Here is a 60,948-nt window from a genome sequence, read left to right as displayed (position 1 = left end):
CCCTGTAAACCACCATCGTTTGCTGTTTCTATCTCGTTATTATTACTGCTCGATGACAATAAGGCACCACCACAACCACTGAATTCCTTTTTCACCGAAAGTCACCAAACCTTGAATCACCTGTCATATTAAAGAGTTAAAGTAATTAAGGTATTAGTATATGCTTGAAAATCGATTAGTATGGGACCCATATCACTATATATTGCTGGCCGACACTTGTTTTCTTTATTGTCAAAAGTCTAGGATATGTGTAAATAATGGATTTAGTAGTGGGGCATCGAATTGTTTTCTTTTTACAACTACAACTGGATTTGCAAAGGGACGTGGGGATATGTATATCAAGTTGGAGTAATAACAATTAAATAAGATAAAGTGTTGTGGAGCTCATGTTAAAAAAATATATATGAAACGAACTAGCAAGAATGTATTATGACCGTAAAGTTTATTTAATCTCATTTTGGGTCGAGATTTAATGATGAGCCGTAAAATTATTCTGTTAGTTGGGCCATGATTAAATTGGGACGAAATAGATAATGGCTAAATGAATACGGGTTACCAAGTATAACAGAAAAATAAGAATGGACGAATGGTTTAAGGTGCTGTTAGGTTTCGGGAGGTCATGGGTTCGAGTCCTGGCATAGACAACTCTTTTTAGAAAAGATTTTAAGGGTATACCTTCTTATTATTAACTTTATTATTATTATCATCATAAGTAAAAATTATTATTATTATTAACATAAAGTATTATAATATTATCATTATCATTATTAGTATTATTAAAAAGTATTATTTTTACAACTATATGATTATTAAAATTATTCTTTACTACTAGTATCATTATTATTATTATAACTGTGTTATTAATTAAAAGAATCATTATTAGTAAAATTATCATTTTGTCATTATTATTTTACCCTTAAAATTATTATTATTATTTTTATTATTACTATCATTATTTGGATTACTAGTATTACTACTAGCAGTATTATTATCATTGTAACAAATATTATTTATATAAAATATAAATATAACATAACAAAATTAATATGTTTATTTATTTAAAATATAAAAAAAAATGAACTTATAAAACATAAAAGTTATTAATATAAAAATAATATAAATTTATTTGATCACAAGTATAAATGTTAATATATATATATATATAAATGATATAGGTTCGTGAATCGAAGGCCAACCTTATAAGTTATCAATGGTGTCATATGTATTTTTACTAGAAAATACAGTATGGTGAGTTTCATTTGCTCCCTTTTTAATTGCTTTTGCAATATATATTTTTGGGCTGAGAATACATGCGCTGTTTTATAAATGTTTTACGAAATAGGCACAAGTACTAAAACAAATTCTATGTGGGTTTAAACCAGAAATATACCTTTAGCTTGGTAACATTAAACTACTTGTCTATGTACGGTAGGCGTGAATCCTAAAGATAGATCTATTGGGCCTGACAAACCCCATCCTGGCTATGGGATGCTTTAGTACTTCGAAGTTATATTAAACACACCTGGTCTGGTGTACTTCAGAGGGTAAAACATGAACGTTAAGGCTTGTTACCGGGTGCCTACAACTTATAGAATACTTTTATACACTTGCGAGTGTACATATATTTATAAATGGAAATCTTGTGGTCTATTAACATATTGAAATGATTGTTATGATAAACCTATGAACTCACCAACCTTTTGGTTGACACTTTAAAGCATGTTTATTCTCAGGTACGAATTAAGTCTTCCGCTGTGCATTTGCTCAATTTAAGGACATTACTTGGACTCGATCATCGCAATGGGACCAAATATTGATGACTTCGTCCAGGTGGATAAGGACGGGTCACTACAAGAAACGTTTATCAAAATATTCTCCAAGATTGAGCACCCTGGTAACTAAACTTAACGTATATATAATTTGTACTCTTTGTATAATCATCATAATAATACACGTAAACCAACGTGTACGCTTCTCAAATAGCATACGTCCGTTAAAAGGCTAGCGCTCTAGCTCGGACGGGGATATCAAGCCCTATGGATCCATATACTACTACTCGCTCCTTCCAGTTCTTATAACCGGCAGTTACTAGTTACCAAAGCTAAGGAATTTTTGGTTCAAACTCAGTATAGAATTTAGTATGTACTTGTGTCCATTGTTTTTAAAATAAAGTGCATGTATTCTCAGCCCAAAAATATATATTGCAAAATCATTTAAAAAGGGAGCAAATGAAACTCACCTTAGCAGCATATAAAGTCGTTCACCAAAATGTGACCGAAATTCGGATTACCAAATAACCGTAGATCTCAACCTAGAGAACATATGTTGGTCAATAAATGTCTATCAAGCTAGGTCAGGTCATAGTGTATCACAATCCTAACGCTCGAGATCGACATACAAAAGTTTATCAAAAGTTATTTCATAAAGTCAATCTGATTTAATACTATAGTTGAATGATCATGGCAATCGAAGCATTTTAACATTTCACATAGTTTCCCAATTCTTGTCAAATTAGACTATAGTTTTTATATGGCTTTACAACATGATAAAACAGTCAATTTTGACAAGTGTTCAACAAAACGAGACGTACCTTATATAAGGACTCATTTACTCGGTTGGTAATATTCAAAAATTCAATTTATCAATCTTACAAACAAGTTGTTTAAATATTAATTGCAGATTCAAAAGCAATTCCAATTAACGTCAATTATAATTCAGTTGATCATATCTTTTAATCCGTTCATCGAAACCATTCGATATCTAAATGAAAAGTTATTGATTTTTCGCCAGCTTTCCAAAAACATGTATATCATATACCTTTTACCAGTAATATATGTATTTAATTCGTGATCTATTATAAACTGTTTAACGACGAAATTTAGCATACAAGCATGTATAAATATATATACTCGAGCACTAGACATGGATACACAATTAATATATAAAAGATAAAATATGAGTGCTTAAGTATCAATATTGAGATTCAATATTGTAGGAAAGTACGTAGACGTAACGGAGATGATAAACACTAGGTTTGATTCATAAATATACCCCGAACATTACCCATAATTTCCTTAGCTCTATCCCGCTTGAAAACCCATTTTGAAAGTGACACGCTCAAGACCTCGTCGTAGTATTTTATGTATAATATTAATATTAATACTACTAATAATAATAAGATTAATAATAATGTTAATCTTAATAATAATAATAATAATAATAATAATAATAATAATAATAATAATAATAATAATAATAATAATAATAATAATAATAATAATAATAATAATAATAAAAAATACTTACGGAGTAATTGAATCAAAACAGAAGCAGAAATGATCGAGCTTTTATAGGTGTAGCCTGTCCCCAGACCCCATGCGATCGCATGGTTCTGAAGGCCATTGGCCATGCGATCGCATGGCCCATTTTTCCAGCTCACATAATTTTGGCAACTAGCTCGTCGACATATTTTTATAATATATATATATATATATAATATAATTTAAATTAATTAATTATATATTATATTTTATTCCCGTGCATAGTTGATTTGTAATTTTTGTTCCGATAAGTCGTACGTTGTCACTTGACTTATGTCCCGGTTCCGGTTTTTCGAATGTCCCTTCGTACGCTGAGAAAATTCGCTCTTTACGTTTCGTGACACGTACCTTTGTCAATAATTAAACTTAATAATTGATAAACTATGTCACTCGAAGTGTAGCTTTAATCAATTAAGTGTTTTGGTTATTTGCTTCTATAAATCATCATCTCGTAGTATATACATATATACATTTTCATTTGAAATAGTGTTTTACTGTAGCAAAGTCACTGTAGAAATTTTTTTTTTTACTGTAGTAAATAGTGATTTTCGAAAACACTGTAGCTTTTCGGGTACTGTAGCAATTCAAAAATACTGTAGCAAATTAGTGTTTTACTCGTTCATCTTAAACGTTTTAGTTAACTTATCTAAATATCAATCGAATCAATACTCGAATATTACTATCGTTTACTAAATAACTTGAAATCATATATATATATATATATATATATATATATATATATATATATATATATATATATATATATATATATATGCACATTAAGTTTTATATATATATATATATATATATTGTTCGTGAATCTTCGAGAACAGTCAAAGAATAATTGATTACATGAATATAGTTCCAAAACTTTCGTGACTCAACATTACAAACTTTGCTTATCGTGTCGAAAACGTTATAGATTAAGTGTAAATTTGGTCACAAATTTTCGGTTCATCACAGTTCTAGCCAATGGGATTGCAGGGTTTGTTACGGGAATTAGTATATAGTATAATGAGCTTGGGTTTGTTACGGGAATTAGTATATAGTATAATGAGCTGATAACCCCCTTTGAAAAGCCCAAACTCTTTTGGCATGTTGAAAAGGAAGTCCATTGAGAAGCCCAAAAAACAAAAAGAAAAAATTACTCGCACTTTTCACCCTCTCTCTCAAATATAAGCGATGTCAGACAACTTTTTTCAACAATAAGCACTGATTTCGCCTAAAAATTAGGCGATTTAGGCGAAACACTCTGCATCCAATAAAAACGCTCCACGTGTACAAAAAATATTCCGCCTCTTTCTTTTTCAATTTGCTTCAAACTTTCGCCTAAGCTACCAATTTTAGGCGAATTAGGGGAAACGCTCCACGTGTACACCAACGACGTCGCACCACCGTGATCGGTAGCACAATTATTGAATTCAGGTACGTCAAAAATTATAAGGGAAATTAAATTTAGCGGATGAATTTGTATGTTACCTAACAAGGTGATGATGACGATGAAAGATGATGACGTCTCATAAGTTCGATATCTAGCAAGAAATTATGAAAGATGAGGACCACTTTGTAACTTGCATCTTCACCTTCGTTAAGTTAGGCGAGTTTGAACTCAAAAGGTAGGTAGGGGTAACTTTTACAAGATTTCACATAAATCGCTGTGACGATCGCTCCAAATCCATATGGACGAACACGTCATTCATCGATTTCATTGCGAGGTATTTGACCTCTATATGATACGTTTTGTAAATATTGCATTCTTTTGAAAAGGAACACCATAAATGAATATTTAAATCAAAGGTTTTCGACATCTGATGATTTCTACATATAGACAATCACCGTAATATAATAGTTTACAATAGTACTTCCGTTGACAATGCAGTCAAAATAAGATACATGGTGATGATTTGGTAAATGCAACGTTTTCTTGAAAAATATGCCATGTAAGACTCCATGCACATAGCTTGTCTAACATATAAGCAAACAGCGGAAGACTTCTAGGGAACCTGAGAATAAACATGCTAACAAGTGTCAACACAAAGGTTAGTGAGTTCATAGTTTTAATGTTTTGCATAATCTGTACATAAAGGTGGATCACAAGATTTCAGTTGTTTCATCCAGAAACGTTTATCAAAATATTCTACAAGATTGAGCACCATGTTAACTAAACTTTAACTTCTATATAATAAGTACCCCTGTTTTAACATACATGCAACCAACATGTACAATACCCGTAAACCAACGTGTACTAAACTCAAATAGCATACGTCTATTTTATAGTTCAGGCTAGGGTTTCTATACCTGGAACAGACGGGGATGTCAAGCCCTATGGATCCATATATAACTACTCGCGCCCACCAGTTCTTATAACCGGCAGTTAGTAGTTACCAAAGCTAAGGGATTTTTGGTTCAAACTCGGTGTAGAATTTAGTATGTACTTGTATCCATTGCGTTTGAAATAAAGTGCATGTATTCTCAGCCCAAAAATATATATTGCAAAAGCAATTAAAAATGGAGCAAATGAAACTCACCTTAGCAGCATATAAAGTTGTTCACCAAAATGTGACCGAAACTCGGATTACCAAATAACCGTAGATCTCAACCTAGAGAACATATGTTGGTCAATAAATGTCTATCAAACTAGGTCAGGTCATAGTGTATAACAATCCTAATGCTCGAGATTGACATACAAAAGTTATCCAAAGTCATTTCAAAAAGTCAATTTTGACAATAGTTCAACAAAACGAGACGTGCCTTATATAAGGATTCATTTACTCGGCTAGTAGTATTCAAAAATCCAATTTATCAATCTTATAAACAAGTTGTTTAAGTATTAATTGTAGATTCAAAAGCAATTCCAATTAACGTCAGTTATAATTCAGTTGACCATATCTTTTGATTCGTTCATCGAAATTACGCGATTTCTAAATGAAAAGTTATTGATTTTTCGCCAGCTTTCCAAAAACATGTATATCATATACCTTTTACCAGTAATATATGTATTTAATTCGTGATTCATTGTAAACTGTTTAACTACGAAATTTAGCATACAAGCATGTATAAACATATATACTCGAGCACTAGACATGGATACACTATCAATATATAAAAGATAAGATATGAATGCTCACGTATCAATATTATGATTCGATATTGCAGGAAAGTACGTAGACGCAACGGAGATGATAAACACTAAGTTGACCTCACGAGCATACCCCCGAACAATATCCATAACCTTCATAGCTATAACCCACAATTTCCTTAATTTTATCCCGCTCGAAAAACTAGTTTTGAAATAGCTCGAACATACCCTCGTCGTAGTATTTTTTGTATAATACTAATAATATTACTCCTAATAATACTAATACTAATAATAATAAGATTAATAATCTTAATATTAATAATAATAATAATAATAATAATAATAATATAATAATAATAATAATAATAATAATAATAATAATAATAATAATAATAATAATAATAATAATAATATATTTATATAATACGAGAGAGATAGAGAGATTAAGAGTGTGCAAACTGAGCCAGAGATCGAGCGTTTTATAGTACTTTTCCTGCCCCCAGCCCCCATGCGATCGCATGGGTTTCATTGTCAATGGCCATGCGATCGCATGGCTCCATTGTCCAGCTCACATTGCTTTTGTCTCTTTGTTCGTCGACATATTATTTAAATATATATATAATATATAATTTATATTAATTAATTATATATTATATTATTGTAACACCCTGATTTTTTTTTTTAAATCACAGCGGAAGTCTTAATTCACATAAATACCCTTAGTTAATTACAAACATGATTATCACAAATCATTAGCTAGTTACTTATTACAAACCACCGGTGTTACGTTAAACAACTAGTTACATATTTATATTTATAAAAGTTAAGACATCAGAGTTCGTCTTGTCAAACATATCGTCAACCCGACGCCCGTCCCTACCAGCACTAATATCCAAAACCTGCAAGGGAGGAGGTGAGGGGGGTTAGCACGAGGCTAATTGAATGGAATCAGCTAACAGATCTAGCATACAGTACCAACTTGTACAACTACAGCAACTACAACAATCCATAATAGGAAACCGTCAACTAACAACTAATCATCTGGCAACTATCAACTAGCAACTATGCTCCAACTAGAGACTCGGCGGCTTGTACGAGCACACGACCACTAGCTGATCAGTCTAGCGTCTACCGAAAGTCCTTACTACTGAATCCCCAGTATAGTAAATCCACACGCAGGTGATGCGTCATTCAGTACTATACTTAACAAACAGTAGCCAACTGGACCCAACCACAACAAGGTTGACCTCTCTGAGCTGAACCTAACAATAATAGGTTCCAACAGGCAACTACAACTTGTGCACACAACTGTTAAGCAACTACCACTACGAACAACTGTCCCTACGACTAGCATGACAACTCTACAATGATCATTATTACAACATATCTACTAAGCATAGCAACTAAAACAGTATAATATAGTAGCACAACTTGCTACTCTATACTACACTCGGAGATAATCCCACTCACCAATTACCAGCAACTGCTCAGTTATCTTACTTCTGAGCTTCTTCCTTGTTCTTATCACCTGAGAACAACACAACGAAGTCAATATACATATCTCAATCAATAGTATAATCAAATCATACTATAAACTAGGTCATAACACCATATATTCATAATTTTATGAGTCTACATCATGACTCCATTCAATAATGGCATACAGGTGCGTGCAAAACACGACATACACATTAAAACTCCTTTTTCGACCTAAAAACAGTTTGATCTAGTTTCTTAAAAGTTTACCATTGAAAAGTATTCTTTATTATGATTCTAACGATAGTTTATTCATCAAAAACGGAGTTACGTTTTGAAAGTTACGCCCATTTCAATTTCATAAAAGGTACTGTAGAAAATAGTGGACACTGTAGCAACTCGGTACTGTAGCAAATAGTGGACACTGTAGCAACTCGGTACTGTAGCAAATAGTGACACTGTATCAACTCGGTACTGTCACTGCAGCAACTCGGACTGTAGCAAATAGTGACACTGTAGCAACTCGACACTGTAGCAAATAGTGACACTGTAGCAACTCGGTACTGTAGCAAATACTGTAGCAACTGGGTTTCGAACTACTTCGCTGATTTTGAGCATTTTTCGCCCAAAACTAGATTTTTTGAGTGTTTTTGATCAGTTTTTAAGCACATGAAAGCTACTAAACATATATATATAAGCTATTTCTAACAATAATTAACACTTACAAACATAATTCATCAAGATTCAAGCATCAAAACTCACTTTTTAATCAAGAACATAAAAACCCAATTTCTATGAATTAAAGCACGAATTCAAGTAAACAAACCTGGATAAATGCTTAAAACGGTGCAAGAAATCAGTCTCTTAAGTTTATTGATTCAATTCCACACTTGAATCAAGTTAGGGTTTGCTTAGAGAGTGAAAGTTAGGTACGGGTGTTCTTGATTTAATTTGGGAAAATGAGAAGTATCCAGATACAAACACATAAATGGGTTGTAAACCCATACCTCGTATCACACGGGTATTTATCAGTTATCTGAATTCTTTTGTATTTCTTTAAGCGGCCCTAACGGAGTCCAAATTAAACAAACCAACCTGTTCTGGGACCCTTGTCAGAAACTGGTCTTAACTAAACAACTAAATAATTATAAAAATATAATTATAAAAATCACTAATTACGCCATACCCCAGGGTACAATGGTCATTTCATCTAGGCCCAAAACGCGAGTGTTACAATTATATTCTCGTGTATAGTTGATTTGTAATTTTTGTTCCAATGACTCGTACGTTGTCACTCGACTTATGTCCCAGTTCCGGTTTTTCGAACGTCCTTTCGTACGTTTAGAAAACTTGCACTTTACGTTTCGTGATTCGTACCTTTGTCAAAATATAACCTTAAATTATCAATAAACTATATTACTCAAAGTATAAATTATACATTTGAGTAATTTGGTCATTTGCTTCTATAAATCAACTCCCCGTTGTTTATTTGAATATATTTAATAATATCGAAACGTTTTATATCTAATTTAATTCTAAGCATTGTCACATTGTAAAATATGCATACATTTTCATTTGAAATAGTGGGTTACTGTAGCAAAGTTTTTTTTTACTGTAGTAAATAGTGATTTTCGAAAACACTGTAGCTTTTCGGGTACTGTAGCAATTCGAAAATACTGTAGCAAATTAGTATTTTACTGGTTCATCTTAAACGTTTTAGTTAACTTATCTAAATATCAATCGAATCAATAATCGAATGTTACTATCGTTTACTAAATAACTTGAAATCATATATATATATATATATATATATATATATATATATATATATATATATATATATATATATATATATATATATATATATATTTATATATATATATATATATATGCACATTAAGTTATATATATATTGTTCGTGAATCTTCGAGAACAGTCAAAGAATAATTGATTACATGAATATAGTTCCAAAACTTTCGTGACTCAACATTACAGACTTTGCTTATCGTGTCGAAAAACATTAAATCATTTAAAGATAAAGTTTAAATTTGGTCAAAAATTTCCGGGTTGTCACAATCGCCAATATATATTAAGTTAGGCGAAAAATTAAACACTCGTGACAGTTTTTGATTGGTTAAAAAGTTACGCACAATTCGCCTAAGAATTTGTGACGATCGCTCTAAATCCACTTGGACGAACACGTCATTCATCGATTTCATTGCGAGGTATTTGATCTCTATATGATACGTTTTGTAAACATTGCATTCTTTTGAAAAGGCACACCATAAATGAATATTTAAATCAAAGGTTTTCGACATCTGATGATTTCTACATATAGACAATCACCGTAATATAATAATTTACAATAATACTTCCGTTGACAACGCAGTCAAAATAAGATACATGGTGATGATTTGGTGAATGCAACGTTTCCTTGAAAAATATGCCATGTATGACTCCATGCACATAGCTTGTCTAACATATAAGCAAACAGCGGAAGACTTCTAGGGAACCTGAGAATAAACATGCTAACAAGTGTCAACACAAAGGTTGGTGAGTTCATAGTTTGTATGTTTCGTATAATCTGTATATAAAGATGGATCACAAGATTTTAGTTGTTTCATCCAGAAACGTTTATCAAAATATTCTACGAAATTGAGCACCCTGGTAACTAGACTTAACGTATATATAATTTGTACCCTTCAAGGTTGGAGAACTCGGATCTCGGGGAGATCTCGTTCGGACTTTTTTAAGGGGATCTCGGCATCTCGGAATAATCTCGGGAAGATCTCGGACGTTGACTTACGTTGACTTTTAAGTTTTTTTAATAAAAATATACATAAAAGCATAAATATATGTATATTTATATACGTTTTTACGAGATTTTGCAAAAATATCCGAGAAATGAGCGAGAAGATCTTAGAAATTACGAATTTTACAAGAAAATCTTTTAAATTAGCAAGAAAATCCGAGAAATCGTGGCTTTGACTAAGTTTGAACCCGTTGACCCAGAAATCTCGGGAGATGAACATCTCGTCTCGGTTACCTTCTAAAAACGAGATCTCGCGGGAGATCTCGGGGAGATCTCGGGAGATTTACAACACTGACCCTTTGTATAATCATCTTAATAATACACGCAAACCAACGTGTACGCTTCTCAAATAGCATACGTCCGTTAAAAGGCTAGTGTTCTTGCTCGGATGGGGATATCAAGCCCTATGGATCCATATACTACTACTCGCGCCCACCAGTTCTTATAACTGGCAGTTACTAGTTACTAAAGCTAAGGGATTTTCAGTTCAAACTCAGTGTAGAATTTAGTATGTACTTGTATCCATTGTGTTTAAAATAAATTGCATGTATTCTCAGTCCAAAAATATATATTGCAAAAGCAATTAAAAAGGGATCAATGAAACTCACCTTAACAGCATATAAAGTCGTTCACCAAAATGTGATCGAAACTCGGATTACCAAATAACCGTAGATCTTAACATATCAATATTGAGATTCAATATTGTAGAAAAGTACGTAGACGTAACGGAGATGATAACACTAGGTTTGACTTGCAAATAATACCCATGAATATTACCCATAACCTCCATAGCTATAACCCATAATTTTCTTAGTTTTATCCCGCTCATAAAACCATTTTGAAAGTGATACGCTCGTGACCTCGTCGTAGTATTTTATGTATAATACTAATTAATAATATTACTACTAATAATATTAAGATTAATAATAATATTAATCTTAATAATAACAATAATAATAATAATAATAATAATAATAATAATAATAATAATAATTAAATAAATAATTACTTACGGAGTAATTTAAATCAAAATAGAGGCAGATATCTCGAGATTTTATAGGTGTAGCCTGTCCAGGACTACCATGCGATCGCATGGCTTCCTAGCCCATTTTCCATGCGATCGCATGGGGTGGGTTTCCAGCTCACATTGTTTTTGTAATCTAGCTTGTCGACATATTTATTTAATATATATATATATATAATATATTTAATTTATATAATTAATTATATATTATATTAAATTCACATGCATAGTTGACTTGTAATTTTCGTTCCGATAAGTCGTACGTCGTCACTCGACTTATGTCCCGGTTCCGGTTTTTCGAACGTCCTATCGTATACTGAGAAAACTTGTACTTTACGTTTCGTGAATCGTACCTTTGTCAAAATATAGTCTTAAATCATCCATAAACTATACCACTCGAGGTATAACTTATACATTTGAGTGTTTTGGTCATTTACTTCTATAAATCATCGTCTCGCTATTTGTTAATATATATATATATATATATATATTATACATACATTTTCATTTTGAAATAGTGTTTTACTGTAGCAAAGTTACTGTAGCAAAGCCAATTTCACTGCAGCAAATAGTGATTTTCGAAAACACTGTAGCATTTTGGGTACTGTAGCAATTTGAAAATACTGTAGCAAATTAGTGTTTTACTGGTTCATCTTAAACGCTTTAGTTAACTTATCTAAATATCAATCGAATCAATAAACAAATGTTACTATCGTTTACTAAATAACTTGAAATTATATATATGTATATATCTTTTTAATATACATAAATCAGTTTTTAAATACAAATTGGAAGTTATTTATAAATAAATTTTAATAATAAATATTTCAACTTATCATATATATTCAAATAGATATTTAAACCAATAAGTTTAATGTACGGTATCAAACAATTAATACATTGTTACCTTTTTAAGTTATAGTATATATGTATCTATTTACATATAATTGTTCGCGAATCGTCGAAAACAACCGAAGGGTATTTAAATATATAAAAGTAGTTCAAAAATTTTGAGATTCAACTTCATAGACTTTGCTTATCGTGTCGGAAACGTTAAATCATTTAAAGATAAAGTTTAAATTTGGTCAAAAATTTCCGGGTTATCACAGAATTTTTTGCCTGATTCACCTAAATTGGGTAGGTTAGGCGAAATCATATTATAAAACTCAAAAAAAAAAAATTAGGCGTAAGTTTATTAATGACGTGGAGTGTTTTCATTGGATATCAACATTTCCGCCTAATTCACCTAGACTTTAGGCAAAATCTATGCTTATTTTTGTAAATTTTCGTCTGACACCGCTTATATTTGAGAGAGATGCCTAAAATTGCTTATTTGAGTAATTTTCTCAAACAAAAATAACCATATTCAATTTTCGACCTCAATTCATTTAAATAACATAATACGGAGTATTAGTTTGAACTAGTTAGACGACATGACTTTGCGCCGGTTCTTCACCCTTGATTAACATTAATTACATAGCTAATTATTGAGAAAGTAATTATTTATCATTTTTTTATTATTTTTCGCTTTGTCGAGAAAGGACCAAAAATAGTTATGTGATTGATTTGTAATAAGCATGAAAGTAATTAATCATCATTTTTGTTTTACTTTTCGTCTTGTCGAGAGAAAAGACCCAAATGCTCAATCAATAAAGTGAGACGTACATCAACGATTGGTACAAACTATTTAATAAAATAGGAAAGACTATTTATAATATATATATATATATATATATATATATATATATATATATATATATATATATATATATATATATATATATATATATATATAATGAGTTACGTAGTTAATTTATAATAAGAAAAAAAGGTTAAACAATAATTAAGTGAAAAAATGTGTGGTTGATTTAATAATAATAATAATAATAATAATAATAATAATAATAATAATAATAATAATAATAATAATAATAATAATAATAATAATAATAATGAATAGTTATTAGTTAGCAAAAATTATGTGGGCGATTTATCAAGAATGAGAAGTGAAATGGTTAAATTATAAAATGTGAAGACTTTGGGGTAAGTTTATAAAAGCTATAAAGGTAAGTATTAAAAAAGGGTGTGGTTGAATTGTGAAAAAATAAAAAGTCTGGGGTGAATTTGTGAAACTTATAAATGTAACTATTCATTTGCTCCATGCCTTATAGATATATAGATTAATAATTTCACATACTATATATATATATATATATATATATATATATATATATATATATATATATATATATATATATATATATTCATTATCCCCAACTTAGGAAATAATTTAAACCATCACAAGATAGCCAAGTGACTGCGTACATTAGAGTATAAGAAAAGTCGGATTACTCGCTCTTCTGGGTAGCCCGATCAGAAACAAACTTCTATCTTTTTTTGAGGATAATTTGGTAATTCGCCTTTTTCTTTCTTTGATAAACTTTGTTTTTTTTTATTTTTATACAAATTTTTTTCACTTCCTTTCTCCTCTTCCTTATCATTCCTTTATTCTTTAAGCGTTAAATTAACCGATCAAAACCACCCTTCATCGAACTTATTTTTTTACAACTTTGTTTTACTTCCTTTTTCATTCACGTATTTTTTAACCGTTTTAATTGTAACTTATTTTATTGTTATCTATATCTATATTATTTATCATATATATATATATATATATATATATATATATATATATATATATATATATATATATATATATATATATATATATATATATATATGTATATGTATATATATATATATAAAATATATATATATGTATGTATGTATATGTATATGTGTATATATAGGGGCAGGATCAATGGGGAAGTAACCAAGCGGGGGGAAGCAAAAAAAAAATTCGTTTTTTGAAAAAAAACTTTGTTCACGAACATTATAAAATGGATGAAAATATGAACATTTAAAAAAGACATTTCGTGCCCTTCCTTCCAGGGAACCCTTCCGTCTTATTGCGATGACCAAGCCTAAGACACGGATCTTTCTAGGGGCACACCGGGTTAGCTCACAAAGGGTCATCTCTAACTTCAAGTCTAGAAGAGCCTTCCTCATATTCGTAAAAAATCTCCGAAAACTCCAGCTCCACCTTACTTTGGAATGCTATAATCATGTCATCCGCGAATTTTATTATTTTGGCGGGAAAACGATCGACAAAAATAACATTCAAGATAATATTGTTCGTGAAGAATGTTAACGTTTTTTTCTCTCCATGTTTTGTGAAGTAAAATTTAGCCGATTTAGAGTTTATGGTTTAGGGTTTGGTGTTTTGGGTTTATGCCTAAACTCTAACCGTTCGTGTTAAAAACTCAATCTAAATCCTAAATCTAAACCCTAAACCCTAAATTTCTAAACCCTAATATCTAAACCCTATAAACCCTAATATCTAAAACCTCAGCATACGCTCGAAAAACACGATAATTGTTATATATTACTTCTTCGGGCGTTTTTCTGCCAAAATAAAAACATTTATCACAAAATGTCTTTATTAAATGTTCATATTTTCATCCAATCTATAATGTTCGTGAACAAAGTTTTTTCAAAAAAGGAAAAAAAAAAATTGCTTCCCCCCACTTCCCCCGATTGGTTACTTCCCTCTTGTTCCTACCACAATATATATATATATATATATATATATATATATATATATATATATATATATATATATATATATATATATATAAAACAGGTTGCACGATAAGATACAATAAATATAAATATGCAAATGGTTTCAAAACATTTAGACCAAAAATTAAATCAACTCCAAATCAAAAAAACGAACCAAATCGAACTTAAATTTGATTTTCAGTTTGAAATTAAAGTCAATTTTAATGTTAATTTTGATTATAATATGATTTTTTTAGTTTAACCGAACCGAATTCAAATTCAATTTTTGGTCCGATTTCAATTTTGAAGTTGAATTCTCTTTTCGATTCGAATTTCCGTTTTAGTATCAAAACTGAGGAAACCAACTGAACCAATGGACACACCTAAGGTACTACATTTTGCAACTTTTTATATTCAATGAATTATTTTTTTTCATATAAAAAATAAAATAAAAACATAAACATTAATTTAAACAACATTAAAAACAAAAACAAAAATTGTAATTTATTTTGCAACTGCTGAAGAAGCATTTTTAGATAGAAGTTAAAAAAAAAAAAAAAAAAAAAAAAAAAAAAAAAAAGAAGAAAAAAAAAACACTTGAATTTTGATAACATGGTGTAAGTTAGATCTATTACTATTATATATTAATACATCTATAAAAGTTTTTAGAAACCCTAAAAAAAAGTAAGAACACCTTAGAACTACTAACAACACCAGATCTAAAAAATTTCATATTAACAAACGCTAAAAATAAATTCAGATATGTTTGATTATACGGACTAAAAACCAAATCTATATAAAACTATAGAGATATGTATTCAAAGTCTCATAAAAAAAATAGAAATTTGATAAAATGATGTAACTTAGATCTATTATTATATTTTAATACATCTATAAAAAAATTTTGAAACGCTAAAAAAAGTAAGAACAAGTTAGAACTGTTAACAACATCACATCTAAAAAATTTCATACTAACAGACGTTAAAAACAAATTCAGATGTGTTTGATCCGGACTGAAAACCAAATCTGTATACGACTATAGAGATATGTATTCAAAGTCTCTTAAGACTTGGTATTCCATATCATCATATAACGATCTTATATCTAATCTATCCAATTTAAATTTAAAATTTTGAAAAATAATTATAATAAAAAGAAAACAAGTGAAAAAGAAGAAAGATCGAGCACAGAAAGAGACTTGAGAGTATTAGGTGATTGAATGCTATTTTGCTAACCGAAAATTTTAGGGTGCGTTTGATAAATCTGAATGATTAAGCACTGAATGACTCGTAATCTGAATAATTCAAGTTCTGAATGAATTTAGTTCTGAATGACAATAAAGTTTGATAATCATTTTAAATAAACAATATGAATTAATTGAATCAACTTACTATCGTTTTAACATTAACAAAAACTTCAATATACTTATTTGATAAGTGTTTAGATACGATTTAAGATGAATATTACATAAAATTTTACCTCTTAATGGTTAAGAGAGTATTTCAACTCTGGATGGTCCATCACTGAATGTTGAACCAGTCATTCAGAGGTCATAAATAAACGCACTGAATGCTGAATGGTTCAGTATTTAATGTTGAACCATTCCAGTAAGAGATAAACAAACGCGCCCTTAGTGTTGTATAAATAGCTCTAAATTTAGGGTTAACTTTCGACGGGCCGGCCCAAAGTGTAGGTTGACGTTTGTATAGAAGCTTGGTTGGGTAGTTGAGTACTTATGCGCTATCTTTATGAACGTATTTACAAGTCATAATTATTTAGAGATGGTGAATGAGTGATTTGGATACTTATGCACTACCTTTATGAAAGCTTAACGTAGTGAAGTCACGGTCACTAATCACTATTAATACCATTTAAAAATTGAAATTTGTTCATGAAATGCAATTTTTAGAGATTTTCGTTGTGAACTAGACCTAGTACTCTGCAAACATTTTGAGGCAAGATAGGGTTAAAGCTTTATTTGATGGTGTTAAGCCAAGCACAAAAAGGTAATTGAATTTCAACAAGTAGCACAACAAAGGAAGATCCACAAACTGGGTTCAAATACAAGAACCTTTTATCAAATAAACTATAACCAGTTTTTGTGGAAGCATACACCAACCGAAATAAAATATATTGAAAATATATCCAAGGAATTGAAAATTCCCAACAGGTGACAAAATAGAAATGCAAGGTAGCTGCAGCAAAAAAAAAACAGAAGGATATATAAACCCCAACTTTAAGTAGCAAAAGCACCTTCCGTAACATATCACTTTACATTATCGAACAAAACGTAATCCCTCAAGACTTACAGATATTGAACCAAATGAGGACGCAGATGTAAATTTAGAGAGATGCCTGACTTACAGCCAACACTATTCCACCACCATACATGATCATAACTTCCAACCTGAACATGTAAATTACAGAATTAAATAATTGATTGTGACAAAATCAATACCCACACACCTATCTTAACCAAGCGAAACACTTTTCATAAATGCATGCATACACATCTACATATACATTACATATTTCATTACATATTTACATATCAACATAAATAGAAAGTAAAAATATGCATATATATACCTTCTATAGGTTAAAAGTTGAATCCACCAGAGGGAATGGAAACATCACCACCAAAATGGAAACCAGACTGAGCCTGCGTTGTGTCACCAGGTGGCACTACATCATCCTCGTCCTCCAACCAATATGTCTCAAGAAGCTTCACTGCTTTTTCATATATCTCATTGTTATCATGACTTTGTAGGTTTTCAATTTTCTCCAAACCTTCAACATCATCAATCAATTGTGCATAAAGATTGACATCTCCTGATCCTCCTAAATTCTTCTCAGCTTCACCAACCTTTAGTATGTTCTCGAGACCCTCTAGACAAACCGTCACGATTCTCGGGTCTGGACAGACAAGTAGGTCACATAAAGGTTTGACACAGCCTTGACTAACAAGATACCTGCAACAAATGTACAAAAAAAGATCTTTAATATGCATATATACAGTCAAATAGGGTAAAAAAAATCTAACTTACTTGATTTGGTCATGGGTTCCACCAGAGGTAGCATTGGAGATTGCCCATGCAGCCTCTTTTTTGATGTCGAATTCAGCATTTTGAAGCAACTGAACAAGAGGGCCTATAATATTGGCTTCAATCACTGTCTGTGGAACATTCAACAAATATATATACCAGTCAAAAATGAAGGTTGATACTTAAAATAAGTCGAACTGGATAAGAATGCCAACCTGAATTTGGTCCTTGTTGCCAGCAGTGATGTTTGATATAGTCCAACACGCTTCCTTCTTAATGCTCTTCTTGTGAGTATTGCTCAACAGGTTCAATAGGCAAGGTAGTGCTTGCTGATTGATGATATACTAAACGCATACAAAACACAAGTAAGAATTGGTCAAACAATATAACGTCTTATGAAGTTTACTACTATGGTACTGTCCCAGTCTCAGGGAGAGAAACACATAATCAGAACTTCACGTTCAGTTTTACACAACTTAATCATACACTGTGCAGAGCTTCATGAATCATGAAACTCTTACTAACCCAAATTAAGTGCAACAGATTTTAAGAAATGTATAGAGTTAGAAGCAACATATCCAATTTGGCCAAAATATGAATAATTAACTTTTCAAGTTTTCAAAATTGTAAAAATCTGATAATATTGACCGCACTGAGTTCACTATACAAAACTTTCTTGACTTTTATAAGATACAGTTTAGATATTCAATTTATCAAACATTCAAAACACTGTTAAACAATGCTTTATTTTGGGATAAGTAGAATATGAATATGATATAAACAATATTTACATAGTAAATGTTGTGTCGAATGCCAAGCTAAAACAGGAACATTACACATTTGTTAAGATGTTCTTCCACCTAGAGAATATTAGTGTAAAACACCAACCATATACGGATTGTTTGATGTGATAGAGCATCAGATTTGTGCATAGCTAAATTATCAGGGTGAAAATAAAATAAACATCTAAAGAACCAAAACTATATAAAACTCCTGCCCAAGATATATTACGGCAGATACAGTTCCTTTGAACACTAAACTTCCCATTATCAACATAATAAATCTGATAAACTAAAGTCCAAGTGGTACCTGAGTTTGCATATCATCTCCAGTAACAATGTTCCCAACTGTACGAAGCGCAGGAATAAGCACCGATGGAGAAATATGGCTGAAACACCAAGAAGAACTAAGTTAGGAACAACAAATATGGTTAATGAAATATTAACCAGACTAAAACAATTACCGTACTCACTTCAATAACTCAACCAGTCTAGGGCACACATTCGCCTCAATAACAGCTTGAATTTTATCATTTGTACCATCTGAAAGATACGAAAGCGCCCAACACGCATCCGTCAAAACTTCTTCATCATTTGAATGAATAAGTTGGTGTAGAGCTGGAAGTGCAGGCCTTGTCTATCAAAACAAATAACGGATATCATTAATAATCTTAAACGATGAATGATGCTTTTAATCAAGTAACAATTGATGGAAGTTTTCAAAGATGAACCTGATCAAAAGAAGATTGTGGCTTGCCTCTGCAGAAGTTAGAAAGTGTCCATGTAGCGTTTTTCAGCATAGATAGCTTAGCATGCTCATTTAACTGAGCCAGCAAAGGAGCCAAAGCACCTAGTCCAAGTACAAGGTCCCGACATTTTGGTGAATCACCAGCAACATTCCCTAGAGCCCATACTGCCTAAATGTACAGATAATTAAAATAAATAAATAAAATAATGAAATATGTTAGTGCAGAGTACATGGAATAAATTCAACCAAACATCCTTTAAAAGAACATACCTGCTCCCTGACATCATCACTAGGTGAAGCAAGGAGTTTTACAAATATCGGCACAGCACCATGGTCAATCACCACCTTTGTGTGTTCTGATGTCCCGGAAGCAATATTAGTCAAAGCCCAAGCAGCCTCAAACTAAAATATAAAGAAAACATATATCAGCATATGACAGAAATTGGATTAGTCTGTTTATTCTATCTTATATTCTCGTTATTACTAAGGGGGTGTTTATTTTAACATATTTTCAAATGCTTTAGCGTAAATTATTGGCTTATCTCCATATTCAATAACACTACAACAAATTGATCAAATGTTCACACTTTTTTTTTCACACTTGATACAAGTGTGAGCAAAATGTACACATTTGTGTATGTATATATTTATTTATACATTTATTAGTGTAAGTAATTAATATTTAACATTTTAAAACATGAGCAAGAGAAGTTCATATTTTCAAGTGTGTACTATTTCAAAAGATTGTTCACATTTGTAAATGTGTATTGAAAAATTTAATAGTTACCATTTTAAAGTGTGAGCAAGAGAAGTTCATATTTTTAAGCGTAGTAATATTAAATACATCAAAATAAACAAGGTTTATGTTTGAACGGTATAACAACCGTCTTCCCTTCTTCACCTCAAGTCATTAAGAATATAATAGAAGATTTTCAATTCTCTAGGTTTGCAGGATACATATAATTTAACTTTCTAACTTCTAACTGAAGCCCTAATTTCTAATCAACTGCACTCTTTTACAAATTATCTCATTTATCCCCAATTCAAGTTCTCTCTAATTGCTAATTGGAGCCCTAACTACTATCTATGTATGTTCTTCTTCATTCTCCATTGATGATGTCATTGCGGTCGTACCGATTTATTTTGTAATTAGCTAAATTGCTCTATGTTACATTATCTAATCAGTCCTCTCAGATTATTCTTATTCAACTTGAATTCGGTTCCATTTCAGAGCGAAAGATGAATGAAGATAACAAAACTTCTAAGGCTAAGGTAAATTACATTTAATCGTATTTTCACGTCAATTAATATTTACTTAGCCTTTGTGTGAGATAACGATGATTATAGTCTAATTAGTGCGCAAAAGATTTTTGCCGATTGATGTTAATCAGTTAATATGACCTCAAAATTGATTTGTGTATCCAGTTCACACGATGTTTACTTATCTGATACTCTTCAGATACCAGTAAGAGTTTGAAGTAGCTTAATTACTAAATAGTTAATCTTGTGGTAGCTAATACAGATAATCTGTTTGAATGTCCAATGAATGTAGCTTGTGTTATTATTCTTCATGGTTGAGGGCTTGAGGCTCTGACAACCACCACACTGTTGCTGCTAATCAGGTTCAGTTTAAATTGTAATTAGTTTCAAAATGAATACATATAGTGATCAATTATGAAGTCAATATATCTGAGAAGTAAGTATAACTTTTGACTTATAGTGATCCATTTTCCAGCCACAAGTACTGGAACTTAGTGCATAAATGAGTATTTTTTTTTACTTATATTTGATTGGCATCAAGGTTTTGGTGCTCGATATTTAATTTCTACGTCTTGAAAAGTTATAATAAAGTCAAAGTTTTTCTCAGTTGAAAGACTTGAATATATGCATAAAGTGGCTGCTGCATGTTATTGATAAGATAAAAGGTGTAACTTATAAACTTGTAGGGTCTTTAATTCTAGAGTTACATAATAGAATGTGTTAACGTCTTAAGAGTTAAAAAGTCAGGTCTCTGAAAAGTATGTAAAGTCAAATTTGCCCTAATTTGGATGCATAGATGAACATTGAATAATTTAATGGTTTTCAGGGTTGCAACAGAGATGCTAGAATCCGAGCTTGTGATTCCTCCTGCACTTCAAATCTGACATTAATGGTGTGCCTTTTGCATTATATAGCTTATGTTTCTAGCCGATTATGAGGCCATGGACTATACAAAAGTTCCATACATGATATTGGTTTAACCCTGCTGATGTTGCTAAAAGCCTTCACAACATTCGTCTTATTTTATTAACCGTCTTTACATGAATATATTACAGGTAATGGTTGACCATATGGCTATTGTTTTGTCAAGGGATCACAAGTTACAAATAATTGACACTATGCACATTAGATTTTACGGATTATTAAAAAACAAATTTTACGCAACTTTACGGGATGGATGTATGAAATTTCTTACTTATTAGCTGTTAGTTACAGGAGAATAAAAGACACTTACTCAGTCTAAAGGATGTCATGCTTGAAATGCAGGGGACTAGGGGAGATCTTTGATTCTATTATTGAAAAGTATAGGAACAAAGGTAAGGATTAGTCTTAAACTAATAATAGTCGTATCATAAGCTTTATGCATGCTATGAACATGTAATTTCTATATTGCCATTAAAACATACACCCTAAGTTGTTTGTTGAACATGTGTAGGTCTGCACTACTTGAAAGGATGCTGGTTCTTGATTAAGCTACATACAACAAAACCACACTGAATTTTTCATTTGGTGAGTATATTTTTAAATTTGAAGATTACTCTATAATTCAATAGCAATAAAATGTTTTAAACTTTCCCAATTCAACCCGAACAAACAATCTGAAAGTGTTGAAAAGTTTACCCTTTTTAGTGCCTGATATCCCGATTTTTACTATTGCTTGTTTGGTAAGTTATTTTCATTGTTACTCTTGTTGGAAGTAATTCGGGTTGATAACTTAATACAGATAAGTTGTTTTACTTTTGAATTGTGACTCTCGGAATCATGGTTTTGGATATCCATGGTTTTAACTTAACTTTCTTGTTAGTCCCTTTGATTAAAACCGGGTTGTAAGATGAATTATTTTCGACCCGTTTCCTTTTTAGCTACCTTTTTTTTTTCTGAGTTCTGCTCTCATGATTGGTTCGAAATAAGGGCAGTTTAATGATTTTTGGACCCTTTATTTGGTTCAGATCTCTGATATATCCGGTTATGAACGTGGGGACGAATGGGATCTTTTCAAGAGCCAAAACCGATAACAGAACAATCATTCGTTTTCATTAATCACATGTCGATGATCTTGTGTGTACTATGGAGAAGATTTCATTTCACAAAAAGTTTAAGTCTGCAGATCATGTATATTAATTTTGTAACAGTTACTTTAGTACTTAACTAGTCAATAAATTACTATGTATTACAGTAGTTTCTTTATTTTGTTGTATGAGATGTTTGTATGACTGAAATTATCGTATATTATTAGTTATTATTTATTACAATTATAATAGTTAATTAGCTAGTGTGTGTGTGTGTGTGTGTATATATATATATATATATATATATATTAAAAATGAGTCATTTCTTCACGCTTTTAATTGTATATAATGAAATGATGTGATTTGTTCACGCTTGTAAATGTGTATATATTGAGGAATTACCAACATTAAAAAGTGTGAACATTGGAAAGATTTATTCATGCATAAAAGTGTGAGCATTTTGAGAATTTACTCACGCTTGAAAGTATGAACATTTTGAGCAATTACTCACACTTCCAATTGTTAACATTGAGCCTATATCTCCACACTTCTAAATGTATTATAATTTGTTGCGGCCAATAACTCCACACTTGTTCAAAGTGTGAACTTCATTATTCTACACACTTGCAAGTGTGTACATATGGCTTAAAAAGTGTGTACACTTCACTATTTTGTTGTAGTGTAAGCTTGAAAATTGGCTTAAGCTTATGGGTTTATTTGGGCTCAAAAAACCTAACAAAAGATAAGCTTATCAGCTTATAGACAATAAGCTTAAACCATAACCCCAGAAATATAAGCAACTGGTCTCATCACAAGTAGGCCTATTGGTTGGCGTATTGATATCCTTACGATAGGCCACAAGTTCAACTCTCATTAGCAACACATCTTGGAAGGCCAGTGAAAGGGTCGAAACGGTCATGAAATAACCCAATTAGGCCAGATACATTTGAGTAAAAATATTTGTTCTCCCCGGGTAACCTAAACAAGGAAAACCTCATAAGCTTACCCGTTTACAACCAAATCAAATAACTGAATAAGCTAATACAGACACCCCTAAATTGAATCATGATGTTCTAATTCACCTGTAATTGAGGAAAATCCTCCCTCACGAGGAACTCCACAAAACGGGGAACAACGCCAGATTGAATAACTTCTTCAATGGGAGGACTACGTTCTGGTTAGAAAAATGTAATAATATTAGTCATTTTATATAAACAATGTGCTGAAATTTACATGTAAGTATATAACCATTGACAATAGCATTACCTATTGACAACAGTTTTCGAAAATGAGTGGTGGCCTCAAGTTGCATATTATTATCGCCAGACCAAACACCCGCAACCATTGCAGGTAAGTTCTCTAACTGCAATCAGCACAATCACAATTAAACTATATCACAATGTAAATACATTAAGCTTAACACAGTTTTCACATCTGAAACCCTAAAATTATATACACAATACAAGTGAGCAACAAAGTTACTGCATGAATTTTCATAAAATAAGTTCATATTACGATAATCATAATTATACCTTCTTATCTGCACTAGAAACAGATTGAGCAGGAGCAGTAAACTGACTACCAGTGACTGCTTCACGTCTTTTTTTCTGTAAATTTTCTTCTCGTTTGTTCTTACGGATCTCAACCATATTGTCTTCTCTGCGGCGGCGGCCTTCATCGGCGTCGACGGCGACCTTGTACCGGTTCCGGCGAACCTCAGTCCTAGCGTTTGGTCTCAGCGACATCGTTGATGTAATTGGTAGTGAACCCTAAAATGGTTCCAGAAAGTAGAGAATAGAAAAGGTGTGTTTTGAATGTATTAATATGTGTTTATGTATAAAAGTGCAGTAATTAAATTTTCAGTGTAATTAATTAATTCTGAAAGAGATTTTGAAAGAGAAGGATTTGTCTATCTGAGAGGGAGGAAGCGGGCCAGAGGAGTAGGGGGTTTTAAAATTTTGAATTAGTTAGATCATTTTCAATGGTTGCTCGCAACGAGGCCTTTTTTTTTTTTTTTTTTTTTTTTTAAACACAAGTTCGGATCACTTAGAAAACTAAATCACTCACGTGTTCATCCCTCGCAGTTACATAACCCGTCCCAACTGATGCCCAGAAGGAAACCCGGCCCAATTTGAAAGCATTGGCGGTAAAACCCCGCTCTCTTCGCACAGCTATATGCGAAAGGCACTCTTTGGTGGAATTAAATGGTTAAGGGGCAACCTTGTGTGCAATGTTGCACCCCACGAGAGTCGAACTCCTGACATCTCGCTAAGAAAGGCAGACCACAACCAAATGAGCTACAACTCAATGCAATCATTATAAGTTGGTTATGAACTTAAAGATGATGGGACGCAACTCAAAACTTGTTTATGGGTTTTCAAGATAGAAAATTTGGTGATACATCGAGGATCATGTGATGGATAAACCAATGTTTTATCTTACAAGATTGAGAATCGGTCCTTGAAATATACGGTTAACGGTAAATTGAAAAAGGTGGGTCCTAAAGGATAAGTGGTCGGGTCCGTTTTTTGTTGTTCGTTTGGTGTGATTCTTTTCCTTAGTGTTGTATTCACCTTTGTTTAGTTAGTTCGTCTTTATGATTTTTCAGGTGTTATTGGGACTCGTTTATATTTTTGTTTTCGTTTAACTAGTTTGCTTTCTATATGTGAGCTTTCTCATTTCTCTCGTCTTTTTGGTAAACCTTCTGAGGGTGTTTTCCTTTAGAAAACGTCTTTAGTTCGATATAAGTTTTCGTTATCTTTAACAGAAAAAAGTCTATATCTGTGAGCTCGCCAATTTTAACGTTGATGACAACGCTTTGTGAAAACCTAGTTAATGTTGACTCGTGTCCGTGTTTACCAATATCAAGCATTTTGGTTGGGGAGATATATGTAGATTACAAACGACTCATTTCATATTTTATTTTATTTTTAATTATTTTATTACTGAGTAATAAGCTTGGTAATAAAATAATGGAGGTAGGTTCAAATGATGTATGTTTTTGTTGGTAGTGAAATGTGATTAGTAGTAATGGAAAAGAAACGTTTAGGTGACATTGGTGTCACAATATGTTAATTTCAGAAAAAGTGTCACGAATAAAAATGGTCTTAACCATTTCAATTATAATTTTTTATCAGTCTAACTCAGGCATCCTATATTTATTATTTACTAATATCTATAATTGTTCCCTCCTAAACTTTAAGTCGCAACTTTTTAATTGGCGTTTGACACCGCTAAATCAATGGACTTTTATCTTACTCGTTATATCTTAAGGTGATCAATAGCAGAATAACTTGACTCTATAGGGGCGCTTGTGACAACCCGGAAATTTCCGACCAAATTTAAATTTAATCTTTATATATTTCCGACACGATAAGCAAAGTCTGTAATGTTGAGTCTCAAAATTTTGAACTATTTCATATATCCAATTGACCTTCGACCATTTGCCGACGATTCACGAACCACTAATTTTAAATAGATATGTATATAATTAAATATAAATATACATATTTTGAAATATAATTTATGGTATAATTGTTAGAAACTAATTTTGTAAAATAAAATAAAATAAAATAAATATTATTTAAAACATATCTATAGATATAAATAAAGTATATTAAAAATAAATGTTAAATAATTGTAGCACTCGCTTATCATGCGATTGATATTAAACAAGTTAAAATACGAGATTATGAAATTTAATTATAAACGTTGGTCTATAATTAAGTTATATAAATTTTAGAGTTGCTAAAAATATATTTAAAAATCTAAAGTTGAGTTCTAACGCTCAGTACATTTTACTTAAGATGGAGCACTAAAGATCGCTCAACTTTTTATGAATGATTGTAAGCATTTAATGTGACAACCCGGAAATTTCTGACCAAATTTAAACTTTATCTTTATATTATTCCGACACGATAAGCAAAGTTTGTTAAGTTGAATCTCAAGAAGTGTAAACTGTATTCATACATTCATTTAACCTTGACCAAACCCTGACGATTGATGAACCATTATAATTGGATTGGAAAATATATGTATATATATATATATATATATATATATATATTACAAAAATATAATATTAACTTAGTCAAAACAAAAACGTCCTGATTTAAAATAATATATTTTGATAAACAACGAGTCACTGATTTATAGAAGCAAATGACCACAACACTCAATTTTATAAGTTACATTTTTTATAAGGTAATTTATTGATGAGTAAGTCAAATTATTAATAAGGGTACACGTCGTGTAACGTAAAAGGCTAGTTTTCTAAACGTACGAAAGTGCGTTCGAAAAACCGAAAGTGGTACACGAGTCGAGTATCAACGTACGAGTCAACGGACATAAAATTACAAGTCAACTATGTACATGAATATAATATAATATAATATATATATATAATTAATATAAATTATATATATATTATATATATATATATAATAATATGTCGACAAACAAGAAAACAAAAAAATTGTGAGCTGGATTTTGGGGCCATGCAACCGCATGAGAAATAGGCATAAAACCCATGCGATCGCATGGCAGTCAGAATTCAGAAACATTCTATAAATTGGCCAGTTTGCTCAACATACACACACATATTAATATCTATATTACTCCTTATTATATTTTATATTTATTATTTATATTTATTATTTATATTATTATTATTATTATTATTAAGATTAATATTATTATTAATCTTATAGTTAGGAGTATTATTATTAGTATTATTATACATAAAATACTACCACGAGGTCATGAGCGAATTATTTTCAAACAAGCCTTCCGAGCGGGATACAGCTAGGGAAACTATGGGTTATAACTATGGAGGTTATGGGTAATGTTCGTGAGTATTGTTTGCAAGTCAAACTAGTTTTTATCATCTCCGTTGCGTCTACGTACTTTTATGCAATATTGAATCACAATATTGATACGTAAGCATTTATATCTTATCTTTTATATATTAATAGTGTATCCATGTCTAGTGCTCGAGTATATATGTTTATGCATGCTTGTATGCTTTAATTTTGTCGTTAGATAGTTTATGATGAATCACGAATTTGATACATATATTATTGATAAAAGGTATATGATATACATGTCATTGAAAAGCTGTCAAAAAATTAATAACTTTTCATTTAGAAATCGTATGTTTTCGATGAACGGATTAAAAGTTATGGTCAACTGAATTATAATTAACATTAATTGAAATTGCTTTTGAATCTGTAATTGATATTTAAACAACTTGTTTATAAGATTGATAAATTGGATTTTCAAATATTACTAATCGAGTAAATGAATTTCTATATAAGGCGTCTCGTCTTGTTGAACAATTGTCAAAGTTGAATGTCTTATCATGTTTTAAAGCTTTATAAACACTATAATCTAATTTTTCAAGTATTGGAAAACTATATGAAAATCATGTTCTATTGCCATGATAATTCAAATATAATATAGCCCCTGAAATAAATAATATTTTGAGTTTGATAAACTATAAATTCGTTCAATTATCAAGACTTATACTATGTTAATAAACATGTATAGATTTAAAGATCATACTGGGTCAGGTTGACTTTTGAGATGACTTTTGTTAAACTTCTGCATGTCAGTCTCGAGCATTAGGATTGTGATACACTATAACCCAACCTAGTTTATTAGACATGTATTGACCAACATATGTTCTCTAGGTTGAGATCTACGGTTAATCTTGCATTCCGAGTTACGGTCACTTTTTGATGAATGACCTTATGTGCTGCTAAGGTGAGTTTCATTTGCTCCCTTTTACTCTTTACATTTTTGGGCTGAGAATACATGCAAATTCTTTATTAACTGTTTTACAATATTTATATGCGTGAGTTTCATTTGATCCCTTTTACTCTTTACATTTTTGGGCTGAGAATACATGCAAATGCTTTATTAACTGTTTTACAATATTTATATGCGTGATTTTCATAGATCCCTTTTTAATTGCTTTTGCAATCTAGATTTTTGGGCTGAGAATATATGCACTTTATTTTAAACACAATGGATACAAGTACATACTAAATTCTACACCGAGTTTGAACCGAAAATCCCTTAGCTTTGGTAACTAGTAACCGCCGGTTATAAGAACTGGTGGGCGCGAGTAGTTATATATGGATCCATAGGGCTTGATATGAAATGTCCCATTGTTATTGATTAAAAACGTTCCATATTAATTGATTTCGTTCCGAGGTTTTGACCTCTATATGAGACGTTTTTCAAAGACTGCATTCATTTTTAAAACAAACCATAACCTTTATTTCATAAATAAAGATTTAAAAAGCTTTACGTAGATTATCAAATAATGATAATCTAAAATATCCTATTTACACACGACCATTACATAATGGTTTACAATACAAATATGTTACATCGAAATCAGTTTCTTGAATGCAGTTTTTACACAATATCATACAAACATGGACTCTAAATCTTGTCCTTATTTTAGTATGCAACAGCGGAAGCTCTTAGTATTCACCTGAGAATAAACATGCTTTATACGTCAACAAAAATGTTGGTGAGTTATAGTTTTAACCTATATATATCAAATCGTAACAATAGACCACAAGATTTCATATTTCAATACACATCTCATACATAGAGATAAAAATCATTCATATGGTGAACACCTGGTAACCGACATTAACAAGATGCATATATAAGAATATCCCCATCATTCCGGGACACCCTTCGGATATGATATAAATTTCGAAGTACTAAAGCATCCGGTACTTTGGATGGGGTTTGTTAGGCCCAATAGATCTATCTTTAGGATTCGCGTCAATTAGGGTGTCTGTTCCCTAATTCTTAGATTACCAGACTTAATAAAAAGGGGCATATTCGATTTCGATAATTCAACCATAGAATGTAGTTTCACGTACTTGTGTCTATTTTGTAAATCATTTATAAAACCTGCATGTATTCTCATCCCAAAAATATTAGATTTTAAAAGTGGGACTATAACTCACTTTCACAGATTTTTACTTCGTCGGGAAGTAAGACTTGGCCACTGGTTGATTCACGAACCTATAATAATATATACATATATATCAAAGTATGTTCAAAATATATTTACAACACTTTTAATATATTTTGATTTTTAAGTTTATTAAGTCAGCTGTCCTCGTTAGTAACCTGCAACTAGTTGTCCACAGTTAGATGTACAGAAATAAATCAATAAATATTATCTTGAATCAATCCACGACCCAGTGTATACGTATCTCAGTATTGATCACAACTCAAACTATATATATTTTGGAATCAACCTCAACCCTGAATAGCTAACTCCAACATTCACATATAGAGTGTCTATGGTTGTTCCGAAATATATATAGATGTGTCGACATGATAGGTCGAAACATTGTATACGTGTCTATGGTATCTCAAGATTACATAATATACAATACAAGTTGATTAAGTTATGGTTGGAATAGATTTGTTACCAATTTTCACGTAGCTAAAATGAGAAAAATTATTCAATCTTGTTTTACCCATAACTTCTTCACTTTAAATCCGTTTTGAGTGAATCAAATTGCTATGGTTTCATATTGAACTCTATTTTATGAATCTAAACAGAAAAAGTATAGGTTTATAGTTGGAAAAATAAGTTACAAGTCATTTTTGTAAAGGTTGTCATTTCAGTCGAAAGAACGACGTCTAGATGACCATTTTAGAAAACATACTTCCACTTTGAGTTTAACCATAATTTTTGGATATAGTTTCATGTTCATAATAAAAATCATTTTTCCAAAATAACAACTTTTAAATCAAAGTTTATCATAGTTTTTAATTAACTAACCCAAAACAGCCCGCGGTGTTACTACGACGGCGTAAATCCGATTTTACGGTGTTTTTCGTGTTTCCAGGTTTTAAATCATTAAGTTAGCATATCATATAGATATAGAACATGTATTTAGTTGATTTTAAAAGTCAAGTTAGAAGGATTAACTTTTATTTGCGAACAAGTTTAGAATTAACTAAACTATGTTATAGTGATTACAAGTTTAAACCTTCGAATAAGTTAGCTTTATATGTATGAATCGAATGATGTTATGAACATCATTACTACCTTAAGTTCCTTGGATAAACCTACTGAAAATGAAAAAAATAGATCTTGCTTCAAAGGATCCTTGGATGGCTTGAAAGTTCTTGAAGCAGAATCATGACACGAAAACAATTTCAAGTAAGATTTCCACTCGAAATAAGATTGTTATAGTTATAGAAATTGAATTAAAGTTTGAATATGATTATTACCTTGTATTAGAAATATAACCTACTGTAAGTAACAAAGGTTTCTTGATCTTGGATGATTACTTGGAATGGATTTAGAAAACTTGGAAGTAAACTTGCAATCTTGGAAGTATTCTTGATTTTATGAAACTAGAACTTTTGGAATTTATGAAGAACACTTAGAACTTGAAGATAGAACTTGAGAGAGATCAATTAGATGAAGAAAATTGAAGAATTAAAGTGTTTGTAGGTGTTTTTGGTCGTTGGTGTATAGATTAGATATAAAGGATATGTAATTTTGTTTTCATGTAAATAAGTCATGAATGATTACTCATATTTTTGTAATTTTATGAGATATTTCATGCTAGTTGCCAAATGATGGTTCCCACATGTGTTAGGTAACTCACATGGGCTGCTAAGAGCTGATCATTGGAGTGTATATACCAATAGTACATACATCTAAAAGCTGTGTATTGTACGAGTACGAATACGGGTGCATACGAGTAGAATTGTTGATAAACTGAACGAGGATGTAATTGTAAGCATTTTTGTTAAGTAGAAGTATTTTGATAAGTGTCTTGAAGTCTTTCAAAAGTGTATGAATACATATTAAAACACTACATGTATATACATTTTAACTGAGTCGTTAAGTCATCGTTAGTCGTTACATGTAAATGTTGTTTTGAAACCTTTAGGTTAACGATCTTGTTGAATGTTGTTAACCCATTGTTTATTATAACAAATGAGATGTTAAATAGTTATATTATCATGATATTATGATATATAATATATCTTAGTATGATATATATACAGTTAAATGTCGTTACAACGATAATCGTTACATATATGTCTCGTTTCGAAATCATTAAGTTAGTAGTCTTATTTTTACATATGTATTTCATTGTTAATACACTTAATAATATATTTACTTATCATTTAACATAATTAACCAAGTGTATCAATATCTTAATATGATTCATATGTACCTAGTAAGACGTTGTTATAACAATAATCGTTATATATATCGTTTTCGAGTTTCTTAAATTAATAGTCTCATTTTTATGCATATAACTCATTGTTAAAATACCTAATGAGATACATACTTATAATAAAATCATGTTAACTATATATATAACCATATATATGTCATCGTATAGTTTTTACAAGTTTTAACGTTCGTGAATCACCGGTCAACTTGGGTGGTCAATTGTCTATATGAAACCTATTTCAATTAATCAAGTCTTAACAAGTTTGATTGCTTAACATGTTTGAAACACTTAATCATGTAAATAACAATTTCATTTAATATATATATAAATATGGAAAAGTTCGGGTCACTACAGTACCTACCCGTTAAATAAATTTCGTCCCAAAATTTTAAGCAGTTGGAGGTGTTGACGTATCTTCTGGAAATAAATGCGGGTATTTCTTCTTCATCTGATCTTCACGCTACCAGGTGAACTCGGGTCCTCTACGAGCATTCCATCGAACCTTAATAATCGCTATCTTTTTTTGTTAAGTCTCTTAACCTCACGATCCATTATTTCGACGGGTTCTTCAATGAATTGAAGTTTTTCATTGATTTGGATTTCGCCCAACGGAATAGTGAGATCTTCTTTAGCAAAAAATTTCTTCAAATTTGAGACGTGGAAAGTGTTATGTACAGCCGCGAGTTGTTGAGGTAGCTCCAGTTGGTAAGCTACTGGTCCGACACGATCTATAATCTTGAATGGTCCAATGTACCTTGGATTTAGTTTCCCCCGTTTACCAAATCGAACAACGCCTTTCCAAGGTGAAACCTTAAGCATGACCATTTCTTCAATTTCAATCTCTATATCTTTTCTTTTACTGTCCGCGTAGCTCTTTTGTCGACTCTGGGCGGTTTTCAATCTTTGTTGAATTTGGATGATTTTCTCGGTAGTTTCTTGTATTATCTCCGGACTCGTAATCTGTCTATCCCCCACTTCACTCCAACAAATCGGAGACCTGCACTTTCTACCATAAAGTGCTTCAAACGGCGCCATCTCAATGCTTGAATGGTAGCTGTTGTTGTAGGAAAATTCTGCTAACGGTAGATGTCGATCCCAACTGTTTCCGAAATCAATAACATAAGCTCGTAGCATGTCTTCAAGCGTTTGTATCGTCCTTTCGCTCTGCCCATCAGTTTGTGGATGATAGGCAGTACTCATGTCTAGACGAGTTCCCAATGCTGGCTGTAATGTCTGCCAGAATCTTGAAATAAATCTGCCATCCCTATCAGAGATAATAGAGATTGGTATTCCATGTCTGGAGACGACTTCCTTCAAATACAGTCGTGCTAACTTCTCCATCTTGTCATCTTCTCTTATTGGCAGGAAGTGTGCTGACTTGGTGAGACGATCAACTATTACCCAAATAGTATCATAACCACTTGCAGTCCTTGGCAATTTAGTAATAAAATCCATGGTAATGTTTTCCCATTTCCATTCCGGGATTTTAGGTTGTTGTAGTAGACCTGATGGTTTCTGATGTTCAGCTTTGACCTTAGAACATGTCAAACATTCTCCTACATATTTAGCAATATCGGCTTTCATACCTGGCCACCAAAAATGTTTCTTAAGATCCTTGTACATCTTCCCCGTTCCAGGATGTATTGAGTATCTGGTTTTATGAGCTTCTCTAAGTACCATTTCTCTCATATCTCCAAATTTTGGTACCCAAATTCTTTCAGCCCTATACCGGGTTCCGTCTTCCCGAATATTAAGATGCTTCTCCGATCCTTTGGGTATTTCATCCTTTAAATTTCCCTCTTTTAAAACTCCTTATTGCGCCTCCTTTATTTGAGTAGTAAGGTTAGTGTGAATCATTATATTCATAGATTTTACTCGAATGGGTTCTCTATCCTTTCTGCTCAAGGCGTCGGCTACCACATTTGCCTTCCCCGGGTGGTAACGAATCTCAAAGTCGTAATCATTCAACATTTCAATCCACCTACGCTGCCTCTTATTCAGTTGTTTCTGATTAAATATGTGTTGAAGACTTTTGTGGTCGGTATATATAATACTTTTGACCCCATATAAGTAGTGCCTCCAAGTATTTAATGCAAAAACAACCGCGCCTAATTCCAAATCATGCATCGTATAATTTTGCTCGTGAATCTTCAATTGTCTAGACGCATAAGCAATCACCTTCGTCCGTTGCATTAATACACAACCGAGACCTTGCTTTGATGCGTCACAATAAATCACAAAATCATCATTCCCTTCAGGCAATGACAATATAGGTGCCGTAGTTAGCTTTTTCTTCAATAATTGAAACGCCTTCTCTTGTTCATCCTTCCATTCAAATTTCTTCCCTTTATGCGTTAATGCAGTCAAGGGTTTTGCTATTTTGGAAAAATATTTGATGAATCTTCTGTAGTAACCAGCCAATCCTAAAAATTGACGTATATGCTTCGGAGTTTTTGGGGTTTCTCACTTTTCAACGGTTTCGATCTTTGCCGGGTCCACCTGGATACCTTCTTTGTTCACTATGTGACCGAGGAATTGAACTTCTTCCAACCAAAATGCACACTTTGAAAACTTAGCGTACAGTTTTTCTTTCCTCAATACTTCTAGCACTTTTTTCAAATGTTCTTTGTGCTCTTGATCATTCTTTGAGTAAATAAGTATGTCATCGATGAAAACAATGACAAACTTGTCAAGATATGGCCCACACACTCGGTTCATAAGGTCCATGAACACAGCTGGTGCGTTAGTCAATCCAAACGGCATAACCATAAACTCGTAATGACCATAACGTGTCCTAAAAGCAGTTTTTGGAATATCATCCTCCTTTACTCGCATTTGATGATATCCAGAACGTAAATCGATCTTCGAATAAACCGACGAGCCTTGTAGTTGATCAAATAAGTCGTCAATTCTCGGCAGTGGATAACGGTTTTTGATGGTAAGTTTGTTCAACTCTCTGTAGTCAATACACAACCTAAATGTACCATCCTTCTTCTTGACAAACAAAACAGGAGCTCCTCATGGTGATGTGCTTGGTAGAATGAAATCACGTTCTAATAGTTCTTGCAGTTGGCTTTGCAGTTCTTTCATCTCGCTGGGTGCGAGTCTATAAGGAGCACGAGCTATTGGTGCAGCTCCTGGTACAAGATCTATTTGAAATTCAACAAATCGATGTGGAGGTAGTCCCGGTAATTCTTTCGGAAATACATCGGAAAATTCTTTTGCGACGGGAACATCATTGATGCTCTTTTCTTCAGTTTGTACTTTCTCGACGTGTGCTAGAACAGCATAGCAACCTTTTCTTATTAGTTTTTGTGCCTTCAAATTACTAATAAGATGTAGCTTCATGTTGCCCTTTTCTCCGTACACCATTAAGGGTTCTCCTTCTTCTCGTACAATGCGAATTGCATTTTTATAACATACGATCTCTGCTTTCACCTTCTTCAGCCAGTCCATGCCAACTATTACATCAAAACTCCCTAACTCTACTGGTATCAAATCAATCTTAAATATTTCGCTACCCAGTTTAATTTCTCGATTCCGGCATATATTATCTGCTGAAATTAATTTACCGTTTGCTAATTCGAGTAAAAATTTACTATCCAATGGCGTCAATGGACAACTTAATTTAGCACAAAAAACTCTACTCATATAGCTTCTATCCGCACCCGAATCAAATAAAACGTAAACAGATTTATTGTCAATAAGAAACGTACCCGTAACAAGCTCCGGGTCTTCCTGTGCCTCTGCTGCATTAATATTGAAAACTCTTTCCCAGCCTTGTCCATTCGTGTTCTCCTGGTTCGGGCAATTTCTAATAATGTGGCCCGGTTTTCCACATTTATAACAAACTACATTGGCATAACTTGCTCCGACACTACTTGCTCCGCCATTACTCGTTCCGACACCATTTGTTCCTTTCGTTCTGTTAACCCCTGGTCTGTAGACCTCACACTTCACCGCGCTATGACCATTTCTTTTACACTTGTTGCAAAATTTGGTGCAGAACCCCGAGTGATACTTTTCACACCTTTGGCATAGCTGCTTCTGATTGTTGTTGTTGTTGCGGTTGTTATTGTTGTTGGGATGATTGTTGTAGTTGCTGTTGTTGTTGTTGTTGTTGGGCCGTTTGTTGTAGTTGCGATTGATGTTGCGATTGTTGGGATAATTGTTGCGATTATTATTGTAATTGCGATTGTTGTTGTATTGGTGATTCTTATCACCGTTTTCCTCCCACTTTCTTTTGACTTGCTTCACATTGACCTCTTTAGCCGTCTGTTCTTTAATTCTTTCCTCAATCTGGTTCACTAGTTTGTGAGCCATTCTACATGCCTGTTGTATGGAGGCGGGCTCGTGTGAACTTATATCTTCTTAGATTCTTTCCAGTAATCCTTTCACAAATGCGTCGATCTTCCCTTCCTCATCTTCGAACGCTCCCGGACATAATAGGCACAATTCTGTGAATCGTATTTCGTACGTGGTAATATCAAATCCTTGGGTTCGTAACCCTCTAAGTTCTGTCTTGAGCTTATTGACCTCGGTTCTGGGACGGTACTTCTCGTTCATCAAGTGCTTGAATGCTGACCACGGTAGTGCGTACGCATCATCTTGTCCCACTTGCTCTAGATAGGTATTCCACCATGTTAACGCAGAACCTGTGAAGGTATGCGTAGCATACTTCACTTTGTCCTCTTCAGTACACTTACTTATGGCAAACACCGATTCGACCTTCTCGGTCCACCGTTTCAATCCGATCGGTCCTTCAGTTCCATCAAATTCCAAAGGTTTGCAGGCAGTGAATTCTTTGTAGGTGCATCCTACACGATTTCCTGTACTGCTAGATCCAAGGTTATTGTTGGTATGTAGCGCAACCTGTACTGCGGCTATGTTTGAAGCTAGAAAAGTACGGAATTCCTCTTCATTCATATTCACGGTGTGTCGAGTAGTCGGTGCCATTTCCTTCAAAATAGTCAAATGGAACAAGTTAATCATACAGAATATTAAGAGTAGTTAATAGTATTTCGTAGCATAATATGAACTCATTTATAAAAGCTTTTTCTTCATATTAGCGTTTTATAAGTTTAAATTCGGGTAGTTACTACCCGTTAAGTTCATACTTAGTAGCTAATATACAATTCAACTACTACAATTCTATATGAAAAACTGATTATAATAATATTTCACGTTCAAACTTTTATACAATATTTTACAAACTTACAATACCGCTTATTTTACATAAAGCATGAAATATAACACACAATAACTTTGATACAAGATAGTTGTGAAGATAATTCTAGCTAGTACACAAGTCGTTCAGCAAAGGCAATAAAGACACGTAATTCATACGTCCAGAAACAAGTCATGCTTTCTGGTTTTACTAGGACTACTTCCCATCCTTGGTCTTGTGGAACATAACCGTTATGGCCGTTGATAAGACAGCGTGTTGTAACGTCGTCAAAGGGACGAGGGTTACGTAATGACCAACAGTCTCGTAATAACCTAAAAACCTCATTTCTTACCCCAATTACCGACTCTGTCACTTGTGGGAACGTTTTGTTTAATAGTTGTAGCCCGATGTTCTTTTTCTCACTTTGGTGAGAAGCGAACATTACTAACCCGTAAGCATAGCATGCTTCTTTATGTTGCATGTTAGCCGCTTTTTCTAAATCATGAAGTCCTATATTCGGATACATTGAGTCAAAATAATTTCTTAACCCGTTGCGTAAAATAGCATTTGGGTTCCCCGCAATATATGCATCAAAGTAAACACATCGTAACTTATGGGTTTCCCAATGTGATATCCCCCATCTTTCAAACGAAAGTCTCTTATAAACCAAGACATTCTTGGAACGTTCTTCGAATGTCTTACAAACTGATTTCGCCGTAAATAGTTGTGCCGAAGAATTCTGACCGACTCTAGACAAGATTTCATCAATCATGTCTCCGGGTAGGTCTCTTAAAATATTGGGTTGTCTATCCATTTTGTGTTTTTATACTGTAAAATAGACAAGAGTTAGATTCATAAAAAAAATACTTATTAATACAAGCAATTTTTACATATATCATAAAGCATAAGCACACTATATTACATATATTACACCACACGAATACAACTATCTTATTCCGACTAGCTCGTTTCTTCTTCTTCGGTTTTGGTTCGTTTTGCCAAGTTTCTAGGGATATATGATGTTCCCCTAATACGAGCTGTCGTTTTCCACAACGGTTTAGAAAAACCTGGTGGTTTAGAGGTTCCCGGGTCATTGTTACAACTTAAGGGCTTCGGGGGTTGACGATACATATAAAGTTCATCGGGGTTGGAATTAGATTTCTCTATTTTTATGCCCTTTCCCTTATTATTTTCTTTTGCCTTTTTAAATTCAGTTGGGTAATTTCTATAACATCATCGGAATTCTCGTCGGAATTCGATTCATCGGAGAATTGGTAATCCTCCCAATATTTTGCTTCCTTGGCGGAAACACCATTGACCATAATTAACCTTGGTCGGTTGGTTGAGGATTTTCTTTTACTTAACCGTTTTATTATTTCCCCCACCGGTTCTATTTCCTCCTCCGGTTCCTCCTCTTCCGGTTCTGATTCTTCTTCTGGTTCTTCTTCGGGAACTTGTGAATCAGTCCAATATATATTCGACTCTTCGTTATTATTAGGTGAGTCAATGGGATTTGTGCTAGAGGCAGACATCTATCACACAATATTAAACATGTTAAGAGATTAATATATCACATAATATATACATGTTAATAATATATAGTTTCCAACAAAAATGTTAAGCAATCATTTTTAAAGAAAACACGGTCGAAGTCCAGACTCACTAATGCATCCTAACAAACTCGATAAGACACACTAATGCAAATTTTCTGGTTCTCTAAGACCAACTCTCGGATACCAACTGAAATGTCCCGTTCTTATTGATTAAAAACGTTCCATATTAATTGATTTCGTTGCGAGGTTTTGACCTCTATATGAGACATTTTTCAAAGACTGCATTCATTTTTAAAACAAACCATAACCTTTATTTCATAAATAAAGGTTTAAAAAGCTTTACGTAGATTATCAAATAATGATAATCTAAAATATCCTGTTTACACACGACCATTACATAATGGTTTACAATACAAATATGTTACATCGAAATCAGTTTCTTGAATGCAGTTTTTACACAATATCATACAAACATGGACTCCAAATCTTGTCCTTATTTTAGTATGCAACAGCGGAAGCTCTTAGTATTCACCTGAGAATAAACATGCTTTAAACGTCAACAAAAATGTTGGTGAGTTATAGGTTTAACCTATATATATCAAATCGTAACAATAGACCACAAGATTTCATATTTCAATACACATCCCATACATAGAGATAAAAATCATTCATATGGTAAACACCTGGTAACCGACATTAACAAGATGCATATATAAGAATATCCCCATCATTCCGGGACACCCTTCGGATATGATATAAATTTCGAAGTACTAAAACATCCGGTACTTTGGATGGGGCTTGTTGGGCCCGATAGATCTATCTTTAGGATTCGCGTCAATTAGGGTGTATGTTCCCTAATTCTTAGATTACCAGACTTAATAAAAAGGGGCATATTCGATTTCGATAATTCAACCATAGAATGTAGTTTCACGTACTTGTGTCTATTTTGTAAATCATTTATAAAACCTGCATGTATTCTCATCCCAAAAATATTAGATTTTAAAAGTGGGACTATAACTCACTTTCACAGATTTTTACTTCGTCGGGAAGTAAGACTTGGCCACTGGTTGATTCACGAACCTATAACAATATATACATATATATCAAAGTATGTTCAAAATATATTTACAACACTTTTAATATATTTTGATGTTTTAAGTTTATTAAGTCAGCTGTCCTCGTTAGTAACCTACAACTAGTTGTCCACAGTTAGATGTACAGAAATAAATCGATAAATATTATCTTGAATCAATCCACGACCCAGTGTATACGTATCTCAGTATTGATCACAACTCAAACTATATATATTTTGGAATCAACCTCAACCCTGTATAGCTAACTCCAACATTCACATATAGAGTGTCTATGGTTGTTCCGAAATATATATAGATGTGTCGACATGATAGGTCGAAACATTGTATACGTGTCTATGATATCTCAAGATTACATAATATACAATACAAGTTGATTAAGTTATGGTTGGAATAGATTTGTTACCAATTTTCACGTAGCTAAAATGAGAAAAACTATCCAATCTTGTTTTACCCATAACTTCTTCATTTTAAATCCGTTTTGAGTGAATCAAATTGCTATGGTTTCATATTGAACTCTATTTTATGAATCTAAACAGAAAAAGTATAGGTTTATAGTCGGAAAAATAAGTTACAAGTCGTTTTTGTAAAGGTTGTCATTTCAGTCGAAAGAACGACGTCTAGATGACCATTTTAGAAAACATACTTCCACTTTGAGTTTAACTATAATTTTTGGATATAGTTTCATGTTCATAATAAAAATTATTTTCCCAGAATAACAACTTTTAAATCAAAGTTTATCATAGTTTTTAATTAACTAACCCAAAACAGCCCGCGGTGTTACTACGACGGCGTAAATCCAATTTTACGGTGTTTTTCGTGTTTCCAGGTTTTAAATCATTAAGTTAGCATATCATATAGATATAGAACATGTGTTTAGTTGATTTTAAAAGTGAAGTTAGAAGGATTAACTTTTATTTGCGAACAAGTTTAGAATTAACTAAACTATGTTCTAGTGATTACAAGTTTAAACCTTCGAATAAGATAGCTTTATATGTATGAATCGAATGATGTTACGAACATCATTACTAAGTCAAGTTCCTTGGATAAACCTACTGGAAATGAGAAAAATAGATCTAGCTTCAAAGGATCCTTGGATGGCTTGAAAGTTCTTGAAGCAGAATCATGACACGAAAACAATTTCAAGTAAGATTTCCACTCGAAATAAGATTGTTATAGTTATAGAAATTTAATTAAAGTTTAAATATGATTATTACCTTGTATTAGAAAGATAACCTACTATAAGTAACAAAGGTTTCTTGATCTTGGATGATTACTTGGAATGGATTTAGAAAACTTGGAAGTAAACTTGCAATCTTGGAAGTATTCTTGATTTTATGAAACTAGAACTTTTGGAATTTATGAAGAACACTTAGAACTTGAAGATAGAACTTGAGAGAGATCAATTAGATGAAGAAAATTGAAGAATGAAAGTGTTTGTAGGTGTTTTTGGTCGTTGGTGTATGGATTAGATATAAAGGATATGTAATTTTGTTTTCATGTAAATAAGTCATGAATGATTACTCATATTTTTGTAATTTTATGAGATATTTCATGCTAGTTGCCAAATGATGGTTCTCACATGTGTTAGGTGACTCACATGGGCTGCTAAGAGCTGATCATTGGAGTGTATATATGTAACATCCCGCCTTTTTCCATTTACTTTTCCGTTATACTAATATAAAGTCCGTTATATGTTTATAACATCTCCCGTTGATACGCGTTTTAAATTATCTCGTTTAGGTAATTCCCGCACCCGAACGAAAGTTGAGGGACTAAACTTGACAAGGGATCAAACCCTTGACTAGGTCAAAGGGTCAACCCCTTTCACCCATTCATTTTCATTTCCATCTCTCTCTTTCTCTCTAGCAAGAACACACACACCCAAAACCAAATTCATTCAATCATCATCTAAATCCGATCTAGGAGGCTTACAACAAAATAAATTACATATTCGTGATCCTCTCTTCATCCTCTTCATTTTGGTACCAACTTCATCTCATTTGGGTAACTTTCTAAAATCACTAGATTTTGTGTTCTTGATGTTTTTAACTTATAAAAGTGTTAATTAGTGTCTATGGCTCAAGTCTAACATGAATATATGATTTATATGCTCGATCTCGTTGTTTTAGTGTAATTAGCATGAACTTGAATTTTGGTGTGTTGTTCTTGAATTTTGGATGATCATATGTTGTTAGATGTTAAAAGTTGATGCTTTAATTGTGTTACTAGCATCACTAGCTTCAATTTGATGTGTAGGTTGCCTTAGAAAACTTCATGAACTTGATTATTGATTTTGGTGAATTTGGGTTAGGGTTTGATGAACTTGAAATGGACTTTTGATGCATTGAATGCCATGGATTATTATTGGTAAGTGTTTAGTTGGATTGTATGCTTGATTACCTTCGAAACGGCATATCATTCATGTAAATTGGTTGCCCGAATCATTGAATTGCATTTATGAACTTGTATGCGGTTAATGTTAAGCATTAGATGCGGTTTTGGTTGTTGTAATAGGTAGATTGATTGATGAAATGTGTTTAGTTGTTTTCCTTGTCAAATTACCTTTCCAACGATATATAGTATGCATTTTGGATGTTTTCGGTTCATAAAATATGTTAATTTGAGTTTTGGTTCGTGACTTGGACCATTTTTTTCTGCAAACTGCATGATTCCCAGGTATTGCGCGCCGCGCATTTACCCGCGCGCCGCGCAGAATCAGAAATCCCAGATGTTTGCCTTCTTGGTTGAGTTCTGACCAGAAATTGCACTGGGTGCGCGCCGCGCAACCCATTGCGCGCCGCGCATATGCCCAGCTCATTTTTGTTTTTATTTTTCCTTTCACAAAATGTTTCCCGCTTAACCGTAACTCCGATTAACATGAAACTTGGCCATTCTGCTCATAAATGATTTCTCATCACGGGAAAATTGTCGGATACCCGACCCGACCCCGTTGACTTTGACTTTGACCAAGTTTGACTTTTAGTCAAACATAACCAAACGATTATACAATCGTTCTAACATACTTAACTACTTGTATCGTGCATGAAACTTGACAAATTGATTCACATGCTATATTAATCGAGTCGTAACGAGCCATAGGACTAATTGAACATCTTTGACCTATCGTGTTTACCGTTATTGATACAACCTATTGTTTAGGTCAAGATTAGCATTGTTCTTTGCACACGTTTACTTGTTGAAGTACTTTACTACTCGTGCACTCAAGGTGAGATCATAGTCCCACTTTTACTCTTTTTGAACTTACATTTGGGATGAGAAAACATAAACATTTCTTTACTAAGTGAACACAAGTACAGGAAAACAAACATTCTACATACGAGTTTAGAACAAAATCCTCAATTCGATTATCATTAGTTACACTTGCCGGGTGTAAGCGAGAACTTATGTTGTATGGATCCATATGGGTTTGAAAAACCCTCATTCAAACGGTTCGCTACCGTTTACGAATGAAATATATTTTCGAGAAACAGTGTATGTTCTAGCACTAAGTGATGGGGTTCAATGGGAGAAATGTTAAGCATTGATAATTGGGTGCTCGTGAAACAAACTTTTGGAATGTATTACTATTATTTCATTGATGCAAATCTTGTGGTTCACTTGTACTTACTTACTTAAACCTATGATTTCACCAACGTTTTCGTTGACAGATTTCTATGTTTTTCTCAGGTCCTTGAACGATACATGATACATGCTTCCGCTCATTATTTGATACTTGCATTGGATGTCGAGTATATGTGCATTTCATGGAGCGTCTTTTGACTTTACTTTAAACCGTGTCGCCTAGATTTCATTCGTATTATAACGTTGTAACTTAACTATTGGTTGAACAATTCTTGTAAACTTTGGGAACAATCTTTATTTTGAAATGAAGGCGACATATTTTGGTCAAACTTTGTCTTAAAGACTTATGACCACGTAACGGGACCTAAGTAGACGGCGCCGTCAAACATGATTTGGTCGGGTCGCTACAGATGGTATCAGAGCGTTGGTTGTAGGGATTTAGAGTTCATTAGTGTCAACCCCGAGTCATAGGGTACATTGGTGAGTCTAGACTACAACCGGCATATAGACTTGAAGTAGGAATTACTTGACTACTTGTGCATTTATACTCGAACGCTTCTACTCATATCTACTCTTAGTTCATCTTAATCTCACGTTGTTTAATTTGATTGACACGCCACCTTGACTATATGAAATGATGTCGAATGCACATATGAATCAGGGTAATATAATTTCCGGGATTATATTACGGTGACTCATATGAACGTTCCGACATTATGACATAAAGAATTTAAGGCGAGTCGAGGAAAAACTTCTCTTTATCTTTATTCTATATCACGGTTAGTATTATTGAGAATACTAATCAATGATATTCTTGTGTCTTGAAGGAACAATGGCTCCTCGTCGTGTACGCCGCAATGAAACTCCCGAACAAGCCCTCGAACGGATGATAGCTACCGCCGTAGATGCGGCCATGGCCGGTCACTCATCCAACAACAATAATAATAACAACCACAACAACAACAACAACAACAACAATGGAGCCGGAAACTCAAACGAGGGATGCTCCTATAAAGCTTTCATGGGGTGCAAACCTCACACTTTTGATGGAACCGGGGGACCGGTCGTGCTCACCCGATGGTTTGAACAAACGGAAGCCGTCTTTAGCATAAGCGGTTGTCGGGACCAAGACAAGGTCAAATACTCCACTCACACTTTCTCCGGAATTGCTCTAACATGGTGGAACACCTATGTTCAATCGGTGGGTACCGATGAAGCTCATGCCCTCTCTTGGGCCGATCTAAAGGAAAAGATGATTGTTGAATATTTTCCGCGCGAAGAAACCCGAAAGCTTGAGGAAGAACTAAGAGCTTTGAAAGCGGTCGGAAACGATCTTAAAGCTTATAATCAACGCTTCGCTGAACTATCCTTGATGTGTCCTAATCTTGTTAACCCCGAATCTCAAAGGATTGAGCTCTACATGCTCGGTCTTCCAAAAAGCATCAAACAAGGGGTGATGTCATCCAAACCCACTACTCATCAAGCCGCTATGAACATGGCTCGCCAACTAATTGAAACGGTTGACGAAATCGTAGTTCCGGCACCTAAGGCCGAGGATAAATCGGGCGGCAACAAAAGAAAATGGGAAGCTCCCCAATCAAGCAACAACAACTTTGTCAAGAAATCTTTCACTTCCGACGGCAAGAGGGGTTATGCCGGGAATCTACCTCTTTGCAACAAATGCAACAAACATCACTTTGGTGAATGTGGCAAGTTAATTTGCCACCGGTGCCAAGGAGTTGGTCATAAGGCCAACGATTGTAAAAGTGCCACTCCCGTTGCTCGAAAGTGGCCCAATGCACCAAAGACGGGCACTTGTTACGAATGTGGTCAAACGGGTCATTATAGAAATGCATGCCCAAAGAAGAAAGATAACCCCAACACGCGCGGCCGAGCTTTCAACATCAACACCGAGGAAGCCCGGGATGACACTGAACTAGTCACGGGTACGTTTCTCCTCAACAATTCTTATGTCTCTTGCTTATTCGATTCAGGTGCCGATAAATGCTTTGTATCCAAGACCTTGACTCATTCTCTTAGCACTCCACCTCTTCCATTAGATACCACTTATACCATTGAAGTGGCTAACGGGAAACTATTAAGTGCCAACACATATTACCGGGGGTGTACGTTAAACATTTTGGGTAAGGAATTTGAAATTGACTTGATACCCATGGAACTAGGAAGCTTTGATGTAATAATCGGTATGAATTGGTTAGTCAAGACGAAATCTCACATTCTTTGTGATCTTAACGCAATCCGAATTCCTATCGAGAATGGTGAACCTTTGATTGTCTATGGCGATAAGAGTTGCACCAGACTCAACCTCGTTTCGTGCCTTAAAGTTAGAAAACTGCTCCGTAAGGGTTGTTTTGCGATCCTTGCCCACGTTAAGAAAGTTGAGTCCGATGATAAGCATATCGATGATGTGCCAATTGTTAGTGACTATTCCGATGTATTTCCCGATGAATTGCCGGGTCTTCCGCCTCATCGACCGGTTGAATTCCAAATCGATCTTATTCCGGAAGCCGCACCCGTAGCACGTGCACCATATAGACTCGCTCCATCTGAAATGCAAGAATTGCAAAGTCAAATCCAAGAACTACTTGATCGTGGTTTTATCCAACCTAGCCATTCACCTTGGGGCGCTCCGATTTTGTTTGTTAAAAAGAAAGACGGATCCCTACGAATGTGCATTGATTATCGTGAACTAAATAAATTGACGGTTAAGAACCGATATCCTCTTCCTCGCATCGATGACCTCTTTGATCAACTACAAGGGTCTTGTGTATATTCGAAAATCGATCTCCGCTCGGGTTATCATCAATTAAGGGTTAAGGGGGAAGATGTCTCCAAAACCGCTTTCCGGACTCGTTACGGTAGTTATGAATTCCTTGTCATGCCATTTGGTCTCACTAACGCACCGGCGGTGTTCATGGATCTTATGAACCGCGTGTGCAAACCGTATCTCGATAAATTCGTTATTGTGTTCATCGATGATATATTGATCTATTCTAAAAATGAAGAAGAGCACGAACAACATCTCCGACTTGTGCTTGAACTCTTGAGACAAGAACGACTTTATGCCAAATTCTCCAAGTGTGAATTTTGGTTGAAGGAAGTTCAATTTCTTGGTCATGTTGTAAGTGATCAAGGAATTAAAGTCGATCCAACGAAAATCGAAGCCATTAGCAAATGGGAGACTCCTACTACTCCTACTCACATTCGTCAATTTTTGGGTCTCGCCGGGTACTATCGTAGATTCATCGAAAATTTCTCTTTGGTTGCACGTCCTCTAACCGCATTGACTCACAAGGGAAAGAAATTCATTTGGGCGACCGAACATGAATCCGCGTTCCAAATCTTGAAAACGAAGCTAACCACCGCTCCTATCTTGTCACTTCCCGAAGGCAATGATGACTTTGTTGTATATTGCGATGCCTCAAAACATGGTTTTGGGTGTGTATTGATGCAACGAACGAAAGTCATTGCTTATGCTTCTCGACAACTCAAAATTCATGAACGAAACTACACGACGCATGATCTCGAACTCGGAGCCGTCGTCTTTGCACTTAAAATGTGGAGACACTACCTTTATGGAACCAAGAGTACTATCTTTACCGACCACAAAAGTCTCCAACACATTTTCGATCAAAAGCAACTAAACATGAGACAACGACGGTGGATTGAAACTTTGAACGATTACGATTGCGAGCTTCGTTACCATCCCGGGAAGGCAAATGTAGTAGCCGATGCCTTAAGTCGAAAAGAAAGAGCGGTGCCTCTCCGTGTCCGAGCCTTAAACATCACCATCCACACAAACCTTAATAGCCAAATTCGGGTAGCCCAAGATGAGGCTCTCAAGGATGAAAACATCTCTCTCGAACACTTGAACGTCCTCACCTCTCGATTCGAAGTTAAAGAAACCGGACTCCGATATTTCGCCGGAAGAATTTGGGTGCCTAGTTATGGGGATCTACGAAGCCTTATTTTAGATGAAGCCCATAAGTCACGATACTCGATTCACCCCGGTGCCAATAAGATGTACCACGACCTTAAACAACTATATTGGTGGTCGAACATCAAAAGGGACGTAGCTACTTATGTTTCCAAGTGTTTGACATGTTCCAAGGTCAAAGCCGAACACCAAAGACCGTCCGGACTACTTCGACAACCCGAGATCCCGCAATGGAAGTGGGAAAGGATAACGATGGATTTTATCACCAAGCTACCAAAAACGACGGGCGGTTATGATACCATTTGGGTTATTGTTGACCGTCTCACCAAATCCGCACACTTCCTGGCCATGAAAGAAACGGACAAAATGGAGAAACTTGCACAACTTTACATTAAGGAGATCGTAGCCCGACACGGTGTACCTTTATCGATTATCTCCGACCGAGATGGCCGTTTCGTTTCTAGATTTTGGCGTACTTTGCAAGAAGCGTTGGGAACGCGTTTAGACATGAGCACCGCATATCATCCTCAAACCGATGGACAAAGCGAACGCACAATTCAAACCTTAGAGGACATGTTACGAGCTTGCGTGGTTGATTTCGGAAAAGCTTGGGACAAGCACTTACCCCTCGCCGAGTTCTCTTACAACAATAGTTATCACGCGAGTATTAAAGCCGCACCTTTTGAAGCGCTATATGGCCGCAAATGTCGTTCACCTCTTTGTTGGGCCGAGGTAGGCGACGTGCAAATCACCGGACCCGAACTCATTCACGAAACCACCGAGAAAATCGTTCAAATCCGAGATAGGCTTAGGACGGCCCGAAGTCGTCAAAAGAGCTATACCGACAAACGACGCAACGATCTTGAATTTCAAGTCGGTGACCGAGTAATGTTAAAAGTCGCACCTTGGAAGGGTGTAATCCGTTTTGGGAAACGCGGGAAGCTAAATCCGCGGTATATTGGTCCTTTCGAAATCTTGGAGCGTATTGGAACCGTTGCTTATCGTTTAGATCTTCCGCCTCAATTGAACTCCGTTCATCCTACCTTCCATGTATCTAACTTGAAAAAGTGTCTTGCCGAACCCGATATCGTCATCCCTCTCGAAGAACTTACTATTGATGACAAACTTCATTTTGTGGAGGAACCGGTTGAAATTGTGGACACCTCCGTCAAGACATTGAAACAAAGCCGAATCCCGATTGTCAAGGTTCGTTGGAATGCCAAAAGAGGACCCGAGTTTAGTTGGGAAAGAAAAGATCAAATGCAAATGAAGTATCCTCATCTATTCGTGAATTCGGAAACGCAAGATCTCGAGGAAGAAACAACGACTACTACGCCTACTTAAATTTCGGGACGAAATTTCTTTTAAGGAGTAGGTAATGTAACATCCCGCCTTTTTCCATTTACTTTTCCGTTATACTAATATAAAGTCCGTTATATGTTTATAACATCTCCCGTTGATACGCGTTTTAAATTATCTCGTTTAGGTAATTCCCGCACCCGAACGAAAGTTGAGGGACTAAACTTGACAAGGGATCAAACCCTTGACTAGGTCAAAGGGTCAACCCCTTTCACCCATTCATTTTCATTTCCATCTCTCTCTTTCTCTCTAGCAAGAACACACACACCCAAAACCAAATTCATTCAATCATCATCTAAATCCGATCTAGGAGGCTTACAACAAAATAAATTACATATTCGTGATCCTCTCTTCATCCTCTTCATTTTGGTACCAACTTCATCTCATTTGGGTAACTTTCTAAAATCACTAGATTTTGTGTTCTTGATGTTTTTAACTTATAAAAGTGTTAATTAGTGTCTATGGCTCAAGTCTAACATGAATATATGATTTATATGCTCGATCTCGTTGTTTTAGTGTAATTAGCATGAACTTGAATTTTGGTGTGTTGTTCTTGAATTTTGGATGATCATATGTTGTTAGATGTTAAAAGTTGATGCTTTAATTGTGTTACTAGCATCACTAGCTTCAATTTGATGTGTAGGTTGCCTTAGAAAACTTCATGAACTTGATTATTGATTTTGGTGAATTTGGGTTAGGGTTTGATGAACTTGAAATGGACTTTTGATGCATTGAATGCCATGGATTATTATTGGTAAGTGTTTAGTTGGATTGTATGCTTGATTACCTTCGAAACGGCATATCATTCATGTAAATTGGTTGCCCGAATCATTGAATTGCATTTATGAACTTGTATGCGGTTAATGTTAAGCATTAGATGCGGTTTTGGTTGTTGTAATAGGTAGATTGATTGATGAAATGTGTTTAGTTGTTTTCCTTGTCAAATTACCTTTCCAACGATATATAGTATGCATTTTGGATGTTTTCGGTTCATAAAATATGTTAATTTGAGTTTTGGTTCGTGACTTGGACCATTTTTTTCTGCAAACTGCATGATTCCCAGGTATTGCGCGCCGCGCATTTACCCGCGCGCCGCGCAGAATCAGAAATCCCAGATGTTTGCCTTCTTGGTTGAGTTCTGACCAGAAATTGCACTGGGTGCGCGCCGCGCAACCCATTGCGCGCCGCGCATATGCCCAGCTCATTTTTGTTTTTATTTTTCCTTTCACAAAATGTTTCCCGCTTAACCGTAACTCCGATTAACATGAAACTTGGCCATTCTGCTCATAAATGATTTCTCATCACGGGAAAATTGTCGGATACCCGACCCGACCCCGTTGACTTTGACTTTGACCAAGTTTGACTTTTAGTCAAACATAACCAAACGATTATACAATCGTTCTAACATACTTAACTACTTGTATCGTGCATGAAACTTGACAAATTGATTCACATGCTATATTAATCGAGTCGTAACGAGCCATAGGACTAATTGAACATCTTTGACCTATCGTGTTTACCGTTATTGATACAACCTATTGTTTAGGTCAAGATTAGCATTGTTCTTTGCACACGTTTACTTGTTGAAGTACTTTACTACTCGTGCACTCAAGGTGAGATCATAGTCCCACTTTTACTCTTTTTGAACTTACATTTGGGATGAGAAAACATAAACATTTCTTTACTAAGTGAACACAAGTACAGGAAAACAAACATTCTACATACGAGTTTAGAACAAAATCCTCAATTCGATTATCATTAGTTACACTTGCCGGGTGTAAGCGAGAACTTATGTTGTATGGATCCATATGGGTTTGACAAACCCTCATTCAAACGGTTCGCTACCGTTTACGAATGAAATATATTTTCGAGAAACAGTGTATGTTCTAGCACTAAGTGATGGGGTTCAATGGGAGAAATGTTAAGCATTGATAATTGGGTGCTCGTGAAACAAACTTTTGGAATGTATTACTATTATTTCATTGATGCAAATCTTGTGGTTCACTTGTACTTACTTACTTAAACCTATGATTTCACCAACGTTTTCGTTGACAGATTTCTATGTTTTTCTCAGGTCCTTGAACGATACATGATACATGCTTCCGCTCATTATTTGATACTTGCATTGGATGTCGAGTATATGTGCATTTCATGGAGCGTCTTTTGACTTTACTTTAAACCGTGTCGCCTAGATTTCATTCGTATTATAACGTTGTAACTTAACTATTGGTTGAACAATTCTTGTAAACTTTGGGAACAATCTTTATTTTGAAATGAAGGCGACATATTTTGGTCAAACTTTGTCTTAAAGACTTATGACCACGTAACGGGACCTAAGTAGACGGCGCCGTCAAACATGATTTGGTCGGGTCGCTACAATATACTAATAGTACATACATCTAAAAGCTGTGTATTGTACGAGTACGAATACGGGTGCATACGAGTAGAATTGTTGATGAAACTGAACGAGGATGTAATTGTAAGCATTTTTGTTAAGTAGAAGTATTTTGATAAATGTCTTGAAGTCTTTCAAAAGTGTATGAATACATATTAAAACACTACATGTATATACATTTTAACTGAGTCGTTAAGTCATCGTTAGTCGTTACATGTAAATGTTGTTTTGAAACCTTTAGGTTAACGATCTTGTTGAATGTTGTTAACCCATTATTTATTATAACAAATGAGATGTTAAATTGTTATATTATCATGATATTATGATATATAATATATCTTAGTATGATATATATACAGTTAAATGTCGTTACAACGATAATCGTTACATATATGTCTCGTTTCGAAATCATTAAGTTAGTAGTCTTATTTTTACATATGTATTTCATTGTTAATACACTTAATAATATATTTACTTATCATTTAACATAATTAACCAAGTGTATCAATATCTTAATATGATTCATATGTACCTAGTAAGACGTTGTTATAACGATAATCGTTATATATATCGTTTTCGAGTTTCTTAAATTAATAGTCTCATTTTTATGTATATAACTCATTGTTAAAATACCTAATGAGATACATACTTATAATAAAATCATGTTAACTATATATATAACCATATATATATCATCGTATAGTTTTTACAAGTTTTAACGTTCGTGAATCACCGGTCAACTTGGGTGGTCAATTGTCTATATGAAACCTATTTCAATTAATCAAGTCTTAACAAGTTTGATTGCTTAACATGTTGGAAACACTTAATCATATAAATAACAATTTCATTTAATATATATATAAACATGGAAAAGTTCGGGTCACTACATGATATCCCCATCCGAGCTAGAGCACTAGCCTTTTAACGGGCGTATGCTATTTGAGAAGCGTACACGTTGGTTTGCGTGTATTATTAAGATGATTATACAAAGTGTGATGACCCGGGAATTTCCGACTAAATTTAAACTTAATCTTTATATGATTTCGATACGATAAGCAAAGTCTATAATGATGAGTCTCAGAATTTTTTTTTACTATTTACATGGATAACATTTACCCATCGACTGTTGTCGACGATTCACGAACAATTATTTGTAAATAAATATGTATATATATACATAAATGTAATATGTATAATAATTTGATATTATAAAATATAATTTAAACATTTAAAATTTAATATGTAAAATAAGATAAAAAAAATAATTAAGTTATATTTAAAATGAATTTATATATATATGTATGATTTCTATAGAAAATTATTATAATATGTATGTACGTAAGAATTTAATACTCAATGTAAGCTACTATATATATAATTATTAAATACTACATAATTAATAAATTGTATATATAAAGTATAATTACGAGTTAAAAAATATAATACTAATATTATTAGTACTTTCATTAATATTATTAATATTAATAACAATTTTAACATTAAAATCAGTATTAGTTATATTACTGAAAGTTAATACATTTAAGTTGGTTATATTATCATGAATCATGGATAATATTAATATCATTATTATTAGTATTGTTATGATTGATATTATTGTTATTATTAATATTATTAGCATTATTATAATTAGTATTATTGTTATTAATAATATTATTGTTATATATTCTATAGTAACTATTGTAAACATCATTAGTAATAATATTATTATTACTATTATATTATTGAAAATTTTACCACAAATATTAAGTGTATTAATATTATAAAGATAAGTATTATTATTATTATTACTATTATTATTAATATAATTATTAATTAGTAATATAATTTAAATATAAATTGGATAAGATAAAAAGACATAAATTACGCGTATGTAACTACTCCTATCAGATCCATTTTTCCTGCCCTTCTATTATGCTCGTGATATTTTTTTTTGTCAACTGTCATCAACCTTACACACCATTCGATCCTCTCATATTTCCCTACATTAAACCATTTAAATTCTTCAATTCCTTAAGCAGAAGACATAAACCATTATTTTTTTTTTCTTTTCACAGCTCGACAACCCTGTTGTTTAACTTTTTATCAAACGTTCGATTTAGCATCAATCTTCAAATTGTAATAATGCAGAGTTTTTAGGAACATTTAACTCAAACTATCTGGAAAGTTTCAATTATTAATTTTCAGAATCAAGAACGAATTTTACGAGTCAAAGTTTGGTTTTAAAAAGTCAACAATTGTTCTTGAGACAAATTCGCGTTCGTGATTATGTTTCTGAGCAAATTGATGATTCTAAAAGTTTCGTGGAGTGATTGACAAACCTTTTTATGTTGAAACCCCAAGCTAAAACGTTCTTAAATATCAAGTTCATTTAAAAAAAAAAAAAAAAAAACTGCGGCAGCAGTCGCTGATTCTTTTTCTTTATATATATATTTTTTTTGCGTTTGATTAATTTAAAAATACAATATAATTGTTACTATAGTTTCTGTAATTCCAAAACCAAAAACGAAGTTTAAATTAAATGGGTTAATCTAGATTTCTGGTCGACAGTTGTGTGAGGAGGAAGAAGATGGATAGAACACTGGAACGTACGGGTTATATGTTATTATTTTCTGTAATATTTCGAAAAAAGGGCTTCAGCCCAACTGGTTTCATGTGTTGTCAGGGTATCGAGAGGTCGTGGGTTCGAGTCACGCTTGGTGCGTCTTGGTGCATTTCTCTTTAAAAAGGGTATATACATTTATTTATCATCTTTATTATAATTATAATAATAATAATAATAATTATTATTATTATTATTATTATTATTATTATTATTATTACTACTATTATTATTGTTGTTATACTTTTTATTGTTATGGTTACTATTATTATTATTATTATTATTATTATTATTATCATTATTGCTATGTTATTATTATTATTACTTACTAGTGTTAGTATGTTACTAATTATTATCATTTATTAATAATATTAGTATTAACACTATTATTATTATTATTGTACCATTATTATTAGTATTAATTATTATGATTAAGATGATGGATATATTAATTACTGTTATTACTAACTTAATATTATGAATATTATTATCGCTAAAATAAGTAAAATTATTATTATCATTATTATTAAGACTAATATTAATATTATCATTAGTATTATAAGTATTACTAGAAATATAAATTTTACCACTTTATTATTAATATCGTTATTATGGGTATGATTAATATTATTATTATTATGAAAAATAATACGATTTATTTTCATAATTATTTGTATTATTATTATTATTATCAACAAAATATTATTGATATTATCATTATTAGTATTAGTATGATCATCATTAATAGTACTGTTATTATTAAAAACTATTATCATTATTATCCTTTTTACAAAAATTATTATTTTGTTATCAATAAAACTATTAATATTATTATTATCAAGTATTATCTATATAATTATTATTAAGCTAATATTATTTATGAAAATAAAAGTTTTAAATGATGATGTTGAGATTATAAGTATTAAAATAAAGAGTATAGACATAAAATTATATTTAAATTACATAACTTAACTATATTAATAATTATATAGATATATATAAAAATGAAAATATCTTAATGATTAATAAATATATGTGTATTAATAAATATACAAATGATATAGGTTCGTGAATCCGAGGCCAACCCTGCATTGTTAAAAGTTGTTATATGTATTTTTACTACAAAATACATTAGGTGAGTTTCATTTGCTCCCTTTTACTCTTTGCATTTTTGGGACTGAGAATACATGCGCTGCTTTTATAAATGTTTTACGAAATAGACACAAGTAATCGAAACTGCATTCTATGGTTGGATTATCGAATCGAATATGCCCCTTTTTATTAAGTCTGGTAATCTAAGAATTAGGGAACAGACACCCTAATTGACGCGAACTCTAAAGATAGATCTATCGGGCCCAACAAGCCCCATCCAAAGTACCGAATGCTTTAGTACTTCGAAATTTATATCATGTCCGAAGGAGGATCCCGGAATGATGGGGATATTCTAATATGCATATTGTGAATGTCGGTTACCAGGTGTTCAATCCATATGAATGATTTTTGTCTCTATGCATGGGACGTATGTTTATGAGAAATGGAAATATGAAATCTTGTGGTCTATTAAAGTTATGAAATGATTATTTATGATAAACTAATGAACTCACCAACCTTTTGGTTGACACTTGAAAGCATGTTTATTCTCAGGTATGAAAGAAATCTTCCGCTGTGCATTTGCTCATTTTAAAGACATTATTTGGAGTCGATCATCGCAATGGAACCAGATGTTGGTGACTTCGTCCGGACGGATTAGGACGGGGTATGACACAAAGGGTACAAATTATATATACGTTAAGTTTAGTTACCAGGGTGCTCAATTTCGTAGAATATTTTGATAAACGTTTATGGATGGAACAACTGAAATCTTGTGATCCACCTTTATATACAGATTATGCGCAACATTAAAACTATGAACTTACCAACCTTTGTGTTGACACTTTTAAACATGTTTATTCTCAGGTTTCTAGAAGTCTTCCGCTGTTTACTTATACGTTATACAAGCTATGTGCATGGAGTCATAGATGCTTTATTCAAGAAAACTTTGCATTCACAAAATCATCACCATGTATCTTATTTTGACTGCATTGTCAACGGATGTAGTATTGTAAACTATTATATACGGTGATTGTCTATACATAGAAATCATCAGACGTCGAAAACCTTGGATTTATATATTCATTTATGGTGTGCCTTTTCAAAAGAATGCAATGTTTACAAAACGTATCATATAGAGGTCAAAACCTCACTATTAAATCAATGAATGATGTATTCGTCCAAAGGGATTTGGAAGGATCGTCACATTTAATGACCAAAATAAATAAATAATTTAATATAAAAATTTAGAATTTATCCGAGTACTTTTTATCCGCCACTGATTTATAATGGTCCAGGATATAACACTCCATAAAAACTGTCCCTTTCTGTTACATTTCAAATCATCGAATGTCTATAAAATTATTATTATATTATTAAGTTATTGATTTCACCCGTGAATTGAAAAGAAGCAAGGTATTATTGAATGGAGTTTACTGTTCAAATTATTAATGAATTACTGTGTGAATTATTGACATTGGTTACTATTTTTTTCACTAACTTATCTATTACATATTTCTATTATATAATTACATACACACAAGCATATAAACATACTTGATATTTCATTACAATCATCACCTTCTTACTTCTATCTGCTCGCTATATCTGTTTTTAATCAACAACCTTTTGAACCCAAGCCATCACCACTTGTTTCTCTCGACAACACCACGGTCCACCTAGAGTCACCACCACCGGTACCACCTTCAACCATGAAAACCATCACCAAAATCAAATTATGAACGAGGGTCTTGCTGCTGATATGATTATGGTTCCGTCAGGAACAACTAACCACAACGGGCCACTATAACCGAGGCACCACCACTTTTATTCACTCTTCTTCTTCATGAAACCACAAACCATAATAAAACGCCACCACCATGACCTCACCATCCCCATCTATCTCTCTCTTTTCTGTGTCGTTAGAAAACTGCCACCATCACTCTTGTAGATTATCACTATCTTTATCATTTTCATCGAACTCCAACCATCACCATAAACCACTCACTGTAGCTACTACTACAGCCCTCATGTTCTGTTTAAAGCCAACAACTGCGAGCCACCACGTTCAATCCTATTATCGATCACCTACATACTTCTAAGTTATTAACTGCTACTGCAGCTGTTAAGCTTCTATTTATGTTTCCTGATATGCTATTCACAGCCTGCTGGGATCAATTATCAAAGAACACCACTATCAATATCTACTACAACTACTGCAGTTTACCTTCTGTTGATCGACACCAACACAAGTTGCTACGCTACAGGCCCCTGTTTTGATCAAGCTGTTACTGCTACGTACGTTTCCTGTGTTGGTAATCAATTTTCTTTTATAAAATAAATAATTAAATAAATAAACAAAAGAAAGAAATCGAACCAGAATATTAATCACATCTATTTTCGATTAATTGCTGCTATATTTGTGTTTCTGTATCCTACTCAATACAAGAATCATCAACGAACATTACTTCTGTTAATTAATAAAGACCATCGAGAGTCATACCTGGATGTTTACTTAATGAATTCTGTTTCTTAATTCTACCTCTGACCTGTTCTGGTTATCAACAACCATTACCAGACCTGCAACCACATGTTGATGCTACACGCCTGCTGTTTCTATTTAGAATGTCTGTTCAATCAAACCTCCCAATCAATCACCATCATCACATAATTAAAATACCATGATTCATCATCAATTGAAACCTTCCTGCTGTTAATAGTTGTGCTCGATCCAATTACAATACATAAAATTTATAGAGGAATGAAGAAATTAAAAGATTATTAAATAACCAAATTATCTACATCACCAATTGATAAATCGATTACTTGATTGATCGATGGAGGATGATAACTAACGATGATGATGAAGACCGATGATGAAGTGAACGAAGGTGAGGACAAATCAATTACTGATATTCATCGATGATTGTTGCTTGATTAATCTGATGAGGATGAAGATGACTTTCTTCTCCTTCTCTGCGAATGAATCTGCTTCTCGATCTGATTTGGAGATAAACACACACGTACAATTATAAATTATAAATATTATTATTATTATTATTATTATTATTATTATTATTATTATAATTATTGTATTACAAATATTATGACTACTATTATTATTATTATTATTATTAATAAGTATAATTATTATTATTATTATTATTATTATTATTATTATTATCATTATTGGTATTAGTAAAATTATCATTAATATTAAAATTGGTATATTCATTATTTTTAACATTATTAGTATTATGAATATTAAATTTTTTTTTATCATTTTTATCATTAATAAAAATTTTATTATTATAATTATTATTATCATTTTTATTATTACTAAAATTATCATTTTTATCAAAAATTATCATTTTTATTAAAATTATTATTAATATTAAAAATTATCATTTTTATAAAGATTATCATATTATTATTGTTATGATTAATAAATCTAATTACTATTATTATTATTAACATTATTCTAAGAATTACTACCATTGTTATTTTAACAAAAGATATTTATATAAAAATATATTTTATACACATAACATCTACATTGATATTTTTATGATAAAATATTAAGTATTTATTTAAAATATATAAAATAAATATAGTTAATTAATGAAATGTATAAATTATTAATATAAGAAGAATATTAATAATAATAATAATATAACTTGTTAATTGTTATTATATGTTTTAATTAATATATAAATGAATAATATAGGTTCGTGAATCCGAGGTCAACCTTGCACTTGTTCAATGCCATCATATGCTTAATTACTACGAAATACAATATTGTGAGTTCATTTGATTCCCTTTTACTCTTTACATTTTTGGGACTGAGAATACATGCGCTGTTTTTATAACTGTTTCCTAAATGCTTTTGAGATATATTTTTGAACTGAGAATACATGAACTGTTTTTATAAATGATTGACAAAATAGACACAAATATTCAAAACTACATTCTATGATAGAATTATTTGGATTCAGAGGTTCGATTTAGTAGTTAACGGAGAGATGATTTTGCATTGCGTACGCATTAGCTCCCGTTTTAACTACCATCGGCGGGATGATTTTGCATTGCACGCACGCACTAGCCCCCGATGTATTGTACTGTATTATAGTCGACTTTGTAGTTGGTAACGAAGGGATGATTTTGCATTGCGTACGCATTAGCCCCCGTTTCAGCTACCCTCGGGAGATGATTTTGCATTGCGTACGCATTAGCTCCCGTTGTATAAATTATATTGTATTAACTACCACGGTGAGATAATTTTGTCATTGCACTACGCATTAGCTACCGTTGGTGAGTTGTTTGATAGGTTCCGGTGTTCTTCATAGGAATGATTTTACAGCAGGAGTAGGCCTGCACAGATTGTTTTCTATTTATGAGTATCTTGTGGTCTATTAAACTATTGGAAATGATTATTTATGATAAACTAATGAACTCACCAGCCTTTTGGTTGACACTTGAAAGCATGTTTATTCTCAGGTATTAAAGAAATCTTCCGCTGTGCATTTGCTCATATTAGAGATACTACTTGGAGTCATTCATGACATATTTTAAAAGACGTTGCATTCAATTCGTCGAGTTCATCAAGATTATTATTAAGTCAATTATAGTTGGATATATTATGAAATGGTATGCATGTCGTCAACTTTTGATGTAATGAAAGTTTGTCTTTTAAAAACGAATGCAATGTTTGTAAAATGTATCATATAGAGGTCAAGTACCTCGCGATGTAACCAAATGTAATGTATTCGTCCAGATGGATTAGGACGGGTCATTAGAGCGCTAGCGCTTTACTAATAGAAATAATGTATGAAGCCCAAAGTCATCGCATAATCTTTGTGGCAACAATGAAATATAATCTTTTCCTCGTATTCAAATTTAAAACTTATATTTGTTTTGTCGACTTGGGCGACGCGTCGGCCGACGCGTCGTTTTTAAGGCATGGTCGATGCGTCATTGCTAAAAAGTCGGTCAAAAGTAAAAAGTCGGTCATAGTCGAAAAAAGTCGGTCAAACTCGGAAAAAGTCGGTCAAAGTCGGTCAATTTTTTACTTTTTTTTTTTGTAATATTGTTAATAATTGTTAATCGTTCATGTTTATGGTAAATATAGTTTATATTTTAATATATAAATATGTATTTAATAAAAATATTTGAAAAAGTCAACGTTAGTCAACGCCCGTTGCGTCGCCGTTGCGTTCGACGCATCGTTTTTTACGCATAACCAATGCGTCCCCGACTCACGTCTTTTACAACCTTGCTTATATAGATTGGCCTTGTTTGATTGGCCTTTATTGGGCTGAATAATGTCCTAAAAACATTATATCTTTATCTAATTACCTTGTTTACATATATGACTTGTCGGTGTACCTATACTTTCCAATTAACTTATCCGATCATCTATAAACTAATAAAAGCTTGTTGCGTCCATTAAGTCATCCCGTTTTTACCACACTACTCTCTCCATACATAAACTGGAAAAATTCTTATGTGCTTCCGTTGTTGCATATAATCTTGACATCAACATTTATGAAATCAAAGGAATAAGAAATAAAATTTTGTTGCATCTTGTTAAGATCGAACTTCGATGAGGAGTAAGATGGTAAAAAAGATGCAGAGTTTTCAGTGCATAAGGTTATTTCGAATGTGGGATTGGAAGTAAACGTGATTAGAATAAGATGTGTTGTGCTCAATAAAGGGTC

General features: G+C 32.9%; 1 protein-coding gene across 1 annotated transcript; it reads right to left on the bottom strand.

Annotated features, from left to right (window-relative positions):
• Positions 1-17,589: 17,589 nt before the first annotated feature.
• On the bottom strand, positions 17,590-24,954 carry LOC139845175 (importin subunit alpha-1-like). The gene is made up of 11 exons (XM_071835417.1): positions 24,705-24,954; positions 24,439-24,535; positions 24,255-24,346; positions 20,174-20,305; positions 19,887-20,072; positions 19,629-19,792; positions 19,466-19,544; positions 18,592-18,720; positions 18,380-18,507; positions 17,922-18,304; positions 17,590-17,739 (listed from the first exon to the last, which is right to left on the bottom strand). Exons 1-10 carry the CDS (start codon positions 24,915-24,917, stop codon positions 17,932-17,934), a joined length of 1,593 nt encoding a protein of 530 aa, XP_071691518.1. The 5' UTR covers positions 24,918-24,954; the 3' UTR covers positions 17,590-17,739; positions 17,922-17,931.
• Between the last annotated feature and the right edge of the window lie 35,994 nt (positions 24,955-60,948).

The sequence above is a fragment of the Rutidosis leptorrhynchoides genome, chromosome 4 (genome assembly GCF_046630445.1).
Source record: "Rutidosis leptorrhynchoides isolate AG116_Rl617_1_P2 chromosome 4, CSIRO_AGI_Rlap_v1, whole genome shotgun sequence".
In the NCBI taxonomy this organism is placed as follows: domain Eukaryota; kingdom Viridiplantae; phylum Streptophyta; class Magnoliopsida; order Asterales; family Asteraceae; genus Rutidosis; species Rutidosis leptorrhynchoides.
The sequence above is the reverse complement of the archived record's forward strand: the minus strand, read 5'-3'. Positions and strand labels throughout refer to the sequence as shown.

What these genes read in the sequence shown, in the direction of transcription:
- LOC139845175 (XM_071835417.1), bottom strand. Translation starts at nt 24,917, where the DNA reads ATGTCGCTGAGACCAAACGCTAGGACTGAGGTTCGCCGGAACCGGTAC. An exon ending in AGGATTTTCCTCAATTACAG is followed by an intron (nt 20,306 to 24,254) that starts GTGAATTAGAAC and finishes TTTATATTTTAG; the next exon opens with TTTGAGGCTGCTTGGGCTTT. An exon ending in GCAACAAGGACCAAATTCAG is followed by an intron (nt 18,508 to 18,591) that starts GTTGGCATTCTT and finishes AATGTTCCACAG; the next exon opens with ACAGTGATTGAAGCCAATAT.